The sequence below is a fragment of the Haemaphysalis longicornis genome, unplaced genomic scaffold, assembly GCF_048455015.1.
Source record: "Haemaphysalis longicornis isolate Haplotype H1 unplaced genomic scaffold, Haemaphysalis longicornis Haplotype H1 scaffold_4, whole genome shotgun sequence".
Classification (NCBI taxonomy): Eukaryota; Metazoa; Arthropoda; class Arachnida; order Ixodida; family Ixodidae; genus Haemaphysalis; species Haemaphysalis longicornis.
This window is the reverse complement of record NW_027526361.1, coordinates 78,053,389-78,125,477: the sequence shown is the minus strand read 5'-3', so window position 1 is coordinate 78,125,477 and position 72,089 is coordinate 78,053,389.

The following is a 72,089-nucleotide window of genomic DNA, read 5'->3' as shown; positions in this document are numbered from 1 at the left end:
AACAGAAGGAGGGTCGTGGAGGACGAGTAATGTCGAGGCCAGTAACGCGGCACGGCGGCAGCGATCAGACGAGGTAGCCGCTGGAGCAGCAGCTGCTTAGGCACGTTTGCATGAGGTCGAGGCTTCTCCGTGTTGACTGTTACGTTAAGATAAAGTGTGGAGCTAAAACAGGGCCCAGTATGCCCCGAGGTGGACGGAATTGAAGGAACGGTGACATAAGGTTGAAACGGCGGAATAACAAAAGAGGCGACAGGCCGCCTGTACTACTACTACGAGTGCCAATGTTGACGGCGAGGAGCTGAAGAACGCAAAGAACAGTTTCCACGGTGTTCTGATGCGACTTGTGAATAACATGGGAGCAATATTGAGTTACCGCCTTCTCAAGCTAAAAAAAGCGGTGTTGCCGACCCGTCACAAAGTTTGCGAGGCCGAAAAATGAGGCCCTAACGCACCGTGATGCCTTACTGGGAAAAAAATAAGATCGTGGAACGTAGTACACCAAGAGAGCCCTCGGATTGCCCTCCATCAGAAGTACAGCCACTCTAATCTACAATCGAGCCCGTGATTTTGTGTGCAGATGTAGAGCACACCACAACTTGGGATACGCGTTTAAAATTCATTGCGCGCTGATAGTTAAATTGAGTATTACGAATATAAGCAGGGATGTTAATGAAAGGTACAAAAGACAACGGTCAGACGCAAAATAAAAAAGATCAAAAGTACTTTCTATAGTCTTAACGGAGCAAACCGCGGAGACACAGAAAACCGAAAATAATTTCTATCCAGACACTTTAGCTAGAAGGTTATATTTAGCATGGCATTGACGTTGTGCCCTTTTACTCGTTTCTAAGTCAAGTATTCTATCTTTAAAAATGCCGACAGACAAAGTTCTGCTGCTACCTAATTACCGCCACACAAAGCAGTTCTATATGTTTCTTTCAGTTTCCAATCCTGTAATGCAGAGTCTATTGCGCGGTTCAACCAATATAGCGATATGAACAAACGAATACTCAATGCGCTCTAAACGTTGACTTTGCAATTGGCTCAGAGTGCCCCTTCTACATTTGTTCCTCTGGACCGGCAATACTGGACACAAGGTGTACGTAATGTCAATTAACGCAGATGTTAAGTGACACGCCCTATGTGGGCATTTTTCGCCCTGCCAACTCGTGTGCTTCGTCCGACCCTTTGTCTTTGATTTGCCTCTGGCGATACGGAAGCTTTTTTGATATGGAAAATACAAAGAAACAAAACGAAGCAGGTCATGCTACAGAAATGATATGTATGTCGCTTATGCACGTCGGTTGACTTTGGAACAAAGTTGAGGGAAGGTTGCGGCTTCACTATCCATTCCTTGGGAAGGACAGTGCTTTTTTTTTGGGGGGGGGGGGGGGGGGGGGGGCGGCGGAGGGGCTGGTTTATGGCCTTATATCGATAAGATTTGTTTCCCGGAACTTAATTTAGATTCTTAACACCTTTTTGTAACCAAATTAGTAGCAACGGCTAAGAACAGTGTTGTTTTCTGGATGTATATTTTTGTCATTTTATTCTGAGAGCCTTTCGAGCATCGAAACAGATGGTCAGACCGAAGGCCATCTTGTGTGTATCGGAGCTATGGAGTGTGCCGCATTTTATAATTTGCAAGACCATTACGCCGCACTTCTAACAGCTGACATACTGAGAAGTTTCGCTTAAACATTGACACTTCGTTGCAAAAGACGAGTTTGAAGTTAAAGCGCCTGTGGTAGCTCCTACCCCAGGGAGCAGATTTAATGGCAAGGATATAAGCTTCCTTCCTTGCCTTTTTGACATCAAGTAGTAACTATGTCTCGTCTTTGGTTAACCTAGCAGAAACCGTGTGTAGGCAGTCAGCTTTTGTTTCAAGTCCAAAGCTTCAAACAGCTCAGCTTTTCGGGGAAAGATCAATGGAATGTGCAAATTTTGCCTGTGCATCTCCGTCCATGCTTTTCGGTTGACTTGGCCTAAACGGTGTATTAAAGTTAAAATGCGGCTTAGTTAGGTTTTTTCTTTTACGTTGCCTGTTCTAAACGTAGACGCATTGTGCGCTTGTTTTATGACGCCGTAAAACGCGCCAGCCTTTATGCTGATCTGTAAAGTTCGCTTTGAAGTGCTTATGTTGCTGAATTTTATGGGCCTACACTTCTCTGCACGCCTTTTCGACGGAAGGAAAGAAATTCCTACGCAATATTCTTGCTGTTTTCTGTGCGGCTCGTCAATATTTGTTTTGCCCTTTAAACACTTTTGAAATGCCCTTCTACATCCTCTCATTTGATATGTGAGGTATTCGTTAGAGCAAAAAGGGAAAAAAAGAAAAATGGTCATACATTCCACTCCACTTAAAAAAGATGCATACATACATGCACACACATTATTTTGAATGACCCATTGATTTTGACAGTGCTGATGTTTAAAATGCTTCCTATTGATAACTTTTTTGCTCGAAATGACATCCTAATTATTTCAAGTATAATCTTAACGTTCAAATCATGTTTAGAACGGCGCGGGAGTTCGGTGGTAACCCCAGTGCTAATAGCACTCATACACCCGGACGTTCGTTTTCAACCTCTTCGCTTTATAGAGCTCATCGCGCTAAAATGTGGCTTGGGGAAGTTGGTTCAAATACGTGCAAAATCTACGGGACCATAGCCATATATGCTTCGCTTAAAATAATAAACCTTGAGGAATGCACTTCATATATTTCTGTGTTATTGGTCGTTCAAACACGACTATTCTCATAATCCTTGAGAAGCCAAAAGTATCATGCCTTCCAGAACACAACATGGAGACCCGTGTCAGAAGAATGCGTGCGATAACATCGTTGCATTTATGCCTGGCAACCCAGCCCATGTTTCCATGTGGACGGGGTGCGTACTAACACTTTCGCGACATCGCTGTCCCTTGCCGTGACGCAAGCTGCAAATTATTTATGGAACCTCCTTTACGACAAATGCATGCGACTTAAGCCTACACGGCAAACATTTCCGCCGGCAGCGAAGGACCTCCCACCTAACTAATTCTTTGCGCATGTGCAGAAAATAGAAGTAAAAGCGTACTAGGCTGCCCCTTTCCTCTCCTTACACCGGGGAATTATGACGTGTTCATTTATTGGCGCCCAGTGAGGCTTTGTGCATGCACGAAGGAAAGCTGATCAGTTCTGCACAACGTATTGTTTGTTAACTGTTTCGTTGCAATCTTTATTTACTTCCAGAGTATGCATGCCGCCTAGGTGTCTATTTACGTCACCTAGGTGTCTGAGGTGCAAGAATAATGCCTGAGGCGTCTCGTCCCCCATATAATTCCTCGTGAAAATTAGACTGCAGCTTGAAGTAACCGTACATACTTAGAAGTGTTAGTTTTTACGATATACGAGAGGCGGTGCTAATTTACCGGTCTCTGACCCTCCCTAAATATAAGCCCCTGCTGAAGCCGAGAGGAGGTCCGCGGCCGGGATTGCGGAGTTGGTCGTGGAACACACGCGTTATGCGGAGGTCGTAGGTTTGATTCCCGCTTCCCATCATGGTGGAGTTTTTCTTGACTGTGATTTCGTTATTCGTGTATCATACAAAAATGACAGTCATCTCATGCGGCGCTATAAAGCACCTTCAAGTAGCCGAATATATACATATATATATATATATATATATATATATATATATATATATATATATATATATATATATATATATATATATATATATATATATATATATATATATATATATATATAGGGACCCGCCGCGGTGGCTCAATGGCTAAGGCGTTGCGCTGCTGAGCACGAGGTCGCGGGTTCGATTCCCGGCCACGGCGGCCGCTTTTCTGATGGAGGCGAAAAGCAAAAACGCCCGTGTGTACGACATTTCGGCGCACGATAAAGATCCCCAGGTGGTCAAAATTAATCCGGAGCCCTCCACTACGGCGCGCCTCATCGCCTGCGTTGCGTCGGCGCGTTAAACCCCACAATCAATCAATCAATCAATCAATCAATCAATCAATCAATCAATCAATCAATCAATCAATCAATCAATCAATCAATCTATATATATATATAGGACAGAAAATAAGGGCTGGCAGTCAAGAAAACCTCGGAAAGCAAATGGGAGGTTGTGATGGGTCATAGAAAGAGATGAAGAATTTTTGAGTCGAAAAGAAAGTGGTGAAAAAACGCCCGCCGGGTGGGATCCGAACCCACGACCTCCAGAATACCGGTCTGGTGCGATAACCACTACGCTACCGGCGGGGCTGTTTCCCCAGCACTTTCTCGGGTATTTATGCTAAGGTATTTTTGTTTCCTTCACTTGGGGGTGGTAGCCAGCGCCACTCGGACTACTCGGGGTGAAGGGGACCTTCTTTTTAACCCCCGGGCCGTGACTCGAGTGTCTACGACATGTCGAGAGTGGTCGACCAGCGTTGAACCCTCTTAAGCTCCCTTTGGCACCAAGACTGCCAGAACAGAGGCTCTCGCTAAGCATGTAGCGTATCAGAAAATGGGAAAGGAGGGGTTCCGTGAAATAAGACAGAAAATAAGGGCTGGCAGTCAAGAAAACCTCGGAAAGCAAAGGGGAGGTTGTGGTGGGTCATAGAAAGAGATGAAGAATTTTTTGAGTCGAAAAGAAAGTGGTAAAAAAATGCCCGCCGGGTGGGATCCGAACCCACGACCTCCAGAATATTCCTTAATGATATTTCCTTGATCCTCTTCATCTTCTTAAGTTTTCTGCCATGTTTGCACTAACCGTTCTTTTAAATATTTCGCTGAACATCAATGTTCTTCTTTACGAAAGTATATAATGTGAGCTTCACTGATATCAATGAACCCTGATCAGCATCAGCCGTTACCACTAACGACTGCCACTCAGCACTCAGTAGTAGTGAGTGGCGCTCATACTCGTAAGTGGAGAGTGGCCGGGGATCAGAGGGAGTGGAGCTCCCCTCACTCGCACACGCCAGCCCGAAAGAATGGTAAGGATTACTCAGCGGGATTACTCAAGGATTAGTCGTACGTGGTGAGCGGGTGGTGTGTGATTGTACTCCTTAGTGAGCCTGCCGGTCTATGCACTTTGTTATGCTTATTCTTCCATTTGTTGACACGTAGTGTACGTTAGATACAAACACGAACTAAGAAAGTCTTGTTTTCGGAGCTTTTACGGGGCATTATTCTGCCTATTCTCCAACAGCGTAATGCTGTTTTGATGATGATGATCGTTGGATGTTTATGGCGCAAGGCCAACTGGGGCAAAGAGCGCCAAAACAATAGTCGATGATAGGGGTGAAACCTTAAACACTAAGTAAAATCAGCAAAAACAAAAGTAAAATCACAACACGACAATGAGCATGGCTGGTGTATAGGGCCAGATTTCATGATGCGTGATAGGAAATGAGGTTTAAAAACTTGACGTCGGACAAATACTAAAACACACGTTTCATGGAAACAATGGCATCATCACCTAGGAAAAACGATGGATGTAGGGGAAAATGGTGTCTGTAGAGTTCTCTGAAGTGTTTGTGTCGTGTTGTGTGAAGTGCCTTGCATGTGATTAGTATGTGCACTAGGGATAGGGCCTCTCCGCACCTGCTGCACTGGGGTCTAGAAGATCCCGTCAGCAGATACGAGTGCGTCGCATGGGTGTGCCCTATCCGCAGCCTACCCAAGGCGACTTCCGTGTGTCTGTTGCGTGTGTCAGTGGTGTACGGTCCCAAGCGTGGATTTATAGCGTGTAACTTGTTGTCTGTCTGTTCACTCCAGTGTGTTTGCCATGTTCTACGCAAGTGTTGTCTTATGTGTGGCTTGAGGTCTGTATATGGTACGGTTGTTATGTCTACAGTGTTCCTGAGTGCAGCAGCAGCTGCCCTCTCGTCTGCCAACTCGTTTCCAGCGATCCCAGCGTGTCCTTGTACCCAGCAGAGGAGCAGCTGATGCTTCTGCGCATACACAGACATGATAGTGTTAAATACAAGATTAACTATGTGGTTTTTGGGGGGTGTATGCGATGACAGTGCGCGAACAACACTCAAGGAATCTGTGTAGATGATAGACTTTGGAATATGATTTTCAAGTATGTGTCGTACAATCAGTAAAATTCCATACTGTTGTTTTGAAATGCTGTTTTGAAATAGACTAACGTGATGAACTCTCTTAAAGAAGCGTTGTTTTATTCTATGAATCTTGTATTCGCGGAGTCATTGGGGAAGAATGTAACCTCAATGCGAACACTTTTGGCGAATTTGTTTTTTTAACAGCAGAGCTGTTTAAACGTTTTGTCCAGCCGCTCAGCGTTTCTAGTGAAAAATACCTAGAACGAATGCCGAGCGCACATAAGCGTGCGCCTTGTTAGAAGTCCCCTGCGTCGGCCAGGCTTGCGCGGGGGGTTACGCCACCTGAGGAGCTCCGAAACAGACCGAGAAAAAATTCGGAGTGCACATGAACAGGCCCGCGTGAGGAGCCCCCGGCGTCAGCCAGCTCGTCCTTCGCGAAAACACTACCCATCTGTCGTGGTGTGATCTCTCACGTGCTGTTCTCTTCGTCAGTTTACGTGCCTTCGCGCCTCAAGGAATAACCACAGACGCCAAGTTCGTGCTACAGACGCCGAGTTCGGAAAGGCCGTTCTTGTGGGTTCTACCGCGTGCTAACGCGGTCCATTTTAGGAGAGGTGAGTAAGCCTGCGGACAAAACGATTCGGGTCTGCGCGTCACGAGGGACTTTGAGCAGCAAGCTCGGAAATCTATGTAAGGTGCAACAGCCGGGTCTCCGACGAAGGGAGAGGGGCCGACAACTCTGCTGTTTCGCCAGCCTTGCACCACTAGCGCGAGCTGCGCCCATTTTTGTTCACGTACTGAGCATTCAGTAAACGAAATTAAAGCACCAATAATATAAGATAATTTGTTTTCCTATAGGCACACCGCGAACATTATTTCAGTGATAGTAGCGGGAACAGTGCAAGCGCATCTGAATACCAGTTTAGCATTTCCCCTTAGTATACTTGAGTGCAATGATGGGAACATTGGAAGTTGCGACAAGAATTTCTACTTTGTGCACAAAAACCGCAAAAGACGCCGTTCTTCGACTCATCACCAATCTCTAGGAAATCCACTGAGATTAGCCTTCTTCAGAGTACGACGCAAGCGTTCAACGGCTGCACCAAAATACTCTGAAGGCAAACGAAGCGAGTGCCGCAAGTACTGGCCGATATCAAATGCTGCAATAACCGCAACGGGAGCACTGATGCAAGCAACAAAGTCTGGATTTGCTCCTCATACATAATGCAGTACGGAGCACTAGTTTTTTGTTACGAAAGCCCAGACTGCTGTCCGAGTGTCTACGCTTGTAAAAACAGTAAAAAACAAACACGTAGGAAACCAATATTTTCCAGAACTGCTGCCACTGCTCGAAAAATATATTTACCTTATGTGCCATATCAGCAAGCTGGGCTGTGCAGAAGTGTGAAAAGGCGTTTGATCATTATGTGTGACGTACGTTCACCTGGCTTCAGCGGAAAATATTCTTCCCACGTGCGTTAAGACGTCACTCCACCTTATCATTCTTCACATTCTTCTGCTTGATTCCCTCCTCCTGGGTTCCAGTGACTGCCAGAAAAGGACATAGCAGGCTGTCGACGTATTTCGCCGCTACCCTAGGCTCCTATGTGGCCCTCTTGGTGCTTTCCGTACAATCGTTCTCGATGGCCCAAATTTTTCCTATACTGATCGCATTCTCAAATATGATAAATTTCTTCTAGAATGGATTCAACAGTGATGCGGTTTGTGGTAGTACTGAAGTTTAGTGTTCGTCTCACCACGATACCTAAGAATGTGTGATGGAGGTGAGCTACAGGAACAACCGTGTATACACAAGTCTGCTATTTCGACTTGCTGATGTGGTATATGTTATACTGGAATCATGATAGACACGTAAGGGCGAAAACATTTAACCCGGCGCGCTTTGGCCTTAGTAGCCTTTGCGCCATAAAATGTATATACTTCTAATACAGTAAACGTTCATTTGAGATCATTTAAAAGTAGAGTTGAAGCGTCGTGGCCATAAAAATATGTCGGAACGTTTACCGAAGCAGTATCTAATAATCCATATGGGTGCAATATAGCTAATAAGTCTTCGCTGTATGGTCACAAGGACAGGGTAAAAGGAGTCGAAATCAAGAGCACATTTAAACACATCTTCCACTGGGTATCTTTTTGAGACGAAAAAAGAGACTCGAAGTCAGTCAAAAGGTAAATTACTCAGGTTGCAGTCTGTGCGTAAAAGTAAACATTTGAAAAGCCGTTTCGCATCTTGTAAGAAAAATGTTACAAGGTCAGTCAAACACGTTTTAGCACCTGTCAAGCCGAAGTATAGCAGGCGAACGTATGTAGGATAGGCCTAAGTAGGGTAACTATTGGTTGTGACTTCATGATGCATGTGGCATCTTGGAGGCTGGATCAAAGAAGCTTTATAATCCGTGAGGTAACTAGTTTCCAATGGATCACCGAACGGTGGTTGTTTCCAGCAACGCGCCCTATTTTACCATTCCCTGAGAAGTTGGATATTTTCTGCTAAGGACCTAAAATAATCCTACATATCATAGGTGCAGGGTACTACGGTACGACGTGCAGGTTACTACGTACGACTACAGAATTTCGTTTCCACTCTATCTGCGTTGATTTTTTATTACAAAATTGGTTATTGTATAGGCGCCTTCTGCCTTACATATGGCTTTCGGGTATTCCTTTTTTTAAACAGCCTGTTGCTACAACATCGATTGTACAGGCGACAGTGGTCATAGGTGTCACTTCGTAGGCAGTTTGCTGCAGTTTCAACTCAGTGCTTCTTCTATAGGGAAGTTATTAGCAGTGCACAGCTTCCTGATGCACAAAATAGTTTGTCTATACGGACCACGGCGGAAGTAAAAGCGCTGACCATATACCGTAAGCAAATACTTTGCCCTGCTTTACCCCGGACTCCTGGCTTATTTCTTTCTTTTTACTGCACCATAACGTATAGCGCAATGCAGTTGTGGACAGTTGTTTCGGCCTTACTCATGACTGAACGAGGTGCAGGAATTGAATTACGGGCACTGAGCTCGGAAAAAGACTCAAACAAGGAGATAACCGACTGTTACCCGGCTTTTATTGTAAAATGTTGACAGGTTACTGGACTTATTATGTAACCGGAGAACCTAAAAGGGAGCTTCTTAATTAAAAAACCATTGCCCTAACACTCCGTGAAGAAGGATAACTAGATAATCTAGGCGCCGTCCAAGACGGCACAACACAAGGCAGGTTTGTTTGTAATTTGCGATTGAGCATACTTTCTGGCCAATTATCTGAACGAAACTTTGAAAGACTCGACCTTTATTCTACTGCTTTTCCTGTAGAACCAGGCAACCTAAAAGGGCGCTTCTTAAAACAATTCCGTGCTCTTCCTCTCCGTAAAGAAGGATGACCGACGAAACTGGGCGACGTCGAAAAATTCCACAAAACAAAGCACGTTTGTTTGTGATTTGAGATTGACCATATTGCCTAGCCAATTATCTAATAAAAATTTGGAAGAATCGAGCTTTGTTCTACAGAACAAGCATGGGGCGGTCGGTTTTCATCCTTCGTCGTAAGCATCTTACTGTCTACGCAGCACACCCAACCCAAACCGATCGAAATCGGGATAACGTTTCAAAGAATTTTTTCCATTACCTTAAAAAAAATGGCATTACTGAAATAGGGCTATAGGTACCGAAATCGTTTTTGGTTCTATTTTTAAAAATTGCAGTTACCTTGGCCTGTTTTCTGTGCTCAGGGAACGTACCAGTTTTAGTACAACCATAAAAATATAAATGAAGATGTGACTGATAAGATCGACGACAAATTTAACTGGATCGAAATTAAACCCATTTATATCTTACCAATTGCTTTCTCTAAACAGATAACATATTGAGACTATCTCGGAGTCATAAGTACGGTCTAGGAACACCGAGGAGCTACAGGAGAAACCAAACAATCCAAGGCACTGGAATCAGGACTACTACGTATTAGAGACGCAAAGTGTTCGTTAAATTTAGTTGCTAGCTCGACTCCTTCGTAAAGTTGGTTGCCCATCTTTATCTTTTTACAGTGAGAATATGTAGCTTGCTTACTAGATTTTAATAGAATAGTGAGTCTTTGCCACAATTGCTAAGAGTCGCTAATTTCATCAAACAAACAGTGACAGTAATTTTCTTTAACTTGTTTTAAAAGCTTGGTGAGATTATTGCGATACTTCTTGAAAGATTTAGAGTTACTTGTATCCCGAGTTTTCAAAAATTCTTGAACCGTCTATTTTTTGTGCGAATGATACTAAGTTGGTTTGACGTAATGCATGGTTTCCATGCGGGTTTGGTTCCTGTACGTGTTTGAACAGGAAATGTTTTTGTACAATAAACGAAGAAAAAAAATTGATTGACCGGTTCTGTGCACCGTCGGGTGAAAAGCACGACAGTACACTTTCCCAATTTGTGAGAGCTGCTTCATTTTTAAAATTTTCAAGGGCACGCGCACTAATATCCTGAAAAAATGGAATCTGATTGGCTGCTTTTTATGAGGATGCCTACAAAGAAATAAATATATTGGCATATGATCGATAACTGCCACTTGAATTACGCCCGATAATAGCTCAGACTGCGGTAGGTTTGTTATGAATAAAACAAGCATTGTTGCGGTGGTAGCCGTAACACGTTTCAACCGGGATATTACACTTCTTGGCAAATGTGTGCCTGGAAGCATTAAAGTTGGGCTTGTTTTGACCCTTTTGCGAACATGTCTATGCTCAAGTCACTGCCAAGTACTAGGTTGCATTTACACTCATTAACAAAGGAAAACAAGCAATCTAAGAAATGGGACAAGTTTTGCGCTTCACTATCTGGTGGTCTACAAGCTACAATAAAAATATACGCGTCACATCCAACACATACTTCAAAATCAACACAAGAGCATGAAACGTTTTCTCCATAGTCGCATACAGTATCTTATTTACGGTGCACGCAGACACCACCACCTCTCTTAAATTTCTGTTCCGAGAAAAATTATTCCGTGCCGTCAATGTTCATTCCACTTGAGTCGCCAAGAAATTATGTTTCGGTCATCGTTATTACAGAAAACTGAAAGCTCAAGGTTCGCTGATTCCAGGGAAGTCGTCAATGTTTTTCCGTGCGGACTGAATTTTGAGGTTTACAAACGTGTACAAAGGATTACACAGTGCCACCCATCATACACTCAAATTAATCTGTGTAAAGGGCGGAAACGTTCCCAAATCCGACGGAAATGTACAGTGGCGGTGCAAATTTCCGCAAGAATATATGAATATTTGACGTTAAATCATTTAACAACCATTTTTGGTAATGTTTGAATACAAAGGGCACATACGGAGGCCCAACTTGCAGCGTTAGTTGGTTAAGGGAGACTGGTCGGATTTAAACGGGCCTTCACAGTAAGGATGGCTGTGCTGCGGTGAAGACAGCAAAAGACTAATACGGCGAGGGAAAAACAACTGCGTTGCTAGGTCACAATTATACTGCAAATTTATAATAATTGCACTGAATCTTCGTACATGAAACAACAGAAGCAACGAAGCAATACAAAGCCGTATTATCACTCCCCTAAGTGCAGTCGTATGCCTTCCAATCACTTTGAATTTGAATTCCCTGCGTACTTTTCAAGAGTAACAATTTCGACATTTGTCCCGTAGCTGCTTATAACAGTCCTATTTATGGTTGATTTCACAATTCGCAGAATCCGAGTAAGTCTACAACACTTTTATATAACTGTCGTCGCTTGCCGACCATGTAAATGAAGCGAGACTGGCGATACAAAAAAAAAAACGAAACATAAGAGCCCGTAAAGTGAGAAGCGCCGAAACTCTGCCATCACTGGCACTTTAAATGAGCGATCCAATTAGGGGTCGGAGGATCCCTGATTTTAATGGTGCTTCGGGACGATTTAGAAGGCATTAGCGCGTGCTGTTATTTCCTAGTGCTCAGCTCTTATTTCACAAAACATTTAAAATTTTTATTCATTATTGCTGCAATAAGCATTGCTTGTGTTTGTTCAAATTTTGTCAAGCTCTCATGTATTAAACCTTTCTCATTTACCAAGGGTACTGCTGGCGTCTGGAGGTGCTCGCTCCCTAAATCTCTTCTTCCCAAACGTCCCGAAATCTTCGACACGAGATATCTGTTTTACGTATTCACCTGAGAATTATTTTACCATTACAGTTTCTGAGCAAAGCGGGTGAGGGTCGCGCGGGAAAGCTTAACCCTCCGGTACCATATACCCTTTTTTTAACGTAAAATTTGAATCCCTACTGGCTGACAAAGTGACGCCTTTAAAAGCGAAATATATACATTGAGATTTATTGCGAGTGACTACCTTTCAACTGTTCAGGGCGAAGAGGTAGCTAAGTAAATAGTTTAACAAATAATATGTCATTTTAATTTCGGTATCAAAAATTTGGAAGCCTTTGTCCCTTCCAGGAAAGATGCAAGTGCAACAAACGGTGCCAATTTCAGCTGAAAAAACATACCCAGCTTTCTCCCTCAAAATTACAACCTCTCGGGAACCTAGAAAAACCACTTTAGAAAAATGATATTTGGCATAAGGCTAGAAGTCAACGTGAAGATTAAAACGCTAAAAGAATATTCCAGGTGTTTGAATATTTTTTGTGTAATTCGCTGTCAAATCTAACTCCCCATGCATTTCTATGGGATAGTTCCCATGGCTCAGGAACCCAGTCGCGCAACGTGCACGACTTGAAACTGTGCACAAAGCAAGTATTCATTCCAAACATTAGCTGTGAAAAATAACTTTTCATTTCGCTCAAAAATTGCAGAGTAATCACTGTTGAAAGGACTGCCATGAGCGGGAAAGCTGCACATGAAGAACTCCAAAGTCAGTTATAAAACTACATATAGCGTTTCTAGGAATAAAAACGTCGTGCTTCTTACGAAGCAAGCAATTCCGAAAATACCTACGTGGACCAATGTGGTTTGCGCCCCCGAAGCATTATTCTAAAATGCCAGCCAATATGTACTAATTAAGGTCTACAAAAGGGGCAATAAATGCGCACATTATATATAGGAGACAAACATTTTAGCACGAAGTGGCCTTGCCGTCACAGAGGACGTGGTGGCAAGGTGCAACCTCGCACAGAAGTAATCCAAGTAGCCGAACCCGCCACCTTTCTCGCCGCCCCTATGTAGTGTGTGCTTGGCCAAACAGGCGGCCAACATGCGTCACCTGGTGTGGGACTGTGAAGGACTGAAGGACGCACGTGACAAACACCGCCCGTCATCAGTATATACATACGAGGACTGGATCCGGCCAACACGCGACCACAAAGAATTCTACTCTCACTGTGGACATTTGGGTGTGAAGCCTCCATAGTTCGACGCACGTAATCCCCTTCCCTTTTCCCCCTCCTACCGCCACAGGCCTAGTGCCGTCCTATTCATAATACATTTTACAACAACAACAATTACCAAAACAAACATTACTAGGACACGTGCGCACTCCATACGATGCAAAGAATTATTGTTAAATTGTTGAGTTTATATGCCGGTATTGTGTGTTGCGTCATACAGTGGAACCCCGATAATACGACTTTCAAGGGACCGCGCGAAAGCGTAGTATGACCGGGGGGTCGTATGACCGGGGTGAGGGTAAATGCCGGCCTAGTAGACGGTCTTACGCTACAGGTGGGCTAAAACCTTATATAAACTACTATATTTAGCGCGTTCTCTTGTGATTTGCGAACCTTCAGCTAAAATCTAGTTTAAAAAAAAGAAAAGCCTATTTTATGCCCCTCCTCCTCCCCTCCACGGCGTCCAAGCTAGGCCGCCAGCCAAGCACTGTGCGCAATGCCACCCCCTGCGCCATCCGGCACTATTTTTAGCCCGCGAGCCCCGCGGCTCGCGTGCGCGAGATACTCCCGACTAGGTCGAGGAAATTGAGAGGGGAAAAGGCGTGTGAAACTGCCAAAGCCAAGCGAAACGCACGATAGTACGAGGCGGCGATGGAAAACAAGCGGCAAAGAAAGGAGCAGAGTGACAGCGCCGCTTTGAAAGACACTGATATGAAGAGAGCAGAGAGAGGGGGAGAAATAGCGTCATAAAGCAAGAAACTTGCATTGAGCGTGTGAGGAAAGCGGGTGTTCTGTCATCGCCGTGGGGTTGCGTCGTATGTCTTTTAGCGTTCGTCGGCGGCTCCATGGGAGCTTCAAATTCACAGTCCGCCAGCCACCTGGACATTGTCTTCACGCTGCTTTTCGCGTTGGCGTGCTGCTGCCGTGTGAGGCCGCCGAGAATGAACTCCCGCTCGCGAGTACCCGCTTGCTTGCTTGCATCTGTTCATCAAGTCGTCTGGCGCACCTGCCGACCTTCGAACATCAAGCAGCGTCAAACCGGGATTAAGAATCAAGAAAGGACGAGACGAGGCGGCAAAGCGGTGCAAAATATGAAAAAAACGGTGGTTTAACCCCGCCAGAGTCTGTCGTATGAAGCGAACCGTGTGCACCCGAGTGTGATATCACCGGGATTTTTAATGCATTGTTTCGATAGGGAGTTTGTCGGGACCGCCGCGATCCGCCGTAAGAAGCAGGTCGTCGTAAGTAAGGGTGACGTATCAGCGGGGTTCCACGGTATTTCAAAGCTAATGTACATGTATGCCAGGGGTCGACAACCTTTTGAGGTCACGGGCCGAGTTGCATGAAGCCGACACTGCGGAGGGCCGGATAGCAAATCAGGCTGGAGGGAGGGAGGGAAGGGGGCTTTGCAGTCAAAGAGAAAAAAATCGGCGAATTGACATTATTATTTGCAATAACTCCCAATTATCTCGCTAAGTGTGAAAATGGGTGCCGCCGTATCAACTGGAAGCGATCAGTTATTTGTTTTGTCTCCCGTCTAACCCGATTTGAGGTGAAAACTTACGTGTCGGCCTTCAGTTAGGAAGTGACCGAAAAAGGTTCCGACGACGTGGTCGGGGCCGCATATTACTGCCACATGGGCCGCAAGGGGCCCGCGGGCTGCAGGGGGCCTAACTCTGATGTAGACGATTCAGAGTCCGTCATTGCATACACTGCCCCGATGAACTGTGTGGAACAAGATCCGCGTAGAAGGCAGCGCGTTCATTTTATGCGCGTAGAAGTGGGGCCTGCATTGGCGCAGGTACGTGCGTACGTGTGTACTTTTATTACCACCATATTTTTTCAGCGGTGTTTTCTCGGCCGTGTGCTTACATTGGCTGATACATTTGTTCAATCGCTCATTTTAGCCCTACATACACGCTATATGCTTTGCTACTCGCGTCAGTGCTACTTGTGTTATTACCATGCTGCATGCCCTTTGTGCTCTGAAACCCGCTCCTAAATCGAAGGACACGACCATTTCACTAAGTTCACCTCTAGTCAGCCAGAATTATCGACGTGTGGTAATTCATATTATTTTGTTTTCCTGTTCTTTATTCGCACTGGTTCTGTTTGCATTCGAAGGATGACAGTATGGCGCAGAAAACTTTGGTCAGTAAGAAAGAAAAATGAATGAACAATCTTTATTTAGCATAAGGATGGCGACTCGGCCCAAGTGGTGACGGGGGTAGCAGGAGGTTGTGAAAGCACTCGAAACAAATTCACATGTGCAAAGGGACGCCGGTGGCGAGAACGAAGTCCCACAATAAGGCGGACCCCTGCTTGGCTGTGGCTGTGGGTGGGTAATGCCAGTCCTGCAAACATGTGACGCTGCTTGTTTTGAAAGAGGTGCGCTGTATGGGCCGTCCCGTGCACGTCCAGAGTAGATCGTTAATGTTTGGTGTGTCTCCTGCGGAGCACGCCATGCACAAAAAAAGGGGGTGTCATTTCAGAAAGGAGTGACATGTTAGCGGTATTTCCCGTTTTAGATGCGACGCTGAGAGCATCTCTTGTCGGTGGCCCTGTCCTTCCTGCGTGCGTCCGTCGTCGTCGTCGGCGTCCGAACTCTCCTCCGCTCACCCCTCTCCTCTCCGATTGCGAACACTTTCTCGCGAGGGGCATTGGATTGGATTCGATTGGCTTGGCTTGGCTTGGCTTGGATTGGATTGGATTGGACTGGATTTGGATTGGATTGGATTAAACTGGATTGTGTTGCGTCATAGCCGCGGCAGACGCACTGGCGCCTGGGCGTGCCCAGGTGAGAGCGAACACTCTCTCTCAAGATCTGCGGGTGTGCGGCCCAGCGCGCTCTCACTCCGCCGGTGGGCGGCGCTGCGCGTGGTGCTGCGCATGTGTAGTACTCTCTCTCTCCACGGTCTCCTCTCCTTCGGGCGCGTTGCGCATATAACCGGTGTGCCGCTCTCCGGCGGCATTTCGGTCGACGGTTTCTCTCCGCTTGCGCTTGAACTCCCCTCAGCGTCGCATCACACCAGGGTTCCCGCGAGGGGAGGTGGGCGTAATTTTTTTGGAATGGCTAGCCGCCCTCTCTTGGGTATATAAGAGTACCATTTGAAAATCAAGCCCTGCGAAAGCGCCGCCTTAGTACGAGCCTTGTGAATAAGAAGCGGGTGGCCACGTGGCACTCCAGGAGGTGAAGGAAAGTCGTTCGTAAAGATGTGGCTGCGTAGTCGAGCTCTAGAACATAGTTTGTGGGTTGAACGCGCTACAAAGGGGCCAAACTCGTGTCGTAATGAGGTAAAACATGGTGGGTTCAGGTGCAAATAACATCGCTTGCCAGATGGCGCCCAGGCTCTTTCAGAGAGTTACCGCAGTGTCCTGGCACCCAGTCTACCCGAATTTGAATTCCTTTAGTTTGATATAGCCTCCTGGCAAACATCTGATGAAGGCGCAGATAGAATCCTGATACGGCACTCGGCTAAATGTGCCGACTGCCTGCTGGCTCGCTGTGAAAATAGTTGCACGAGAAAGAAAAATAAAATAACAAAATTGTTGCAGCCAGTAGCATACCCCTTTTTTATCTGCGTGCAATAAGAAGTAACCGAATGTATAGCCGAGTGTCATTTCTTTGTAATCTGAATATTTACTATGCAGATAGCCAGTTTTCTAAAAAAAAATGTGGTGTTCTAGGATTTCCACGGTCATCTTTCATTTCCAGGAACCCAAGTACGAATCCCACCCAGGGTAAATGTCACCCAAATATTTTGTTTTTCAACTACTTACTTCGTTTTAGGATCTTATGGCAACGAAATTTTGCTGAGAAGACTTCATCATTCTAAGCATTCACTGGATTGTTTTTATCGTTTTAGCAGTCACCCGTTGTATGTGCCGTGCGCTGGATATATTGTGTACCATCTTTTATCATGTTGCGTCTCATGGGCGCCAGAATTTCGACAAATACAGTTAACTAATGCTTTCGCATTGAAATCTAGCATGCAGGTGAACAAATGTATTTATATGATAGACAATCAAATATATTGCGTGAAGTTTAATTTTGGCAGTTTTTATGCGTGTCTTAGAATTGTTTGATCTATAAGGAGGTGAAACCATCCAAGTATCTAGCGCAACTTTTGTTAATTGCGGGGGCACTGTCAGTTCGCCGTCGGTGCACTTGACTTCTGGTTAGTGCGCTATTTTTTTTAAGAAACACGCGACGTTCTTTATGCCTAACCATTTGGAAACTTGGGAGATTGTTGAAACCCTTGAGATAAAGAAGCCTGGTTCGTCACGCATAATAGTTCAGTAGCATTTTTAACCATGTCCGAGGCTGACGTGAAAGCTGGGACGCACCTTGAAATTGTTGGTGTAACACGCGAAAAAGGACAAGGGACGCATAAAAAAACGGAGGTAATGCCGGCTTGTTGGTACATATATACTGAGTTCGATAACAACGCTAGGACAGGACACAGGGGAGACGACACGAGACTGGGCGCTGACTAACAACACAGGCTTCATTTTACCGCAGTTGGATATATACCATAAAATAAAAATAATAAAACGCGCGAAATTCTAAAATTGCGAAGGTAAGGTATTATATCTATAAAACTGAACATCCGCAAAGGTTACGAGCTTAGGTAATCCTGCTCCTTTTTACTTTTTATGCCATTCAATGGGCGCCATGGTGACAGAATTGTCCTTTCGTGTATGGATGATATGGGCCTAAAGATATCCCTGGTGCGTGTAAGAATCCACAAGATGGATTCTGGCTTTCAACTAGTATGTTATTGAAAAAGAGCACAAATATATATCAGACACGTAGAATCTGGTATGGCGAAACCACCAACGAAATTTGAAATATCAGATGAATCCCAGATAAAGGCATGTTATGGGCTCACGTGGCTGGATGGAATCCAAAAACGCCTTCTCCTCCTCTTACAGCGTCAGAGAAGGCTGGCATACACATTTGCCGATATTCGTTTGATGTGATAAGCTGCAATAACTTCTCGTGCCATCTGGTCCTGGTGGGTGAACAAATTGTTGCAATCTACAAAAAAAAAAAAAACACGGCGTGCAGTCACAAGCTGGGCAGTGCTGTTGTAGGTTACAGCATGCATCCTTTGTTAAATTATTCAAGTGTTCCCGTAAACGGCGTGTGGCCAGACACCTACCCTATTGCGCAATCTACATTTTTCCACAATCGAGTGGCAATCAGTATACAACGCCCGTACGACAGGGCACAGACCTGTCAGGGTCCGTGCCCTCTTTATTTTCCCTAGTTGCCTCTTTATTCCCTGCAGCCTCGTTATTTCCCGTAGTTGTAGCCTGTCTTCCTTTGTGTGGCTGCGCAAACGCACTTAGATATTTTAACAAAGGTTTCCGTCCATAATGGAGCGGGTAATGTAGTGCCGTTAAGTTGAATCCCGTTATAAAGGTTGGCTAGTGCTTTTTCGAAGGCCTCGTACAAAGCAAAGGTAGGCAAAGTTTTCCCGCGGTAGCGTGGTCAGCCAGGAAAGTAACCGTTATGCTCATCGTGCAGAGCATAATGACCCCACTACACCTCTACACCACTAATGGCTTTAATAAATTGGATAGCGGGATTGCAGGACTCTTGTATTAAAGTTTTGAAGGCTTTTGTTATGTCTTGGGAAAAGTACCCGGACACACCGCTGGTGGCTCTGTGAGCGTTCAAAAACACGTTGTGCCTAGAGGTAGATGAAGCCAAAAGGCGTGTTGCAACGAGGCCGTCAAAGTAAGGCATTAGATTGTTAAATGATATACATTGCCAATGAAATTTGCTATTAAACAATTATTAAAGTTTCAAGATGTCAACATTGCACTCATCAGCATTCTCGAGTTGCAATAACGTCGATGCCGTTTCAGCTGACACCGCATTGCTTTCCGTTGTTAGTACGGCAAGAACAAGGCCCCGAACAAGCAAGGTATAATAACACAAAAGAAAATGTTCTCTCTTAAGGAAGGTTCCCTTAACGTTTATAAAAGCTGCTTTGTGAAGCTCCATCATTCCATTCTGAGAAACGGCAGCAACCAGTTTGACATGCCAGTAGCGGTGTTTCGCGGAGACAACTGCGATTGATTCTTAAAGTTTGCGATAACTCTTGAATCGGCGAATACTTCTTGCCATGCTACAAATGCTGAAAACGGGGTAAAGCCACAAGAAATTAGCAAAAAGAGATATTAACAGCAAAAAAAAGCTTGCTCAGTCTTCCGAACCACGCAAGAAGATGTGCTGCTGCCGGCTGCAAATAAGGTATTTCGTGTTCGCCTCTCTATTAGGTATCATGTATGCATATCGAAAAGCTAAAATAAACACAGAAAGTTAGAGTTCCCGTGAGGATCAACAAAGCTGAATTAAAGGAACACGTAAGTCGCCATAGGTTATCTGAGAAGCATGGCTGGCAAAGCTCTGCGTTTACTTTCCGCAAGAAGAAGCCAGCTCGTCTATATTGCTCGAATTCAATCACGAACCATATTGAATTTACTCTATGGGCAGCTCTAACAAACAGGAAGCAGTGTGGCCTAAAAATCAGTATTGTTTACCGTGCTTAGAATGAAGGAAGCGGTCCATTCTACGGCTTCCGTATCTACACGGGTAGAAACTGTTTCCAGACCCGACAACTTTCTTCTTTTGTATGCCTACACAATGCCAAGACACTGTTGTACTTGGTTAGGGGAAAGTACAAAAAAGCGTACATTTCGACAGTCTTGAACTGCATACACAGAAACGTGCAAACAAAAACCACTGCAGTACAGATCGACCACCTCAAGGCTGGTCCTCTGCGGACCATTGGGATTTGCTTCCGCGATGAAAAGTTCAAAGGGGCCGAACTTGGCGCAATAAGTTTGCATTCGTTAGCCCAGGACAAACTCTACGCGCCCTTTGTTACGGGAACTACAAATACTGAAGCCCTCGCGGAATATAAATGGAGCCCTCCTTCTTTTCATGCTCGTAGCCTCAAAGGCCCCAAAAAAGGATAGATCACAATATATTCAAATTAGCGGTTGAATTCGTCCATTCAGGAGGCCTTAAAAGAAATAGGCTTCTAACAATGGCAGGAAGCGGTCAGCTTTTCAGGGCAGTCTTCGTGTTCACGCTTCCTTTTGTAAACGTTGCGAAAGATTTTTGAGAACTTTGTTGATCGATTGCCCTCTGCCCGTGGGGTACTTGTGATTATTCCGCTATTGTCGTGCGAAAGACGTTGAAGACTGCACGTGAGGAGAGCAATACCTAGTTTTCACCTCGGTATTGTTGGAGGAAAAGCACAAAAAAAATGTGGTTGATCCGTCTTTCATAGCAATCGGTGAAACACGGAAGTGAAATGGGCCTTCCCAGGAGCAGTTGAATTTTCGTTGTGTATTTACATGAATTTGCACACAGCCATTTATATTTCTTCGGTATGGCACCGTTAGACGCATCAACGTTCGACACTGGATTACATAGGCTGGATAGTTGCGTAAATCCGATTGAAACCCCAGGCACTCGCAAACCGTGTGAACGAAACCGAACGGGTGGTTCGGTTTAGCAATGAAGAGGAAGAAAGCAATGAAGCAATGAAGACGAAGAAAAAAAGCCGAAGGAGGCGACGCCATGCAGCACCTTTCTGAACCACGTACAGCGGAGGCAAGAGGGACCCGCGCTCATTTCGCCTTCCTGCGCCTTTTTAGACGAGGTTTATGCGGCTCGGATTTTATGTGTTTTTCCTGTCTTTGAACAAAGACCTCCGATACTCTTTGTATCTTTCAACCGCAAGGCGTTGGAAAACGAAAGTCCTGGCGCGTGGGACATTAGCGCGCAGTTTCCACCGAAGTCGCACGGCGTTGAAAACATCACCTGGACCCCAAGCTTATGCGTGTCATTGTTTGGAGGTATTTTATGGGTATATTAGTTAAAAGGAAGTTAATAATAACAATTAGTGAATAATAATAACAAACATGCATGGCGTTCATGACAGGAGCCTGAGGGGCAGGGAAGAGCATGAGGGGCGGAAGGGGGAGGGAGGAAAGGCAGTTACGCGCAGGGCCGGCAGAAGTCTGACGTTTTGCACGACATTTGCAGAAAAGCTAAGAGACATGCGGTTAGTGCTTTTCTGATTTTTTAATTGTCTGCAGAAATTTTAACTACTCTGAATATCACTAGCACATCACTCCCGCCGATTTTGTTATTTTAATCACCAAAACGAAACGTGATCAAGATATCCCTGTATCCTCAAACTTTATAGGCCTAATCGGGCCAGCTTAAAGCTGTAGTATTCCAAACTTTCCCTTTTTAAATTTATTCGGTCCGTCTAATTTTTCGAGTTCAGATATATTTTTTTCCGTTTTCGCTTTTTACATGTGCAACAAACATGCCTCGCGATGCGCCCGAATAGAATTCATTTTTACCGCGTAGTGCTATTCCGTAGTACACGCTTTAACAAGGCAATGTCTGGTTCGAATAATGGGCCGCATCTAGCAAGCTCAAAAAAAAAAAACAAAAAGCAGAACACCAGTATGAAGCTTCTAGCGCTTACAAATTTATACAATTTGCCGCAGTGGAGTAACAAAAATGCAGTGCAATACTTCATTCCGCGGCAGGAAAATGCGAAATGTAGAAAAAACAACAACCTAAGGTATAGAAAGAAAGGAACTGGTCCAACATTTCGCATTTGTTTCGTCGGTTTTTATTTCCGCGCAACCTGAATTACCGCTCATTGCTTATCTTCCAGAGAGCGCCCAGGGAATGGTGCTCAATTTAGGCCTCGCAATTCTCGTTTGCTTCTGCCTCTCCCTACTGAATTTCAGCAGGGGCGCCTTGGCTTCACTTCTGTCGCTTCTTTTTCGAACAAAAGCTTCAAACAAACCTGCCCACCTATCCACGCACGTCTGTGTTAAAACCCTCCTGGCGGTTGCTTAATCTCAATCCCTATTGTTGTTTGTTTACTGTTGCCTTCCTTGCTCTAGGGAGAGTAGATTAGAAAAGGTACTCAACCAGACGCATTCCCTCCCAGAACGAGGTGCGTTTTTTAATCATGCCGTTCCCAACAACGGCTAGAGTTAGATGCGTCCTTATTCCGTGTTCATGCGTCCTTATTCCATGCTCATAAAACAGTGTTCATTCGTATAACCAACAAAATCAACCCTCTTGAATTCCAGTACGCAATTAACAACACCCCTGTGAGTTTAACAAATAGCTTTAAATACCTTGGTGGGACGATTACTGGAAAGCTGTCCTGGACCGCTCATGTTGACAGCATTTGCGCTTCATGTAGAAGAAAACTGAGACTCTTAAAAACATAAACTCAAACACTCCCCTCTCAACATCAAATTGTTGGCTTGCAATACATTTATCCGATCGCGCCTTGAGTACGCCTCAGTGTTCTGGAACCCGCATACAAAAAGATATTGGCAAGCTCGAACAAATTAAACGGCAAGCTGTTCGGTTTATTTATAACCTTTAACAAAGACACGATTAGCCTACCATCCTCATGCAGAACAACGGAATTCCAACGCTGGAACCTCGAAGAAGAATCAACCCATTACAATTTCTTGCCGATCTTTGGAACCGCAAACTTCTCATTGACCTGTCAATAAATCTGACATCTCTTTCTTTCCGGCCTCCCAGGCCATACCGCCCATTTAAATTTACCACATTGTTCGCCAGCACAAACAATCATACATATTCATTTTTCACGTGAGAAATATCTGACTGGAAGAGACTGCCTCCCATTGTGTGCCACTGTTTGCCACTGTCTGGAAGAGTCCGCCTTCACCAAATCCTCATGCATCAATTGATAAGCTTTTTAACATGTAGAAATTTTTTGTTATTGCCATTCTTTTGTTGATGTTTCTAAGATAGAGATTGTATAATTACGTTTGCCTGATATGCTATGTTTTTATCTTTCCAGTCCCGCTTGGGCCTAATTCTGGCCTGCAGTATTGTCTTAATAAAAAAATATAATAAAAAAAATATATATGTCTATTTGTCTAACATTCCCTTAGAGTTTTTCCGTGGAGCCTTCGCTAGGCGTTTTTGTTAATTCTTGCCTTCCTGCCTTAACGCGTGAAAAGGGCCCGAAGTAGGCTTCCGAAGGTCGCCATTTCAATTGCGGAATCGCAATAGTACCCCTTCACGACAACGTATACCAAATATTGCACATCTGCGTAAAGAAGGGCTGCACAAACACGCAAAAAAGATTTTTCATTCTTTCCTTGCTTATCTACCGACCCTCGTCGCCATACTGCCACTCTCTGACGCGCCAGGCGCGGCGACGGAGCCTTTTTGACGCACGCAGCACGGAGCAGCACGGCGCCGATATTGGTGGGCCTCTCTAAATGCTGTGGCCAATAAGCGTTCCCGGCTGTGTGGGAAGCGCGGGTGCGGTTCCGCCGAACGGCGCTCCGGCACAGGCGGCATGGCGTATCTTTGAAAAGACTAATATCGACCGTTGCCATTCCTCACACTAGCTTAGCCGAGTTTGCAGATTTCGCACGTCGTTTACAATGTGTGAATAAGCCGCAAAAGCAGGGAGAGTCTCTGCAGGCGGAAACGTCGCTACACGCGCGACCACCGCAAGCATCTGCCTGCATGGTTGACAAGGAGCCCGCTCTAGGGTGTATGCACGATACGGCTTGCACCGCAGCAGCTAAAACTTGCCACCTGCCGCCAGAGCAAGGTTATTGCAATATCAGTTTATAAATGCGCGAAAGGGAGTGATAGGGCGGTGAAATATTGCGCTGTAATCGTCGTCGGCGCGGCTGCGTAAAGCGGTGAGTGTATGACGGCGGCGATGCTAGGCCCGATGAGCGACTGGGCCTCGGAGGAACCTGTTTGCCGCGACAGAGGTGTACGTGGAAGCACAAACGGGCCGCCAGTCATCGTTTGAAATCTTCAATTACTCTCACCAACAAGCATGTTGTGTTTGGGCCCCCCTATCTAGCCTTCAAACACTCATTGCCCCTATTTTAAACTGACGTTCATGGGCATTCATGGTTTCGTATCACGAGCCAATTAAAAAGTGCTTATGTGTCCTCGCATTTTCTTGGCTTATAAATAGTTTTAAATGCACATCTTCTTACTAAATATTATCCTTGTTTAGGCGAAGGGATGCTGCACTCAACAAGGATCTCCGGAGCAGAGGTAAAGTGAGCCTTGTGACCACGTCTCTATATGAAAAGCCCACACCTTGCACGCCATTATTAATTATAGTCCAACACCGAAACTTTCTTGTCGTACTAATACTTTGACGTCCATAATTGTGTCCGCCTATATTAGCACGACATCGTCCATAACGGTACGATGAAAGTGTGAGGCTCGCAAATCGGCATTATCTATCTAAAGGGCCTAGCTGGAGTGGGGTTTTAACCGCGCAAAGTCGACCTTGCAGGCATGAAAACCTGCGAAGAAAATCTGCCCGACCAGTTCGAAATGTCTGTCAGGCGTCAAAGCGCCGCGAAAAAAGGATTAGCATCCCGCGCACAGTCATCTAAAAAGCCCTTTGTGTCTTACATTTTAGACGTGCTTGCCATGTGTCTCAAGGTTGGCGCCCACATGACAGAAGCCGACAAAGCCGCACACGTACGGAAAGGTGTCACGGTGGGTGCTTTTAATACCCCCGTTTGCAGTTGCGCCAACCTGGTTCTATCTTAAAAGAGAGCAGACGGTTGGTACAAGCCGAAGCTCACCATATACCCCCGAGATTACCCGCCTTTCCTAAACGGCTACTTTTAGTTTTTTTCAGTCTTAGTTCTTTTAGGTGTAAATGTTTCACAAAAACACACACGACTGGCCCAGAAACAATGACGACACGTAATACCCCTTAATTATCCCGTCTGTCCAATATGCCATGCCGATATCGCCAACCCGGTAGTAGCTACGTTGACGTGGGCACAGGCACAGGTAATTGACTACCCTGTGTTGGTAATGCCAATACCCGAAAAGCGCACGTTCATCTGCGCCCCTAATGACCGCTGCGTCATCTTCCAACCGTGGTCAATGTAAGAGGCCTCCTCTGCTAACGGAAACGAACTATAGCAACAGCAACTATTATATCATTTCACCATTTACGTTATAGTATGATAACGTGCGCATTTAATTCACCCTTTAACCCTAATTGCACGAAGTTTGCATTGCCACTTACGGTGTTGACAGCTCAACTATGAGTGGGTTTTGTAGCATTTCGTTGATATCAAGCGGCGGCCTGTAAAACAAATTGCAACAAAAGTGTATTTGGGAAGCCCATTTTACTGTCCACGCAGTCGTTACATCAAGCCGGTTCGTTCACCGGGAACGAACCGGCAGGATGAGGAATTGTCACGACAAGAACGACTGTTGCTGTTGTATCTGCTGTTCTTGTTGTTGTTGACAAGCTTTTACTTGAGCGGAACATGGTGGTGTGGGTGACCTTCCCAGCCCAGAAAGCCACGTGCCGTGGCAGCCACTCTTGCCGAGACACAAGCTCAAGCGATCGAATTGCGGGGCTAGTTGATTCATAATGCATTTGAAGTAGAACCAGCGAGAAGGCTGCAAGACAAGCACAGTAGGCACACATACAACACGACAGAGAGACGAAAACGCGCACACACTAACGCATCGCGACACCCCGCTTTAATACATCACATTCGATGGCTGAGTTCTTGCACGCCCACATATTTTGACAGGCATGAAAAATTACCAAAACCCACGCCATAAACAGAATCGCTGGAAAGAAATCTTACGCTGGTGCATTCCGCCATTTTTGTCACATGATTAAAATAAGACGTTTCCGTGCTTATATTGTTAACATCGTACAGCCATCTGATGCATGTTTCAGTGAGGAGGTGATTACTCGCGGGCTTTGAACACTTCTTCTGCTGTAGACTTGACGTTCGTGTTTCGCAGGTATTATAATGTATTGCCTGGCTACCCTATAACCTGGGCGCAGTGCTCGTCAAGCGTAGCTGCTTTTTAACGCGAAAGTGTTTTATGCCGGGTTCAACCAAAGTCTGACTGACGTCATATCCGCCACGGAAATGACACTAGCACCAGAAGAACTACGATAGACGCGGCTGCGCTGGAATTAGAACCACCAACTCTTTCGTCGCAATGAGAGATGCGAAACGCGCTCCCGACTGCGCTATGAACTAATGCGAAAACAGGTCGACGAACGCACCTGATATCCTTCTTTTATAATAAAGTTTTCTAATACTACATTATTTTTAGGGGGCCTCGATTTACGCGCGTCTCCGCCGTACAGAGTGGAAACACGCATACGTTGGCACCGCCATTTTGGGTCCCTAACTCGCCGCAGCAGCAAGTCATTGTATCATATCAGTGCAATATTCATCTCTCCAACGCGATTTATTGGCGGAGCTTATCTGTTTCGTGTTTCTGGGTCTTGTGGGAAACGAAAAGATTGACGCGTTGAGCACTTCGACCCAATGGCGGCGGCACAGGACCGTTCAAAGGGTGTCTGAACCCTGTACGGCGGCGCTGGCATCAAGGCACCCTACTTCCCTTAGATGAGGCTGCCATCTAAGGGAAGTAGGGAGACTAATGAGACTAATGAGTGCCGACAGTTGGCCCCTCGATGTCAGCACCTACGTGTACTGGGAATGCGCAGCGTAACCTACGGAGAAGCCTGTAAGGGAACGACCACGGAGTACGATGGACACCAACTTGCGAATGTAGCACTCGTGGCACGGTTCGCTGCTCCTTTCGCTGCAGCGGACCGTGTTTTCACCAAACGATTCGCTGACAACCAGTTTTGTTTCGTTCGCACGGGCGGTTTGCGAGCACCCGTGGTTTCAGTCGGATTTACGCAATGCTCCGGCGCGTGCAATCCAGCGTCTAACATGGATGCGTATAACGGTGCCATATCGAAGAAATATAAGTAGCGATGTGCAAGTTAATATCGATGCACAATAATCATTCAACTGCTCCTGTGAAGGCACATTTCACTCTCGTGTTTTACCGGTTCCTATGGAAGAGGATCCATCACATTTTTGGCGGTATTTTCTGCCGCGCCTTTTCCTACAGTGAAAAATAAATTAAATTATTTGATTTGATAGATTAACAGCAAGACCTGTCGAGTATGCATCGGAGCTTAGGCTTAATATTACACTTTCAGGCCTTGCACCCTCAACAAGTACGAAGAGCGTAAGAACAATGAGTACAGATAGGAACTCCAATAGGTGCTGTTTCCAGTACCTATTTTTTTCAATTGGTGCTGTTCGACGACACTAAACCGCGAAGCGTGACGTTTGGCAAAATGTTCGATGTTCTGGTTGAGCATCACGTAATTTTAAATTAGAGACCAATGATATGTCAAGCAACGTCAAACTATACACTTGGCAGTACGTGCCCCGGTTGACGACGTTATATTTGAAAACATGATGTCAGGTTTAGGGTGGGGCCGTCGGCATACCCGCACGGCTCCTCTCTGCTGCGGATCAACGTTTGTACAAAGGACATATACACAAATACGGGTAGCCTCACGAATCGGCTTTACAAAGTGCTTGAGTTTTGACATTCGAGAAATCAGCCGAGGTAGTGTAATAGCACGCTTTCGCACAGAGAAGCTTATTCCTTGCTGCCCACATATGTTTCATGGACTTGCTGACATCAAATTTATGATTTAGATATCAATCAGGGTAAGCATCACAAGTATGAAAAACTGATGACGGCCTCCGGTATTGCGGAATGGTCCGTGAAGGATGCCGTCAACGACACCGACATGCTTTCGGGTCGGAGAGTCCCTATTAGAGCCAACTATACGTAATTGGAGATTTGAAGACAAGCCTTGCGCACACAATCATTTGGAATGGCATACCTCGCTTGAGATACGTATCTTAGAAGACTGCACAACAAAGTAGACTTGGCATTGCCTGCACCTCTTAGTTTCTGCTTCCACTGATGGCCTATCCTCTTGACAAGATTACACTTGAACTGGGGAAATGTTAGAAGCTCCAGAGATTGAAAAACACCTTACGTGTAATCTTTTCCGTACGTGCTCGGTAGCCATATTGTTGACGACGGCCGTGTTCTGTATGAGAATTCGATGTTGAAAATTAAACTTCGCGCCTCGCTTTGGGCGCCATTTAAGCTATCGTGTGCTGCTGTTTGAACAGATAATTCTAGTAACGGCGCAGGCACACAAGCGGGAATGCGTTTGTCTAGTAGTAGGGCGCGTAGGACCAAGATCTGAAGGGGAAAAATATCGCTGCAAAATTGTTCAGGAAAAGCGGATGGCAGTGCCTCGCGCGAGACGTTTCTCGCTGAAAGAAATTTGTGACTCCGATTGTAAAGGCGCGTATTTTTATTTTAACAATGCTTTACCCCGTCACTCGCTGCAAGGCTTTGACGAGTATGAAACAGCTCACATTTTCTGATTGCCTATTCGAGAGTTCGAGATTTCGGCTAGGTGTCGACAGTTTGAAATACAATTTCCTCCTCATACTGAAGCTTGTTATTTTGAAGGCGTATCTTATAACTGAAGATACACAAGTTTCGGTAAATGAAAGTTCTTTATGGAAAATGGGAAAGCTCGGCGAGGATTTAAACTGGGGTGAAAGTGAAACAACGGGACCATAAACCATTACTACCAACAAACAATTTCTCGGAGCACCTAAGTCTGCAAACGTGGTTTGAAGGCGAAAGCGGGGCAATATTTATTTAGAACTTACTACTACAACGTATTCGTAGTTTTTCTTCGCTTTAGTTCGCTCGTTCGAAAGCTACAGTGGTCGTAACGAACCGCCAGGAAGCGTGCAGGAGCGTCAGGTTGCGTTGGGTGGCACCAGCAACGCACCTTATGCTCTCAACCAAATTCCGCAATGAAATAGTACGGATTGTGTGAACGCCTGCACACGCCTCGATGGAAAGGAATGAATTTGCCCACCAAAAGGCAGGAGAACTTGCCGACCAGGCCTCGGAGGATACTGAGAAACCTACACCTCTGGTAACATATCATCAATTAATACAACATTACAAGCTTTCCCGCTACCTCACCCAGACCTCACGAAATCTCAAAAAACAACACTCAGACTCCCACAAATGAACACCTTCCCGTGTCCAATTAGGCTACATAGGATATCCCCAACCCATTATCCAGAAGAATGCAAATGCTGCCACAAACCATGTACCATTCAGCACATCATACTAGATTGTAGAAATAACAAGCAGCCACAACACATTCCACGCATCTTAAATCCTTAAGAGCCGTGGGAGACACTGCTATCCAGCCCTTCCCTCTCGGACCAGGTCGTGCTCACCAAGAGGGCAGCCGGTGCTGAGGAAGCTCATGGATTCTGGTAAAGAGGGAACCACTCCTGCAACACCATAAATGATCTCACAATAAACTTCTCTCTCTCTCTCTCTGTCTCTCTCTCTCTCTCTCTGTCTCTCTCTCTCTCTCTCTCTCTCTCTCTCTCTCTCTCACACACACACACACACACACACACACACACACACACACACACACACACGCATGCAGGCACGCACTCTCTATCGCTCTCTCTTGTTTTGTGTGAATTACTTTGATAGGTTTCGTTTCAGCTACGCCGTGTTCGCGTCTTCGTCTTTACTTTCGTTTCTGCGCCTGACGCCGTGAAGTACGCCAGCCAGCAGAGTGGACCATGCCATATCTGTATATAATCAGAGGTCTGCGGGGCTGATGATTGTATTTTTACTCCCAAGAGATCATGTTGAGGTGAAACCTTGCAAACACTACATATTCTGCAAATTTAACTTTTCCGATTCCTCGCGATTTCGTGAAATTGGTACATCCGTGTCTTAATTAAAGCTCGCGATTCCTGGAAAACTCCCAGGCGGGCATGTGCCACAAGGAAACAAGCAACAGCGACAGCAACCCTTGTTGCGGAGACAGCGCGGCTGTCGCGAATGGGTCTGCTTCTTTGGAAACAAGGTTCAAATTTCTCTGAACAACACACATGTGTTCTTTTATTTACTTCTTTGGCAACAGCCATTTATTTGACCGGACAACAATTACTACTGCAGCAACGACGATGGTTTGTTGCAGAATAATGGACTTATGATTGTCGTCTTAAAATAAATCCACACTTCAGTATCATCTCAACAGAGCAAGGTGGCCTCCTTAAGCCAAAACAGAATAGTGCGTGTAGTTTCGAGTACTCTTTAATTATGAAGGACATAAACAACAAAGTCAACATATTTCGCACTTGCGCGGTAATAAAGGGGCCAAATTATTATAAGTAACTTGTTTAATTCCGCCTTTTAAGCATTGCTGAGGAGATAAAGGGCGTCACATGTTTTTACTTCATCGCGAAGTTTTATTGCATAATTGCGTTATTTTAAATTTGGTTACTATCGGTTTAAAGCTTGGCGACTCACCTCATCTCATGCCTTTGATATTTGCTAATTCATGACCCACGAACTTAAAAACCTTGTTGAACCAATGTAAACTAATGTCTAACAGATTCCTGTAAATGTACCTAACAGCATTGTCTGCTGTCTTTAGAGATGAAACCTTTTATGCCTAAATGAAACAATAAAATACTTGCTGTTTAGGAGGTGCCAAAAGGTGCAAACCAGGTGAAGTAAAAAAATTGCGCCCACCTCCCCGCGAGGGGAACCCTGTGTAGATGCGACGCATCGTGGGGTTCACTTGGTGTTGCCGTTGGATTGATTCTGAAATCGCGTGAAACGTGTCGGGAACGCGTATGATTATTATGGGTTATGTTTATTATTGAATTTTACTGGCCAGTCTTGGTCAATCTCTCTAAGTGGTATGCTTGGGGCTTCGCTGTCGCAACGACCTTTACTCCATCATTGTTGCTGTACGTGGGAGCTTCTTTTCTTTTATTGCAAGTGTTAATCATTGCCCCATCATGCGTTGTATCAGTAGCTTCTTCACGTAGTTTGAATGAGTCAATGATAGAAGTTGCGTTCGTAGCATTTGATTCTGTCTCGGTTTTGTGGCGCAGTGGGAAGAGCACCATGTACCTCTCGTTCCGCCGACATGGTCGTGGGATCGAAACCGGGCGCCGCTAACTATCATTTTTTTATAGTGTAGGGGGAGGGGTGTGGACGGACAACGCCGTATGGAGGGACAAGGCTAGTGAATGAGATGCAGTCGCATCAATATACATATTTTTTTGCGATACATGCCGCCGCAAACCACGGCCGCAGCAGTTAGCCCAGTTGACAGAACATGGTTCGTACATTCAACGTTAACGTCTCTGCGGCCTAGGTGCTCAGCACGTAATTTAGATTTGTAATCGAAGCATCACGCGTCGGGATAGCATCAGCAAACGCATAGCATCAGCTTAGCGCACAGAGAGCAGAGGAATTAACGTTGAAAGTAGAAGTCATGTCCTCTGAACTTCTGACCCGGGTGTACAACCGTGCGCGAAATCGCGAGGTTCGATTCCCAGGCGATAAAAGCCGAAAGCAAGGAGACCCACAAGTATGAAGTTGGGACAAACTTTATTAAGCAATCCCCAGAGGCCTGGCTTCATCCCTATTTCTGCATTACGACATGTCTCACAGAAAACAGGCCTGTTTGATGTGTTAACTACTATTCAATCAGTTGCCTGACAATCATGCATACATTGTTCAATAAAGTTTCAAAAATTTCAACATAATCCGTCTCAGTTTACAAATAAAAAGAAAAAGTTCATACTTGCTTTATTAGATTATTTCTCTTCGGCTATTGATGGCAGGAACGCGCATAAGGGAGGTAAAATAATTTACAGTGAACCGACGAAGACTTCAAGAAAATAAAAGCCGGCTTCCATGCACTTGCTACGATCCCAACACTTCGGGCTTCGTTGGCTGCAACGACGATAGGTATGAGTTGGCGCGGCTTCTATATCACAACTGGAGCCATTAAAAATTGGTGTCTCACCTTTTCCCGCAACGAATCTGCCGTCCCTCAACTTCAAATCCTCCAATTCCAGATCGCGGGAGTTTCTTACCTCCTAAAGCACATCTTAAAAGCGAAGCCAGCCCCCTCCCCCGGGCGAACAACTAGAACGAAGAAAAAATCCTCATATTTTGGGGGTTTTTCTGTATTTTTATTTGCTGCACATGGGCGACCAGTTTCAATGAAAATATTTTTGTCCTCTAATGAACAGATGGTGGGCGCCTGACACCGCACACGACTATTTATACCAAGATAACAAGCAAAATTCTTGATTTTGTTTCCCACGAGAAAATTAAACGCCGTTGAGAGACAAGAAATGGGGTGGGCTTGTATGGACCGCTTGTGTCATAGCGCCGGCAGCCTTTCTGCCTAGCCTATCGAAAAAGGGATTTCGCAGTAATTGCTTACTGCCTGAAGATGTTAGCTGCTTTTTCAGAATCTTTTTGCTAGTCGTCTTTCAGTATTTGTTCTTGTACGTTTATTACATCCTAGCAGACATTTGATGAGAGAAGTCATAATGTCTCAACCAAACCTTACGGAGAGTAAAAAAAAAGCCTGCTGCACTGGTCTCTACGGATTTGATTTTCAGCAGGGGAACACAGATAGTCGTGGTAATAACAGCGTTACTGATTGATTATGCAAGCTGCCAGGGCGATGGTTCACTTCTCCGCATGAAAGATGGCGTTTATAACATAAAAATTACCAATCTCTCCTAAGGTCGTGTGCCTTTTTACACCTTTTCAGCAAGCAACTGAAAGAAATATCGCGAACTGCCATTTCCTTTGCCAGGCACGGCTGCGGCCACTGATAAATTATACCCAGCCAGCGTATCAGTGAATTCAGAAGTTACCATGCTTAAGAAAACGGGCACTGCAGTAATCAGGTAGCTGACCATGCACGAGCTATTTAGCCTCAACGATTGCTTTTCACAACCACATGCCAGTATCCGATGTCCCTCGGTTATACAGTTCTCCTTCCTTCCTCCGCCTTTGTTTATTATTTTTCGTACTAGTGCATGTATTGTTCCGGAACAAGTTGGGCTTATGGTTCGTTTACCAAATTCTAGAAATCATATGTTTATGATCAGCAGGTTTTTTTTTGATCTGCAAGAATTAGAAATATTTTGTGCAACCCTCGCCAACTAAAGTGTTTGCGAGCTAAAGAATTAAAGGGCATGTACGGGAAACAACAGCGACCACTTTTCTTTCAGAGATTTTGGTTATACAGCGCGACTCCTAAATTGTCCTTTTGTACCTTAATGCAGGCATCTTGCTATCGAATAAGTTTATCACAGCGGTGAATGTGCTCTACTAATGATTACGGAATAACAATTGCAGTTTGATTTACATGATTTACAGCTCTTCGTGGGAACCCTGTGAAGGCACAATAACAACTGGGGAGGATCGTTGTACCATCGTGTACTAAACTCAACCGGTAATCAATGGCGCAAAACTCAGTCCGGTTTTAGAGTAATCTTAACGGCCGAATAGAGCATACCTATTTCTAATGGTAATTGTCTAAGAATGAACGGGTAGACGTTCCCCGCAACGACTGTTCTCCCCCCCCAAGTCCTTCGGGGGGCATTGCTACGTCGGTGAGCTTAAACGAGCACGAAGTTGGAAATAAATGATTAAAAATTAAATCACAGACGCCTATCCGGTAAAATAAAAGTGTCAAGATATTTCACGACAAAGAAGCTTCAAGAAATCTGTGCATAATACTTGTTAACGAAGAAAAGTAACGAAGAAAAGTTAGCATGAAGGAGCAAGTAAAATGCGTTTAGAATTTCCCGTAAATATAGTTAGTGCTAACCACCTCCCCAATGTTCCTTCTTTCGGAAAAAGCTTCTTTTCAGAGCTTATAGCAGCATACTGACGCAGAAACTTACCATCACTCACTTTTGTAGAGTGTTTCTTTCTGCTATTATATATTTTTAAAACGGCTGAAGTTTAGTTTCCCAGCTATAGGTACATATCTTTGTCTGTCCGTGTACTTCAAATCTTGTTTTTGTTGTAAAAATCCCCCACCAGTGAGAAAGAAAATGGTTTCGCTCTTTTGTGACGATAGAAATGAAGAACCCATTAACGAACTTCAAAACTGCCGGTACAGGTGGTACGCAGCGTAGAAATATTTGCGTGCACTGATGCTTTTCTGCAAGAACATTAACGGTGGTTGCTCGAAAAAGTAGCAGCGTAATATTTTTGCCTCCTGTTATTCCCAACCTAACTCAGCGCATGCCAACTTACATGAATAAAATAACTTTTTTTTGTTGGCAAACCGCCATAATCAGCAGCACTTATTTTTAAACAAATCAACCCATTTTTTTATTTCCTGAGGGGCGCTCATTGTAAATAAATTGCTAACAAAATTCTACTCAGCATAAAAAGGTTGACGGTGCCCTGAATAAACTCGTCGGTTCCTCTAGAAAGTTTTCATCAGTGTCCAAATTGATCTGACAAGAGCAACTTCAACAGCAGAGTTGCTGTTCCGCCGACCACTTATACTTGCTATTGCTTTTGACTAACCAGGGTATTCCATTAGGGAACCATGCTTCCGCAGAAAAGAAAAAGTTTCACCGAGTGCAAGTTTCGAAACAGTGAACAGAATCCTGTAGGAAAAGGCAACGTAAATTCAAAATCCTGTCCTCTGCATAAAAATTATTAGAACACTTAGAAATCGCTCGCAAGTAATTATTTGGATCATAATATACACTTTAAACGGTTTATTCTGCATATGTAGTGTTTTGTTTTCAAGAAAAAAAGAGCAAAAATATCACTTCCAATTTCCGTTTTCTTATCCGGCGCGAAAAACAATGCCAGCTTTTTGCCCACTTTGTTCGAGAGAGGTGTCGAAATTATTCCATTCAAGTCGACAAGCAGCAATATTGCATTTGTCAATGTGGATATTACTGCCTGGTGCGAGCGTTCACTCTACGAGAACCTTTATATACAGGCTTCAATATCAATATGGCACCTCAATTACAGCCGCTGAATGAGAAACATGAAACTACTTTAGCAACTCGATCGGTCAACATTTTAAATTAATTTTCCGCGTACGTTTTTGCAGTCGTTATCAATGGCCTGAAACTTGGAAAAGCTTAATTGACGGCTTATTTGCATATTCGGTATAGCTGAGAAAGGCCAACTCTAAGCCAACTCTAACCCGTGTTAGAGTTGGCTTAGGTACCTTATTTTTCTTCGGCTGGTTTATTGCGTTCTACTGAAGAGTCTTCGTTTAAATTTAATGTCCGTTCTATAAACACGCCTACGGGAGCACTCACGCTCACCAGTCCGTAATGCAACGTCATCGCTTTGCATACGATGCGCAATGTTCTCGGCGAGGCCCACGCGCCAGCGCTCGGTGTTTCGGCGCATGACGTTAATATTTCAGAGTGGACCGCCATGGCGCCGTTCTGCCACGAAGGCATCACCAGTCCCAGAGGAAAGGATAGTGAGCCTGCTTGCTTACGCGTAGTAAGACTTGACGGACGCCGGCTTCCTTGTAGGTAGTTCAAGTGAGGGAGAGAGAATGACTTTATTCTTGGAGGAGGCATCGCTGCCTGGGTGGTGTAGGAGAGGGAGACGCGTAGAGAGAATGATCGAAAAGATATCGGAGTTTAAGGTTAGCGGCCTGTGAAATATTCATCATCATAATCATCATCATAATCATCCTGTCTAGGCAATCTGCAGGGCAAGGGCCTAGCTCTCCCATAAATCTACGTTTATTCCGGGGCTGTGCTCCCTGCGACCAATTTATCAAACTTGTTCTCATCTGCCCAGCTAAATTTCTCCCGCCCCCTTCGCGCTTATCTTCTCTAGGGATCCACTCCGTTACCTTTAATGACCAACAGTTATCTTTCCTTCAAATTACATGCTCTTCCTACACCCATTTTTTCCACTTCATTTCCCCTAATATATCCTTAACACGCGTTTGTTCCCTTGCTAACCCCGTTCTCTATTTGTCCCTTAATGTTACACCTATCATCTTCCGTTCCACTGCTCGCTGAGTGAGTGAGTGAGTGAGTGAAAAGACTTTATTTGATAATCCGGCGGACGACCATCTTACTCTCACTAGTGGAGGGTCATCCCGATGCGGCAACACATTATCTCGGTGTGGCGTCCTTTACTCGGCGAGCAGCCCCCACTATTCCGGCCTTCTTCTGGCACCCGCGCCTGTCCCTGTGCTTGGGTGGTAGTGAGCAGCTGGTGCTTTCGCTCGGGCGCTGCTTTTAGAGGGCAGCCGAGATCTACTGGACGGCCCGTGTCTCCTCTTCCCGTTGGTCTCTTCCCGCAGTGGCCGCAAGCCACGGTGGGATCGTCGTCACTGTCCGTGTCTCCCTCGGATTATGTTCACAATCCCACAAAATGTGGGCCGCAGTAGCTGTTTCCAATGTTTTTAACTCTTCCCCATTGAAACACGCGGCACAAGTCACTTAAATGTACGCTAAAACACACGTGTTTTATGAGTACCGGCGTGAGTACCGACCCAATCTGTAGTTGCCGGAACGTCACCGCCTCGCGTCGGGTCAGGCGCGGGTGAGGAGGGGGCACAGTCCTGCGCCCTAGTTTATAACATTTCAACACTTCACTGTACTCTGTCATCCTGTGTTTGGTCTCGCACCACCACTCCGTCGAGTCAGCCGGTTGGGCTGCGCGGTATGTGAAACCTCGCGCCGCCTCGCTGGCCGTCTGGTTGTGGCTTGCGTTGCCTCGGGCCGACACGTCCCTTCCCATGTGGGCCGGGAGCCACTTGATTGTCACCGCTCTGTCCGTTAGGTTTCCCGCGCGCAGCACCCGCACTCCTGCCAAACATTTTCTGCCTCTCGCTTAGTTCCGCACCGCGATCCTGGAATCACTCAGCACGATCGTGCATTCGAGGTAGGCAAGGGCCAGGGCGATGGCTAACTCGTCAGCCGGATGCGCAGACCTAGTCCACACGCTGGCCGCCGCCATGGTCTCGCCGGTGACCACACTCACCACCGCCGCGGCGAATGCTCCCATCCTGTCCTGATATTCCACCGCGTCCACATATGCGGCACCGCTGTCTCTGGTGTGTAGGGCGATCAAGGCCCTGGCCCTGGCCCTTGCCGCCATCAGCTCCCTGTTGTACAAAGGATTCATGTTCTGGGGTATCGGGCACACTTGCACGTGTCTCCGCACACACTCTGGTGCCTCCGCTCTTTCCATAATCTCATCGGCCGCTCTCCTCCTCTCCAGTCTTAGGATACGGAGCCCCTGCCGGCCTGTTCTCGTGCCCGAGAGCCGCCCCAGCTGGGCGGTTCTCTGCGCTTCTGAAATCTCCTCGAGAGTGTTCTGCACCCCCAGTGACAGCAGCTTCTCCGTGCTTGCACAGTAGAAAAGCCCGAGTGCTGCCTTGTAGGACCTTTGTATGAGCGCGTGGATCCGGTTGCGCTCGTGTACCTTTCAATTGTGGAAGACCGCCGCATAGGCAATATGGCTCACGGCTAAGGACTGGATCAGCCGCGTGAGGCTGACCTCCTTCATGCCTCTGGCCCTTCTGCTCAATATCCTCTTTATAAAACGTATGGCCTTGTTGTCTTTGGCCATTAGGCGGTTGATGGTTTCGCCAGTGGCTCGGCTTCGCTCTAGGAGCATGCCCAGCACCCAAATATTCTCGACGTGCGGGATCGCCTGGCCGCCGCTCGTTCGTATTATGATTTTCTCGCCGTCCCTTCTCGGGTCTCGCTTCTTTCTCACTCCCTTCGGTGGCACCACTAGCAACTTCGACTTGCTCGGTTAACACACGAGGCCTGAGCCGTCCAGTTGCTCCTCGATGGTGTCCACCGAAGCCTGTAGCGTATCTTTAATGTGGGCGTTGCTTCCTCCCCTGACCAAGAGCGTGATATCGCAGGCGTAGATGGGGTTCCTGACCCCGCCGACGCGCGAGAGCCGATAGGCCATTCCGATCATCACTAGGTTAAACAGCAGCGGTGAGATGACCTACCCTGGCGGGGTCCCCACGCTGCCAAGCCTCTTCTCCGGTAGATAAAGGTCGCCAGCGTGTATTTCAACCGTGCGACCCGACAGAAAATCCCCGATGTATCTGTACGATCTCTTGCTCATGTTCAGCCTCGACACCTGTGCCATGATCGCAGAGTGCGTCACCCCGTCGAAGGCGCTCTGCAGGTCCAGGCCGAGCACGGCACGGTTATCCTTTGTCTTGGTGTTGTCCAAAATTCCTGTCTTGAGCTAGATCATACCGTCCTGGGTTCCTAGCTTGCTCCTGAAGCCGATGACAGTTTCCGGGTAGAGCCCCGACTCCTCCAGGTACCGCTGCCACCTGTGCATCAGGACGTGCTCCAGCACATTGCCCACGCAGGACGTGAGTGAGATGAGCCGGAGGTTCTCAATGTCCGGCGCTTTGCCCGGCTTGAGGATCAGGATGATTTTGGCCGCTTTCCACAGCCGGGGGAGAGTCTTAGCCCGCCAGCACCGGTTGTAGAAGTCCGGCATGCTTGCGATCTCCGACTCGCCGATATTCTTCAGTATGTTGTTCGTCACTCGATCTGGGCCTGCCGCCGATCTGGTATTGAGGTCATGCAGGGCCGCTCGAAGCTCCCATACTTCAATGTCTCTGTCGAGCCTCGAGTTGGCTGCACCATTGTAGTCCGGGTGATGCACCGCCGGGGTGGCCGGGAGGTACTTGGCGTCCAGGCGCGTTCCCACCTCGTCCTCCTCGCATTCCGTCACTGCTGCGTGCGTGATCCTGGTCAGCCGGTCTCGCTGGTGCGACTTGTCCTTGGTTTCTTCCACGAGGTGCCGCTGCAGGGTTCACGTCCTGCCGCAGTGCAACTGCCCGTCCACCAGGCTCGTGCCATCGCTAAGCGCACAGTGTTCTGCAGTGGGCCTCGAGCCCTCGGTTTAGCTCTGCGACCTTCTTGCGGAGGTTCCTGTTGGCACGTTGCACTTTACACCTCTCCAGGAGGGCTTTCTTGGCCTCGATGAGATGGGCCAGTTGGTTGTCTACTCGCTAGATTCTGACATGCGTCTCGACCTCTCTGGTCGCCACCTCGGCCCGCTCCGTGAGCCCCGCCGTCCACTTCTCGATGTCCTCGATCACCACTTTCTCGGCCGGCAATGACCCTCGGAAGGCGTCCCAGTCAGCGACTTTGTGCGTCCTGACGCAGTTGCAGGAGTTTGTGCCCGTGCCGCCACTACTGAGTGGGACGGCGATCTCCACGATGTAGTGGTCGCTGCCCAGCTCGTGCCCCGTGTTCCGCCAGCCAAAGTCCCCCGTGCTTGCATTGTCGCTTCCGCCGCTCCGAACTAACGCGAGGTCCGGCGTAGTGTATCGGGTAACCAAGTTGCCGATCCGCGTGGGTCAGCCCAAGGCCGGTCGCTTCCTGCAGGAGGTCCCGGCCCTTGACCAGTGTCCTCTCTAACCCCAGGCCTGGTTCGCCGCGGTAAAGTCTCTGCACACGGCCAGTCTGTTGCTCGGGCCGGCGATGCGGTTTTTCTTGTGAAGCGGAGCCTGAAACTTCTACTTGCTGTGTGCCGGGCTGTTATAGACGTTTAGGATGAATGTGTTATTATTTGTACTCTTCTTCCCGGTTACCACCTCGATTAAAGTGTGCTCAATCAAGCTGCTCACGCCGAGTACATCGTGCTGTAGGAAAGTGATGCCCTTCCTCACCAGGGTGCAGGCCCTCTACCGGTGCTGCCGGTCGTGTCCAGCAAGCTCGGCGGGCTCACGCTCGCCTTGTAGCCCGGGAACGTGACCTCCTCGGTAAGGGTCTCCTGCAGCACGATGACGTCGGGCCTCACGGTTGTCTGTTCGAGGTGTTGCTGCAGGAGTGCCTTCTTTCCGTTGAAGCCGTTACAATTCTATTGCAATTCTCGCGTGGTCCCCACTGCTGTAGCTGTGGTTGTTGCTGCTCTATCCATGCTTGCGGTGGATGGTGTTGCTGGCTTGATACCTGTTCTCCTGACGCCTGCAGCATCGCCATGATTTCTTGTAGTGCGGTGTCAATGTTCGCAAAGTGCTCGTTGAATGCATTCATCGTCGCGTTGTGTTGCTCTTTCATTTTGTTCAGCCTCTCGTTGATTCTCCGCTCTTTGAGGCATTCAGTGGCCCTCACCTTGGGCACCAGTCCCGCTGCCACCATCGTCGTCTCGTATTCCATAGGCTCCTCTTCCAGAGCCTGAAGGGCTGCGGGGCCGGGTAGGCACCCGCGCCGCCTGTTGATGCGGCGGCTGCTGTTGTCGCCGCTGGCATTGCCGCTCCTTCGCCAACTGTTGCGTCGGCGTGGGTCGTTTCGGTAGACCCAGCTTGAGCGCCATCAGTTCCTTGTTGGACTTGTCCAGCGCTGCCACGAGCTCCGCGACTTTTCTGTTGAGTACCTCGTTTGCTCTGGTAAGCATGACTACGTTCTTCTCAAGTAGCTCCATCTCCTCGTTCGTCCCTCTTTTCACCTTTCTTGTCCCCGCTGTTACCTCGGCAGCTCGGCCCTGGGCTCTGTAGCCGCGATGAATCCGTCTTCCTAATTCCTGGTTTGGTAGCATCCTAATTCCTGGTTTGGTAGTTGGACAGCTGCCGTCTTGCACGCTGCTCCTCCATCTTCCTTTCCCACTGCCGCCTGGTCACCACGTAAGGTACCTTGTATCAATGATTGCAGTCGCGATCACCTGTTGGGTGTGGCCCCCCGCAGATTTTGCACTTGACCTTACAGTCGTGCCCCTCGGTCGGGTTGTTAGCGCCACAGTCGCAGCACACTTTAGCACTGGGATTGGGGCATACGTCCCTCCTGTGTCCGACCCTACCACACTGTGTACACACGTCAATGTTCTTGCGGTACAGGCTGCACCGTAGGAGTGCTGTTTCTTAGCACGCAAAATTGGGCCCCTTCAGCACCTCAAAGGCGACGATCACCACTGTCGTATTGCCAATGCGTTGCGCTCCGCGCGCCAGCGGGTTGCGCGGGTAGACGATGTTACGGTGGATTTCTGCCGGCCTGTCCTCCACTGGAAATATTCGGATTTATTCCCTTCACCATGCCCTCTGGTGTAGTTTGGTATGCTCCTACCTCGTGCACTCGGTCAGTGTTGCGGAGTTACCATTCCGGAATTGGAATGACTCCGGATTCATTCCACCTTTTCAAGACGCCGGAACAGAATGAGGACAAAGCTTGGGCGAATAGAATGGGAATGGAATTGGGCGCCTTTTGCCCGGAATGGAATGGGAATGGAATGGTGATTTTCAGACGACGGTCTTGCCATCGATTGAGCCCCCGGCTGCTTAATTAGTCTGTGGCAACGACTGCATAATGGATACCCGGTAATATCCGGCATCTACAGTAACTGAACCCGCGCAGCCTGCCGCAGCGCACGCGAAAATCAACTTCGAGCCGCGCAAGCGCGCCTTGCCGGTGGCACATTTAGGTCGGCTTTTCACGCTTTGGCAGCCTTTTTGAGGCATAGCTTGGTCTGTACAACTGCCCGTGGCGCCGATTGCCGACCACCGTCTCAATGGCAGGCGCAGTGTGGCCAATCCAGCAGGCGGGGAATGACGTGGAGAAGCGAACGGCGCGCATCCGAACGGCGCGCATCCGAACGGCGCGCATACGAACGGCGCGCATCCGAAGCCACGCTGTTTCTCACCGCAAGCTGATGCTGTGAAATCTTGGAGCTAACAATATCAAAGGATCGCGCATGAAAAATGAAACAACGACTCTGCTTGGCGTTCTCCTCCCACCCTCAGCACCCGGCGTGCCTTCTAGCTTGTAGGCCGACCTGGTAGGCATCTTGCGGGAATACGGCGCCAACCTGTGGAACGGGGCCCCGGAACGGAACGGGTGTTGGAACGGGGCCCCGGGGCTCCATCAAGTCAAACCCAAGGCAGAAAAAATGTGGGTGAGGTATTTTTGTGCCCGGCACCCGCCATAAGCGTAAGAAGCGAGCTTCAGATGTGTTACTGAGCTTTCTACCTCCACGCTCTGGTAGTGGGCAGCTGGGATATACGATTACATTAGTTATTATATAAGACAATGCATTGATTGATTGATTGATTGATTGATTGATTGTATGATTGATTGATTGATTGATTGATTGATTGATTTTGGGGTTTAATCCACTGACTCTACTCAGCCATGCCGAAGTGGAGGGCTCCGGATTAATGTTGATCACCTGGGAATCGTTAACGTGCGCTGAAATCTTGAACACACAAGCATTGTTGCCTTCCGCCTCGACCTGAAAAGCAGCCGTTGCACACGGGAATCGGACCCGCATCCTCGTGCTATATAAGACAATGCAGAACACACAGCTGCTGAAAGGCGTTTGTTTGTAACAATTGCGGCTCCAATGGCTCCCTTCTTTCCGAGTGCTTTGACACCTCTCAGCAGTGCGACACCGTACAATCGGAATGTGCAGCCCTCTCCTCCCGTTGTGCCAAACTTCTCCGTGGTTTGGTTGCTGAGCTTCTGTGCGTGTGGCATTTCCGCCTGGATACAAACGTACCTGATTACTGAAGTCTTAGTCACTGGCTACATGATTACTGAAGTCTTAGTCATTGGCTTGAAAGTTGAAGCATCGCCACTATTTAGGTAGGAATGCCTCATTTCAAAATTCTGATGAGGTCCTCGTGCATATTGCTTGCACGTTCATGGAAACAAACTCACCGACCGTACTTATTTATTTTGACAAGGCTCCCGTCACGATATGGCTCTGTCACTTTAAATGAGGGGGCCATAAACAATGTCCTGTATTGAACTGATTGCTCTGACGTAGTGCCAGGGCAATAAAGAAGCGCAACAGAGGTCAAGTGGAAACGGTGCCAACTTTCCTACGGTGTATGCAAAAAATCTTAACGGTGTTCCGTGCCGCTGTCCTCCCGTCTCTCGTGTTGGTACAGCAGTATTAGTGCTCAATGTGTTGAATTAACTTGAAGTCATTCAATTAAGCATTTCGAAAGCGTATACAAGTGAGCTAGCTCTGCGCGACATGCCTTGAGTTGTCCACAGTGTACTAATTTCACTGGTATGACGGCACGCAAAGCAGATGGCAAGATAGCACGCCATACACTGTGCAACAAAACGGAAAATGCAGACAGCAACGTAATAGCTGCTTCATCTCGCATCGCGCAAGAACAAACCCTTAACACATGCTATCATGCATATACTTAAACAGTAGTGGGACCCTGCTACTTAATATGCAAAAAGGGGCAGTGTGACACTGCCCCTTTTTAAGGCTAAAGCCTTTTTGGTGGGACCGATCGCATTATGCCAAAAAACTAATTCCCTCCCCTTAGACCATTTGGTCGACCGAAAAACTGTGATAAGGTCTCTAGAGACACGGCGCGTGCGTGAAACCGGGGACTGCAAATTTGGTCTTTGTCTCTCTCTCTCTCTTTCTGAAACGGGGCTTGCATTGTGTCAAGATGCTTCTTTTAAAATCGCACAAACGAACGATTCTAAATAAGGCCCCACACGCGTCAATCATGAAGGAGCACAATAGTTAACCTTTATCTCATAAACCATGCAACGGTGTACATTTAAATCGTTCATAGTTGCGTTTACTTAGTGCGCGAAAAATTGTTGAATGGGTTTTTTCTTCGCTTGCGGTTTGGGCGTCGGATGGTTTAACGTTCGGTTAGACGCACTTTTAGCGAAACTTAGACGAACTTTCAGCCTTCGCGCTTCTCTATACTTTCATTAAGAAGGGACGGTAATTTTTTGCATTGAGCAGTTATTCTGCACGAGACATGTAACCAACCTGCTACCACCTCACAACTTCGGGGACAAGTGACACATTTTGCATACATTTGCAGTTTTCAACCCGTATGATAACGTTCGATCCATGCTGCATTCCTCGATAACTCGAAAAAGCATCTGAGGCAGTTTTTACGTTGAGGAATTAAAGGAATGGAATTCCCGTCCATTCCAAGAGTGGGAATGGGCTAACTTCTGTCATTCCGAGGAATTGGAAGGAATGGAATCCCGGCAAGTTTTAATTCCTCGGAATGGAATTGGAATGGAATGGGGATGCCCTTCTGGCGTAGGCTGGCGTAGGCCCGGGCTCTGGCGTTCTGGCGTAGGCCCGGGCTCGTCCGTCGTATTGGGTGCTCGCCACCACAATGTTCTGGTGTACATTCGGGCAGGACGTGTCTGCCGCGCCGTCTTCCCTTAATACCCCCGCTGCCGCGCGAATGGCCGTCGCCACGGTCGCCTGCAGCTTGGAAATGTTTAGGTCTCCCCGAGGCCTGACGACGATTTCGATATCTTTGCGTGGTAGCACATTCGGCATTTTAGACGCCCTCGCCGTGTAAGCGATGACCATCTTGGCGTAGTGATTCCTTTCTTCAGGCCGAGATTGCCGCTCTCGTGTCGCTGGCCACGTAGCCTCCTTGCCTTGAGTCTCACCTTTTCCGACCACGTCCGTCCAGCCTAAGCCTCTTGAAAATCGTCGGTTGGAAGCTCTTCTCCCTCCACTTCGACTTCCACCTGGCTAATGCCGGGCCAGTAGCCGCAAAATGCTCCACCGCAGACGCCGCTTTCCTCGTAGAGAAGGAAGCCATTGCGTAACCGTTGCTGGCCGGCTAACCCTTCATTTATGGTTACCGTGACAGCCACCACTTTGAAACATCCCGGGTTCCTAAAATTCGAACTAAGTGCTTGCCCGGGAAACATCTGATCTTTCGGTGATCCCGTGAAGAATCTCTGTCGATTGGTACTAGTTTTCTGGCCTTGCATCCCCTTGGCGCGTCAGAGGACCGGTATTTGGTGGAGCCGACGTGTAGCACGACTGCATCGGTTGGCCCCCTGGTGGCGATCCCCCGCTCGCTGAGTCGTCCTCAATTTAAATTGAACCCTTTTACTGAGTCTCTAAGTTTCCGCCCCGCAGGTGAGTACCGGTAACATACAGCTGATATACGCTTTCTTCTGTGGGGACAATGGTAGGCTGCCATTCAATATCTGAGAATGCCTGCCGAGCGCACTCCATCCCATTCTTATCCTTGTAATTATCTCTGCCTCATGGTTGGGATCCGGGGTCACTACTTGGCTTAAGTAGATATATTGGCTTACCACTTTCACTGCCCTATCATTTATCTCAAACCGCTGTGCTCTACCGAGGTTATTGTGCATTGATATAGTTTTCTTGCGTATTAATTTTCAGTCCCACGATTATAGTCTGCTTGTTCAGTGCGGTACTCAGGCTTTGCAATTCGTTCCCCGAGTTACGGAGCAAGGCAACGTCTTCGGCAAATCTCAGGTTACCGAGGTATTCTCTATTAACCATTAAAGCCCACTTGTGTCCAATCCAATGATCTTGTACCTCTTGTCAACATTCCGCGAGATTCATGAGGTCTCGCGTACAACGTTCATTAAGTCACAAATCACTTGAATTGGTAAAGGTCATTTTGAAGCTGATGGGTGCCGTAAAGTTCATTTAGTAGTACAGAGGTTCCGTGAAGAGAGCAAGAAAGGTTATTGTAAGAGTCGGTGCAGGTTGTCACATCAGCTTGTATAGACCGCTAGTTAGTGCATATTCAATTATTATCAGCGGAGCTGTTTAGGCTTGAGATTGGTCAGGTGGCCATAGCAAAAATAAAACGCCCAGAAAAAACTGCGCTGCTTGTAAAGAGTGCACCACCGACAATAGGCTATTATAACTACAGGCCGAGTATTCAGGCAAGGAAAAAGCCCGTTTTAGGTACCAAATACTGGCAGGCAATATTGTGTGGACAATATTGGCACGATAAAGTTTTAAATAAATTCAAATAAATTCATAACAAGACGTGCGCGACCTGTATCTAAAAAAGGAGAACCACAATTGGTATTGTTTATAATGACACAAAGTCGTGAACAGTAGAACATGGCTGTTGGATTGTGCCGTAAAATTGCTGAAGTAATCGCTATCCATTGGCTCATTCAACAAGCAAAATGTCACATTCATGTTCAATGGCCACTGTCGTTTGTTCGACCGTCGCACGTAGTGAAACGGGCATGAAAAATAATTCTTGATAGCTCGCAATACTGATATGAAAAAGCGCTATACTCGCGCACCAGTTAACGGCAATAGTTCCTGTATCGTAGCACGTGGCCGAGGATACTGTTGCGGGTGTCAGCGCGGGTGTGCCTTTTGTAAGGACACTGCGCTTAATTCGTGACATTGCCTGCTTTTTCTGGCAGTTTGGTTTTCGGCGCTGCACTAATATAAAAGTACATTAACTTAAAAAAATCACTTAAGCGGCATCATCCGTCGTGTTCAAACTGCTCGCAGTAAGGCGTGTTAGGCGCCGTGCGGAGGAAACGCCGTGTGTGGTATGAGACGCAGTGGCAACTTGCGCTGTCGCCCGTAAGTCCCACCCGAGTATAGTTAAAGCCTGCCTGACGCAATTTAATTATGACTCAACAGAAACAGACACACATACAAAACGCAAAAGAGACTACAACGTATCAAGAAATTAATACGCTCTCACAAAAAGAGCGTTAGCTACAACTCTAGCAATTTTCCCATATAGAATGATATCCGAACTCAACAATCAAGACTTCTCAACACTGCCAAAAGCAGTTTCGCACATTTGAAAGGAGTTTTTCAAAAGGTGTTGAGCAGCGGAACAGATTTGTGTTGGAAAAGCACGTTTTAGAATCCATCGAGAATGAGAATTTTAAGGCGTAAGGAAACGCAGTTTCAAGGTGACGTTTTGCCGTTGGCTCTTCAATATAGGAGTAATATGCTAAAAAACGCATGTTTTATGCTGAACCGTTCTATGCGTGTTCTATGCTCAACCTATGCTCTATGCTCAACCCCACACATATGCGGCGCAGAGCCACAAATCAGATGCCGATGTTCAATCCACCTGGTCGTACTTTTGCTTCATGTTCACTATAAAGATAGTATTACTTATATATAACCCATCGGGCGTCTTTAGTTCCCTGTAAAGGTGTTGATACTTAAAAGCTGACTAACAAAACCAAGGGAATGGCGGAAGTGTCGGTTGGGCAGCCAACACGACGGCCACCCAATTGTTGCGCGGGCGGCACTGCACGACCAATCAAGGCTGAGGAGGCAAGTTAGGCAATGATTAAAAGACAAAGCCAGTAATAGAGTAAGCAAAGAAACGAAGTAAGTACGCTCTGTGTATTTCGCACCTGCAAGTGCACATGACATATAAATCGTCGAACGATATTGGTTTCGCTTGTCACAAGTGACTAAAATTACCCCGTCACTATTGAACACGAGAACGAAGTTTGTGGGCCCAGCTAGTGCTAGCACCGTCAGCGACCAACCTTCTTCTAGGAAATAGGGTGGCAAACAAACGCCGTTAGTGCTATACGTGCCTACTATAAAATAATATCCTTGAAGACGTGTTTCTCTTTCGTCGTTAAAGCTGCAAGTGGTGATAAGGACAGCATTTGCCCCACGAAACTGGGTTTTCCTGGTGAAATAGTTGAATATTTTGCCATCTCACTAGTCTCTTCGCGAGTGGCCCAACTCGTCACGTAATGCGCCATTTCGCACTACGGCGCTTCCAGCAAGCCTCTCTCTGAGATATAAAGTGAAGTGTTCTAAACTTTAAAAAAAATATTCGGGGCACTTTAGCGCGCTTACATACTTTTAAAGCTTATGGCCTGGCGCTACTTATTGACGACTTCTCTAGTGCTAAATCGTATGTCCCTGCCTTTCTTTGCTTTGTTTTCATTGTCTTTTTTGCGATAGAATGCCAGTTTGCATAAAAATAACTTATTTACAAATATACATGGGCACCCTTCTCTCGAAGGAAATCAAGAAGGGAGCTGTGGTGGGGTGACCAGAGCCGCCGCTGAAGGTCGGGGGGTCTTCCAGGATGGAGTCCTGTGCCTCTCAGGTGTCGCTTTCTGGCTGAGGCCAGTGAAGGACACGCCCATATGAGATGGTCCTCATCAGCTTGTGCGGCCGGAGCTGTGCAGAAGGGCAGGTGTCGTCGAACGGGGCATGGTAGCGTGGTGGCCACGCCCGGGTCACAGCAGGTAAAAGCGCCACTCCAACGCGAAGTCTGCGCAGCAAAACCTCTTCCCAGCCAGCAAGTCTTCTGGGGTGGGCCTTTCCACACGGGGGGATGAGGGCACGTGTGGCGCGACGCAGATCATCATTCCGTTCGAGAAAGTTTTCTATCGAACGGTTGTTTACATTGGCATCGGCCAGGAATATACGGCGGGTGACAAGCCATATCCGCTGCAATGTGATCGAAGAGCGTAATCCTCCTAAGCCACACCAGCTTAGAGGGAAGGGGTACGTGTCTAGTAGTGTGTGGATGTTTCTTGAAATAGTACAATTGTTCGATACTTGGCGTAGCTCCCGTATCTTGCGGTGGAGTCCGTATAAAGATGTAGGATGTAACCCACGGGGCGCGCTGTACGGCCGGCGTTAGTGCCTGTAGACCATCCCGGATGGCTGTGAGCTCTGCCAGTAAGTAGGGAGGGCAGTATTCGGATGGTTTGGTAGAGGCAAGTTTGAGAGACGTCAGGATAAACGGGACACTGTATCGCAGTAGATAAAACGCCATCCTGGGCACCAGCGTCCACAAAGGCCTCTATCGCCCCATACTGGGTCGCAGCTGTCAGTAGTGATCCTCTCGCACATGCTTTTCCGGTAGTTCGAGTGTGCAGTCTAGTCAGTTGTCGGTTGTCGGTTACCTGGTGATACCGCCACGGCGGCCTGGTAACAGGGCGATCTGGTGAAGCAGGTAGGGAACAGCCCATATAGCTAGCCAAGGCCGCTGCTTCCGCAACAAAAGTACGTTCGTGTATGCGGGCTGAGCGACGTTGTTCGACGAGTTCATCAAGCGTGTACAGCTGAGCCTCAACTTGGAGCGATGGTATCGGGGTCATTGCAGGAAGGCAGGTGATGGTGCGCATAGCGGCTCTGTTTATAGCCGCAAGTCGGGCCGACTCTGTCTGAGTCATGTACTGGAATTGGGCGTGATAAACCAGTCGAGGCTGCAGTACTGGCTTTACCAGGAGGCGAGCCATCTTAGATCACGAACCACCAGACTTCTGTGAGATGCGTCGAATCAGGTGAAGCATCTGTCCTGCTTTTTGTCGCGCAGATCGAAGCCACATGGCAGCCGACCCAGACGCAGAAATTTCCAAACACAGCACGCGAAGAGATGCGGCGGTGCGTACGGTTTGGCCGGAAAGTTGCAGCATGAGGGGAGAAATCGCTAGTTTGCGATGGCACCAAGCACTGGCTACAAGCAGAACGGCTGTTTTGTCCGCTGAAAGTGTCATTCCAGCGTATTGACACCACGTCTGCGTGTCTCTCGAGGCCTGTTGAAGGCACACGTTTTGGCGATGCAGGTCTGGGTGGACGGTCCCTACCGTTATGTCGTCCGCATAGACGAGGAAATGCAGGTCTGGTGTGAAGCCCAGATACCAGGCAAGCGCCAACATCATAATATTCAGGAAGCTCACACAGCACCGTGATCGGCTAATTCGTCGCCCGCAACGCCAGCAGCCTCCACAACAAGGTCATTCCAATCAGACCTGTTTCTCGCCCTCCATCCTGACCACGGCAAAGCCAGTCTCCTCTGCCCTTAACCACCAAGAACTCCTACACTTTGTGGTGCAGCAGCTACAGAAGTTGGTGTCGGTGTTAGAAGCCCAACTTCATTATGCCTGAACCCCAATACTTAGTGCAGTGGAACTGTCGCGGGCTCACAACGAAAATTGGAGAGATTCGGGAACGTCTTCGCCTGGGCAAACTTAGTGCTTGGGCTTTCCTCTTACAAGAGACCAATTGCCTGCCTCACCTTCCCAATTTCACCGCTTACGCTAATCCATCCATACCTGATCGGCGCTGTGGCCCCACCAGCTCTCCGCCAGGCAAAGCGGCCATTTATGTACTTACGTCTTTGCCACATACTCCAAACCCCCACACACATGTCGTGCACGGCATGGCAAGAAGTGGTGGCGGTTAAGGTGCAACTGCCCCGGTGGGCTGTGATTCTTGTGTCGTGTTATGTGCGCCCACACAGCGGACGTGCACCTCGGCTACGATTGGGCTGGCTATCCTCTATGCACCGTTCGAACGCAGCTGGTCCCATACTTGGGGCTGTGGATTTCAATGCTCCTCATTTTGACTGGGGGTACCCCACCTCAAGGGAACGTGGACGTGTGCTACTAGAACACTTCAGTGATGCCAACTTTACGCTTCTTAATGACATTTCGTGGCGTACGCGCCGATGTATTCATCCTCGGATGCCACCGTACTCACCTGACTTAACATGGTGGCTTGGGGGTGATACGGTATCATGGCAGCGAGAAGCTAACTGCTAGGGCAGTCACCATCACCCCATTAGGAGTGGCATTGCCCCGAGCTCGACGCGTCGCCTTCGGCGTAACTGCACGGTTGTGAATTGGGATGACTTTCAGGGTAAAACCAACACAAACCTCGCGGCCCTCAGCCCAGATCCAATCGCTTTAATTAGGCATGCTCTGAATGACTCCTCTCAGAAAATTTGGTTAGAAGAGTCCCGGCCAAAACCTGACCTCCGACTCTTGCAGCTATGGGCCCAGCGCAAGCAAGCTGAAGTGGCTGCCTCACGAGATCCCTCGTCTGTGGAGGCTCGAATACGCTTGCAACGCCTGACTGCGGCTACCAGGCGTCATGACAAACGTCTGCAAGGCAGCGATGGCTGAGCTGGTGGGAATCACTCGGCCCATCGGCGACTACATCATCCATCTGGCGCACCTTTCGGGCGATGGAAAGCGGAGGCCGCACTCCGGATGCGGCAGCCAGTGCATGTCTGGAATCAGGCAAGACTCCCGACCAATTCGCCACCGAAGTTGCCCGCGCCTTGTACCCTGCCTATGACATCCTTCCAGCCAGTAGCCCGTGCCTGTTTCCTCTGTCACATCGGGTTGGTTCACCGCCCTCTGACGACGCGGCTCATCGAATTCAATCTGCTTTAACAATGGCTGAGTTCCTAGCTACGATTGACCACGCAAAACTTCGGATGACTCCGGGACCGGATGGCATTACATATAAGGTGTACCAGAACCTCGATGAGGCAGCGCTTAGCCATCTTCTCAACTACATCAACGAGGTTTGGCTCTCTGCCCAAATACCAGAGTCGTGGCTTCACGCAGACATTGTGCCTATACCGTAGCCAGGGAAGTCACCCGACCATCTTCCCAACTTGCGCCCAATCGCCTTGACGTCCACGCTTTGGAAGATTCTGGAGCGCATGCTGGCAGCCTACCTTAAATGGTGGTTGGACACCTTCCAATGGTACCACCCAGCCCAGATCGGATTTAGACCTTGTCTGGGTACAGAGGATAGGCTGGGCCATTTGTCGTCAATGGTGCTACTGGGGGGTCGTTCACACAAAGTGCGGACAGTCCTTGCTATGGACATCCACAAGGCCTAAGACAAAAACAGCCACGGGGCAATCCTGGAAACTCTCCGGTCTTTGTGTACCAGGCAAGATGTGCACTTTCATTGAGACCTTTCTTACAGGAAGATCCTTCTGTGTATGATTCGGCGGGGCAAGCTACGGCCACTGCACACCAGTTCGCGGAGTACCTCAGGGGTCAGTTATTTCACCCCTCCTCTTTAATATTATGATGTTTCATTGTCTCGTGGCGCATATTACTTCTACCGAATTCTTTTGTTTTAATGCATATCAGTACGTTTCTCTGCCATGCATCACGCACTATTCATAAATTTCCAGGTTACTGATTCATTGTTTTGTGAATTTTATGAAGTGAGCATAATAGTACCTCAATGCTGTTCATTCCATAAATGGTACTCGGTTAAGCGCGTTTGCTATAGAGTTTCCGCACATTCCAGCGTGACCAGGAACCCAAACCAGTGGGAAACGTAGCCGAGGATTCAACGCAAGTATCGAAGTAACGAAGTCAGTGCTTTGTGGGTGGGTCTCTTGCTGAGCGAAATTGCGAAAGGCTGATTGAGAATCGGAGAAGACATATACTGGCGTGGTGGAAGGAACAATCAGAGTAGCGGTTTCTATTGCAAGAGCAATGGCGTATTCTTCTGGGGAGGTCGAATGAGGTGGAGAAAGAAAGAAAACCATGGCAGTGCCTACAGAAGGGAGTTGGAGAAATGAAGCTGTGCCCGTTGAGTTAGAGGGCATTTCTCTGGCGTCAGTAAAGTAGGCGATGTAACCGTGGGACAGGACCGCGCCTCCCACCGTTCCCAAATACACGCCCAACGCCTATCACGCATCCTGTACCCTCCTCTTAACCCCCGTTCCCGTCTAACTGGTGAGGCTGCGTGCCTCATTCGGCAGGCTCAAACCTCCTGCGTATCCTCCCACCCCATTCTTCACCGCATGTATAGGTTCCCTGGCCATCCTTCCTGTCCCACCTGTTCTTCCTACCAATCCATCTCTTATTCTTATTGGGAATGCACCCCACCATCTCTTTCCCCATCCCTCACCACCATCATTTCCTGGAAACTCTGGCTCTCTCCCCCGTCGACAGTAAACATCCAGGTTGCCAGGAAGCTCTCTTTGAACTTGTGCACCACATCCGCACGGGCGTCCTGCAGTGCCTCGAAAACCCGGTGAGCCGAACATTCAAACTGTTTGTTCATTTATTTATTTATTAACACACCTACATTCGCCAAAAGGCATTGTTTTAGGGGGGTGTGATACAGGAAAATAAACACAAAGAATCACACGCACGGCATAATGGTAACAAGGAAAAAAAACAAAGAAAAACCAGGACTTACGCGGACTTACCTGTTACCAGGACTTACCAGGACTTACCTGTTACCTGGACTTAGGTCCTGCGGAAAATAAAACTTTGTTCTCTCTTTCTTTTTCTGGATTCCTGGCAAATTCCCTAAGTGAGTATTTGCATCGAATAAAAAAGGCGGCCACCTTCACGGTTGAAATTCGAAGATTGTGGAAACAGCGGAACTGGTGGTCTTCACTAGCAGCGACAGCAGCAGCCTTACTAGAAGAAAGTTGTAAAGGGTGTGAGGGGGAAGCTAGTGGAAAGCCGTCCTACCGGTAGATCGGACACTGAAGCGCGGGGCTCACGCCCTCTCTCGCAACTGAGGGAACACCTGGCATGTCAGAGCTTATGTACAGGCGCAGCGAACCCCCAATGCGCGCCACCCCACCCGAACACCTGCGCCTCCACGAGCACTCCCAACCACTGCTCGTCGCCTCCTTGCCTCCTCGCCACTTTCGCGCGACGCGTGACACGGCGGGAACTCAGGCGTAAACAGCTCCGCTGTTAAAAACAACAAAAACGACAGCTGCATTTGTTCCACCGCCGGAAACGCGCACGGATAGTACGGGGATACCGTATCGTGCAGCTACTGTTCAGGCACGGGTAAACTTCCACCGGTTCACACATATGTTTTATTTACTTGCTTTTACCAGAGGCGGCAACAACAGACATATTTCGCAGAATCGGGTACTTAAACCTTCTTAAACTTGTTAAACCTTGGGGCACTTAAACCTTCCCTTTTAAATATACAAGAATGGTCGGTCCCTGAAAGCGGGGGCGACCGCGTTGATCCTGCGCTCCAAATCATTAATCATTTGTAATTACCCACTGGCAATTGAGACAAACCAAAAGGTGAGTACAAAAAGCGGCGTCAGCAGCACGGAAACAAAACACCTCCAAATCCGAGAAGGCCAGATACGAATAAGAAGTTATGCAAAATGCGAGCATGGAAAACGGGGACTTATTTGGCAGTTTCCATGCTATCAAGATAATGTCCGCGTAAACATCTGCGGTGGTACTGAGAAATAAGTTCTAAAAATCATATAAAAAACATAGAAAGCGGATGGAGTCTACAATCTGTTCTCAGATTCGTCATGTTTTAAACGGGCTTTTTTTTTATTTCCTTTGCTGGCTTTACGCATGAATTCACAGTGAGGGGCTAGAGCTACCTTCTACTTTTCATGCGCCGAGGTTTCTTGAAGGCGGATGTCCTGCTTTGTGTCTCCAACAGCTGTCGCTGTGGTAAAAGACTAAAGAAAAGACGACTTCAGACGTCCACGCGTTAAACGAAGCGGGCACATGCAAGTAAACAGAGCCAAAGGCGACAATAGCAAATAAAACTATAATCCCGTTTCTCGGAGAATGGAAATTGAACTACGCGCCGCCGCAAATGTCGTGGTGTAGCGGGGTGTGATTTCGGCTTGGCTGATAATGCGGACACAGCCAAAAATGGGAGCTGTCCTAATTTTGTTGCGTTGCTTTGTAATATGTGGCGGATTTTCTTTAGTATTCAGCTTCTTTGCCCAACAACGCCACTCTTTTAAGCGGGAATTCATTATTACTTCCGTTTTTATCCTGGTGCCTGTACTTCGGTTTCGGGTTTTCTGACTTTGTTTTCAGAGTCCACCTCTACATTGGGAAAAACATGAAAATATGCTTTGCCGGAGTTTTTTTATTTGTTCGAGCAGCAGTTCGGGCTTCGTCATTTATTTGTTTTTTTTTTTGCTTCCTTGGAGATGAACAGCTTTCATTTAGCTTAAATCGACAGGTGCCGACACACCCGCAGGGTAGGATTTAAATGTGAAAAAGTAACCACAGGGAAATCATATCCCGAGCGAATGTATTTATGAGGGAAGAAAAGGGTGTGCACATGCCCAGAATGACACCTTAGCGGCATCAAACGTTCTGTTAAAAGACAAGGATTAACACAGATTAATTTTCTCATTAAGGCCATTAGGAACGCCGTTATACGTTCAAGTACAAAGTTCGGTCAGAGATATATTATAGTTCACATGTTAGGTCACTACCCTGAGGGCATGCTGCATCTAAGTTAATACTGGAACTAGATGGGAAGTTTACATGCGAAGGAACCTACCGTTCACTTCTTAGGGGTCTTTCATAGATCAGCAGCAGACAGTACTAGTTGCACGTCTTATTATTTTTGTTTTCTTTTAACTTGGATAAGCTCCCGTAAATTTTCTACACAATGGCACCCTGGGCTAAGGCAATATGTGTGTTTAGGTATACGTTTCGCCCACAGTCAATGTTCTTGCTGCGATAATTGTTTTTAAGGCGAAAGCCATAGGCGGATCAGCAAACCCGAAAAGAGAGCGTAGTCGTAGTCGTCGTTGTCGGCGTCGACACGAATCATAACAAAATTACTTCCGCCGTAAAGAAAATAAATCAGGTGTGCGTGGGATTTGGACCCGGGTCGCCCGAGCAGCTGCCCGGTGTGCCAACCGCAGCGCAAAACCGGCACCCTGCCAAAATGTAGCAAGAACTAGCCTGGTGTTTGCGCCGTTACCGGTTCACGTCACGGCACGTGCGTAGAACGGCTGTACGAACAAGGAGGCCCCTGACTATAGGGGAGGAGGAGGGGAAGCTGCCGCATGAATTGCGGCTAGCCGGCCTCTGTTTCGCCGTTTTCCGTGTCGAAAAACTAAGAACAAAAGACAAGAAAGATAACCAATTACGATGTCACAGTGGAGGAGGAATGCCTTTATTATCAGAGGGGGCATGCCCTGTTGGGGAAGGAAAGGGACATGAAGGAAGGGAGGGAATAATCGAGCGTGTGAGGGTACCCCGTGCTTAGCACGGGGGCTGCCTTTTGGAGCCCCCGTGCTAAGCAACATCTCACTTCTTGAACAACCTGTGCGGCATCGGATGACGACAGTAGGCCTCAAAAAGTAACGTTAGGCCTAACGTCAGTCCTTTGCATACTCGCATTGGTCACTCTTTTTACGGAGTATAAGCCTTTTCGCAAGTGAGTTTTCAACTGAAAAATATGCGAGGTTTACGGCTCGGTGACGCCAATTTCAGAGGCCGGTCACTTAAGATGGTGGCCAAAACCCCGAACCCGCAGAAAAGCGGCTTGACTAGAGTTAATCTCATGGAATTACGGTTGCACAAAAGTATAGGCTAAACTGATGGAGTAGCATTTGGGAACCTCTGTAAATAAGTATTGCTTAAGTGAGGGATCACTCACGTTTTTAGCGTCTTGTCAACGAAACGTACTCTGGTGGAGCCCCTGGACACTGTTTTATATTTCACTGTACATTGTGCATTGTAACGGTTTATTCTTCTCCGAGCTCTCCTCCCAGCATAGCTCAGTCAGAGGGCCCCGGTGGCCAGTGCAGCCCAGTGTAAACGGGACCCCAGCACCTAACACTCGTCTTAATAAAGTTTACTTTTTCTCCTCCTCGTACGCCTTTTCCTCCTCCCAACCCTTCGGCGAACACGCGAACTAATATTCTTCGGCGTGTTGACAGCTAACGACACGCCAATAATAGGCTTGAGCTTCACGGAAACCGCATAACCATCACCGAGGCCGGAAAATGGGGCCGCATGACTGCACAGGTGACATCTTTTTCGGACCCGTACTACACTTCCAACGTAATTGCAGCAGAGCGGTTACCACGCTCGGTTAACGACTATTTAGCCCCAATGTTGCCCCTCACTTAACTGAATCGTACGTAGCTCACCTTATTCATTCGGTGAATGCGTATGTCCGCGGTGTGGGGGACGACGCAAGAAAAAATTAGCGTCTCCCATAGCCGCGACATAAATTTTCGCCGGGCGTCTAGCGGTTTCCTAAAAAAATTACTCCCACCTCCCCTCGCGAGAACCCCTGTGTAGATGCGACGCATAGGGGGTTCCGTTGTTGTTTCCGTTAGGTTGATTCTCCCATCGCGTGAAACGTGCCGTGAACCCCCTGCCGCGGCTATGACGCAACGTGGCGCGGCTATGACGCAACACAATCCAACACAATCCACTTTAATCCAATCCAATCTAATCCAATCAAATCTAATCCAATCAAATCCAATCCAATCCAATCCAAGCCAAGCCAAGCCAAGCCAATCGAATCCAATCCAATGCCCCTCGCGAGAGAGTGTTCGCTACCGGAGAGGAGAGGGGGTGAGCGGCGGAGAGCGCAGCTCGCGCGGCAAGGAGAATGGGGGAGGGGTGTGGACGGACAACAACGCCGTATGGAGGGACAAGGCGACTGAATGAGATGCCGTCGCATCTAAAACTGCGGCGTCGCTCGCTCGTCTTTCATTCAAGGCACCCCGATATGGTTGGCGACGAATGCCTGGATGCCCTGTTAGCATGGGCGGCTGCCTGGTAAAAAGAATTGGACAGAAAACGTGTCAGCTGCCCTGGAGGGCTTAGACAGGAGCCAGAGAAAAATGGAAAGAACCGTGACATAGCCCCCTTTCGTGGCACTGAGACGAAGCAGATATGAGGTGGTTTCCCAGAGACAGGCCCGTAATTAGAGGGCAAAATAATTATTGCAGCATTATATTGGGCCAGTCTACTACTCCAAATGGAGTTTCCCTGAAGCAGGTGGCGAGCCTTCCCCTGAGTAGATTTCGTTTCCGAATCCGCGCCCAACTAGCTAAAATATAGAATTTAATGACGTTTTATTTTTCATAGCTCCTAAAATTGAAAAAGAGGGTCATAGACATTGAAACATGAACTAAAGCAAATACACTCTGGTTACGCCCCCACCCGCCGCGGTGGCTCAGTGGCTAAGGCGTTACGCTACTGAGCACGAGGTCGCGGGTTCGATTCCCGGCCGCGGTGGCCGCTTTTCAGATGGAGGCAAAAAGCAAAAACACCCGTGTGTACGAGATTTCAGCGCACGTTAAAGATCCCCAGGTGGTCAAAATTAATCCGGAGCCCTCCACTACGGCGCGCCTCATCGCCTGCGTTTACAATCAATCAATCAATGGTTACGCCCCCAAAACGAATTATTTATTTTATTTATTTATTTCATAGTACCACTAAGGCCCTCAACGGAGGGTATTAAATGGGGGGGGGGGGCAGAGAAGGCGTACGCACACTGCAAATACACATATGTTGACAGCAGTATTAGAAAAGAAAAGAAAATAGAAAAGAACGAAAATAAAACTTCGGCAGTACAAAATATGGTTGGAATGCAATGGGTTTTCTAAAACATCATTTGAAATAAACGGATTGCGCTTGCGCAGAAAGGCACTTACAGAATACAAAGAAATTACTCTACGGAACTAGTGAAATACAGCTAAATACAGTTAAATACAGAAAAGCCATGAAGGGCAAAAAACGAGAACAGCGCAGGTGCATAGCAATACATTTCAAAGAACAATGCAATCCAACGCATCCCAATTGGCGAAGTGACTCTTGAAATTTAGTAATGTTTGTTTGGGTTGCTGTATGTGAGGGTAAATTGTTCGAGTCAGTTACGTTGTGGGGCAGGAACGAGTGTGCACACAAGGACGAGGGATATAGTGGGCGCTTAACTTTGTTGGAATGATCCCTGTGCGGAAAATTGGCTGATGGAGGTTGAAAGAAATTGCTGTGAAGTTTTCGGGGGAGGTAGATTTTGTGGAAAGAAGAGAGACGAGCATATGTGCGACGAGTTCAGTTCAGCGTGCTGTTTTAATGCTGTGACGCTTGAAAATGTAGAATTATGGGAAAGGATGAAGCAAACAGCTCGGTTCTTCAATGACTCGAGTATATTTGTGATACATTCGAGTCAACTTATAACGATACCGTTTATAACAATATATCGGGTATAACGATGAACAGCTATGGCACCGTATGCTTTTGTATACTTTCCATGGCAAAATAAACCTCTTATTACAATGCTCCAGTGCCGCGATATCGGATATAACGATTGAATCGTGTTACAGCAAGCACCGAAAATGCGATTTGCCGCCGGCTCTCCACGCCAACCACGCCGACACCATGCGCCGCGATGTGCCTCGCATCCCGTCCACCCCTCAGAAAACGAGCCATACTGCGCAGCTTACGAGGAAGCGAGAGGAGTAGGGGAACAGTTCTCCTTCCAAACACCCCTCCCGATGCCGCCGCTTTGGCCCCGTCCCCGTGCCTGCTGCTTTGAATTTGACTGTGTGCTCTTCAACTACCTCCGTTTTTCCGCGGATCAGACGTCAGGGGCGGTGTTTTGGAAACGTCTGAGTGCCTCACTGAAGAGGCGATCGTTGCACCGATACGTGCTGTGGACAGCGGTGGCAGTTGACGCGGTTGCACAGCCTACTCGGGTAGTACCTTCGCAGGAGGCCCAACGCATGATAGTCGCTCAGGGACTTCGTTTCCACCAAGGACTCTTCGCTCAGCTAGGTGAAGCACCTATAGATGCTCTTGAAAAAGATGTGCGCCGGCTTCATGTGCAGCAAACAAAGCTGACCGAGAATATCTTCTTTTCCACAAATAGGTAGCAGTACAACCTTGCTTGCCTGCAAATAAAATGTTTTAAGCTCTGCTACGTCTTTTTATTTAGCAACCCGCATATAACAATAATCGGTTATAACGATGGGATTTCCTTGGCACTTGAATATTGTTATAAGTGGACTAGACTGTATATGCTTGATAAGGATAGCAGATTGCAGAGGCGTGTTCTATTTTTAGGCGAATAAGGGTGACATATGCAAGTTTTTTTACATAAGATGGGGCTTGTTTTAGATCATGCCTGAGTATTCCTAAGGAGCGGTTTGCTGAGGCAAGGATGACGTTAATATGGTGGTGCCATGATAATCATTTCTGAAATGAAGACCAAGATATTTGTACGTGTTCGTTACCTATATTGCATTATGATTTATAGTATAAGAATTTACAAAATTGGGGTTCCACCGGAAAACGACGTTTGCTTTGTTTTAGATATATTAAGGGGCATCAACCTTCTTAACTACCTAGAGTTAATGCATCTAGGACAGATTGGAGACTACAATGGTCGGTTTCAGAAGATATTGTAGGGTCATCAGCAAATAGGCGAACACGAGATAATACACACGAGGGAAGGTCGGTAATGTAGACTAGAAAAAGTAATGGGCCTAAAACGCTACCTTGAGGGACACCTGATGTTACTTGAGCGAAAGAAGATGCGTGATTGTTGACGAATTATAAACTGAAGTCTAGAAATCAGAAAATCTTTAATCCAAGCCAGAACGTGGGAATGTAGGTTGAATTTTGATAGCTTGAGTAGTAGTCTGTGGTGAGGAAGGCGATCGAAGTCTTTAGAGAAACGTAAGAAAACTGCATAAACTTGCAACCCGGACTGTACTGAATTATATGAATCGTTAGTAAATCCGGCCAAGCGGGTCTCACAGGGGTAACCTTTGCGGAAACCGCGTTGGAATTTCAAAATAGTGTTATCTTCTAGGTACTTAATGACTTGAGAATGTATGATAATGCCGCGAACCATACATTGGGTTTGTTTATTTGTGTTTTGCTTTTACCGCCCGGCTGCGCCGGTCTGTGTTATCTCTGCGCCAAGGGAAGCGCGTGTTCCATTCTTTCTTTCTGTGCCGCATGTGTTATCTGTCGTGATAGGGAGAGCATTCCGATCTAACGTGAACAGCCCAGAATAATCTTCTTGGATCTACTATGTTCTCGATGCGAATCGACGTTTCGAGAACCACGCGCGCCAAAAGATAAAAAGCCTGCAGTGCGGACGCCGGGGCATTCGATTCGACGTCACTCGCCTGTGCAAGTCACTTTGTTGACCGCTGCTTCGCCGCCTCTGTATTCTTTTGAGTTGTTAGGGGAGCACAAGTTCGCTCCAATAAACGTGTTTCTCATTCAACACCACTGCATCGTCCTTGTCTTCGTGACATCTGGTGGAGGTGCGGGGTACGCACCCTTCATGCCCACTACAACCTCGAAAAGCCGCCAAGCCAGTCCAACAAGAGCCAGCCCCCGCCTGCAAGATTTACCGCCCGAGTTCGGTCTTCTGCCAGAAGGGCCCAAGAGAAGGAACGCTGCAACCAACACCATGGTGCAAGAAACAACGTCGCCAATCATCCTGCAGCAGCCCCGAGAACCGCCATCGTTCCGGGGAGCCCCCGCTGAAGACCCCGAAGAATGGTTGGAGAAGTTGGAGCGCGTCCGCATCTTCAACAGGTGGGACGATGAAGAAACGTTCCGGCATGTCTTCTTTTACTTAGAAGATGCTGCTCGAACTTGGTTCGAGAACCATGAGATCTCTTTGACCGACTGGACTCAATTCAAGAGGGAGTTCCTTAAGACCTTCACTACCGTGGTGAGAAAAGAGCGAGCTGCGCTTTTGCTTGAAACTCGAACGCAGCACCCCAACGAAGGAGTCGTGATTTTCGTTGAGGAGATGAAGCGACTTTTTCGTCGTGCGGACCCTGAAATGACCGAGGAAAAGAAGCTCAGGTTTCTAATGCGAGGAGTGAAGCAAGAGCTTTTTGCTTGTCTAGTCCGTAACCCTCCGAAGACAGTGGCCGAATTCGCGTCTGAGGCGGCCGCGATGGAGAAGACGCTAGAAATTCGAACCAGGCAGTACGACCGCCCCGTCAACGCGCTGTTCTCGGAGACCATCGGTGCTGCAAATGGAAGCTCCGATACATTGTGAGAGACCATCCGAGCAGTGGTCAGGGAGGAGCTTCGGAAGCTTTTTCCAACGACGCCGCAACCTCAAGTGGCTTCCCTGACCGACGTAATCCGAGAAGAAGTCCAAAACGCACTGGGAACTTCTACGCCGTCGGAAGCACCCCGCGAACCACAAGCCATGACCTACTCCTCGGCTGTTCGTCAACCCCGCCCTGCTCCAACCCGTCGTCAAGAGGCTGAGCCATACCGCCGTCCAACGCCGCCCGCCCGACGCCCTGTAGACCAATACCAGACGCCAAGGAAGACCGACGTGTGGCGAACGCTCGATAATCGCCCGCTGTGCTACCACTGCGGAGAGGCCGACCACATCTACCGTCGCTGTCCCTACAAGAGGCTCGGTTTGCGAGGGTTCTCCGTCGACGCCCCACGCCCCCGATACGGCCAGCGCCCTGCTGAGATCGAAGAATACCTCTCCAACACCAACCGAGGACCAGCCCGCTTCAACCGTTCACCGTCGCCCTACCCGTCTCAGTCACCAAACCGCCGCAGCACTGCTGACTTCTCACGTGGAAGGTCCCCCAGCCCACGCGGGGGAAACTAAAAGCAGCAACTTCGGGAGGTAAAGTTGCACAACGGCGGAAAAATGAAAACCCTCCAACGACGCAGCGACTAGCTGAAGACCATCATTCACGACATGCCCTCATCCCGACGACCCGACCTAGCCCTAACGAGACTCCTGAACACGACGACAGCTACACGGCGCGACGCGTACCCGACCTGACCAAGACGTCCGTTGAGAAGACGACGACAACGACGATGCACAGTGCCCGACCATCAACACGTACAAGCAGAGATACGACGCCCCGAAGAACCCGCAACTCGAGGACGACTGCATCTGACGTCAAGGTGTCCATCGACGGCTTTGACGTAGTCGCCCTCGTAGACACGGGAGCTGACTATTCGGTAATGAGCGGACCATTTGCGTCTAAACTGAAGAAAGTTATGACCAGATGGGACGGTCCGCACATACGCACAGCAGGAGGCCACCTCGTGACGCCAAGTGGAACGTGCACATCGCGCGTCACCATAGACGGCACAACGTACCCTGCGGCGTTCGTCGTTCTGCCTAACTGCTCCCGCGACGTGATTCTCGGAATGGACTTTTTGACGGACAACGGCGCAATAATTGATCTGCAGACCAAGTCGATAACATTTTCCTCCAATCACTCCACGACGCCGCAGCCGAACCCCGATCACCGTGCTGCTGTCAGGATCGCCGACGATCACATCACCCTGCCACCCCGCGCAAGCTTGATGATCGCCGTCTACTGTGAGGATGCTGCTTCTGACATCGACGCTATCGTAGAGAGTGATCGAAGGTTGCTTCTCGACCGCGGTGTCTCCGTCGCAAGAGGCATTGCGCACTTTAAGCAACGCCAATCTCACGTTTTGGTCACTAATTTCACCGAAGAGTACCAGCATTTAAACAAGGGAGCTGCAATTGCGTTCCTCGAAGAAACGCAAGAAGCAAGTGATGTGATCGCAGTCGCCGACTTTGAACGCACACCCGTAGAAACATTCAAGCTCCCGCAGCCATTCGACGTGAATCCGGCGCTACCGCAAGAACAACGGAAAAAATTATTGGCTTTGCTGCGTCGCTATAGCGAATGTTTTTCGTCGAGCGCAAAACTACGTCAGACCCCTCTAGCGAAGCACCGAATAATAACCGAAGATGGAGCCCGACCTACCCGACAGTCACCGTACCGCGTCTCTTCACACGAACGGGAAGCCATCCGGACTCAAGTCGACGACATGCTGAGCGATGACATTATACAGCCATCGAAAAGCCCCTGGGCTGCGCCCGTCGTACTCGTAAAGAAAAAAGACGGTACATTAATGTTTTGCGTTGACTACCGGCGACTGAACAAAATCACGAAAAAGGACGTGTACCCCCTCCCCCGAATCGACGACGCCCTCGACCACCTCTGCCACGCGAAGTACTTCTCATCGATGGACCTGAAGACCGGCTACTGGCAAATTGAAGTGGACGAGAGAGACCGAGAGAAGACTGCATTTATAACCCCAGACGGCCTATACGAGTTCAAGGTGATGCCGTTTGGGCTGTGCACAGCACCAGCGACGTTTCAAAGAGTCATGGACACTGTGCTAGCTGGCCTTAAGTGGCACACCTGCCTCGTATACCTCGACGACGTAGTGGTATTCGCCCGGACTTTCGACGAACACCTTGCAAGGTTGGAGTCTGTACTCGAGGCCATTCGTACGTCGGGGTTGACGCTGAAGCCTGAAAAGTGCCGTTTCGAATACGGGGAACTCAAGTTCTTGGGCCACGTCGTCAACGCCGCGGGAGTCCTACCTGACCCGGCAAAAACTTCAGCTATCGCGAACTTCCCTAGGCCGAAAGACAAGAAGGGCGTGCGGAGATTTCTCGGGCTGTGCGCATACTACCGGCGCTTCGTCGCAAACTTCGCACGCATTGCAGAGCCACTCACGCGCTTGACGAAAGATAGCACCCCTTTCAGCTGGGAAAACGACCAAGAAAAAGCATTCGGCGAGCTGCAAAAACGCCTGCAAAGCCCGCCCGTGCTCGCTCATTTCGACGGAAATGCCGAAACGGAAATGCATACGGACGCCAGTGATATAGGCTTGGGTGCCGTCCTTGTCCAAAAGCAAAGCGGCTGCGAAAGGGTAATCGCCTATGCTAGCCGTGGTCTGTCGAAGGAGGAGAAAAACTATTCTGCCTCTGAGAAAGAGTGCCTGGCTATTATATGGGCGATTTCAAAATTTCGCCCATACGTGTATGGAAGGCCATTCAAAGTTGTAACAGACCACCATGCGCTGTGTTGGCTCGCCAATTTGAAGGACCCCTCTGGCCGTCTTGGGCGGTGGAGCTTGCGCCTGCAGGAGTTCGACGTTACAGTCGTTTATAAATCCGGCAGGAAACACTCCGACGCCGACTGCCTGTCCCGCGCCCCCGTCGACCCACCACCACAAGACTCTGATGAAGACAGCGCGTTCTTCGGGATCGTGACGGAGAGCGACCTAGCCGCCCAGCAGCGTGCCGACCCCGACTTACGCGTCATAATCGAGTACCTCGAGGGATGCGACGTTGCCGTTCCTAGGACCTTCAAACGCAGCTTACCAGCATTCAGCCTGAGAAACTCCGTCCTTGTGAAGAAGAATTTCAGCCCCGGAACAAGAGCGAATTACCTTCTCGTCATCCCCGCGGACCTTCGTGACGAAATTTTGGAAGCGTGCCACGACGACCCGTCTTCCGGACATCTGGGCACAGCCCGCACTATCGGAAAAATCAAGGCGAGGTACTACTGGCCCGGCCTTACCTCTGACGTCACCCACTACGTCCGGAGCTGCCGTGACTGCCAGCGACGAAAAACGCCGCCGACAAGACCCGCCGGACTTCTGCAACCGATCGCCGTCCCATCGAGACCATTTCAACAGATTGGAATGGACCTTTTAGGCCCGTTCCCTACGTCACGATCACAGAACAAGTGGATTGTCGTAGCGACAGACTACATGACGCGCTACGCAGAGACCGCCGCTCTTCCGAGGGGGACTGCACAAGAAGTGGCGAAGTTCTTTATAAGCCAGGTTGTGCTGCGACATGGAGCCCCGGAAGTCCTAATCACAGACCGCGGAACAGCATTTACTGCGGAGCTGATGCAAGGAGTATTACGCTACAGCAACACGGATCACCGAAGTACGACGGCGTACCACCCCCAAACGAACGGACTAACAGAACGTCTGAACAAGACAATCGCAGATATGCTGTCAATGTACGTTGACGTTGAACATAAGACTTGGGACGAAGTGCTCCCGTATGTCACGTTTGCGTACAACACGGCTATCCAGGAGACGACACAGCTGACGCCGTTCGAGCTTGTCTACGGTAGAAGGCCGACTACGATGCTCGACGCCATGCTTCCGCACGTAGAAGACGACGACCTCAACGCCGACGTCCACGGATATCTTCAACGTGCGGAGGAGGCCCGCCAGCTCGCTCGAGTTCGTATAACGGACCAGCAGCTGGTGGATGCGGGCCGCTACAACCTCCGACGCCGAGACGCCGAGTACCAACCAGGGGATTGTGTGTGGGTTTGGACTCCCATCCGACGACGCGGACTCAGTGAGAAGCTCCTGCGAAGGTATTTCGGACCCTACCAGATTCTACGACGTGTTGGCCAACTTACCTACGAAGTGATCCCCGATGGTGACTCCGGCACATCACGACGACGCACGCGGCCTGAAGTCGTCCACGTGGTTCGCTTAAAACCTTTCTACGGACGATGACGAACTTTTATTTTCATTTGTTCGGACTGTCGCTTATGTTAGCATCGGGTCGATGCACTCTTAGAGGGGGGGGGTAATGCCGCGAACCATACATTGGGTTTGTTTATTTGTGTTTTGCTTTTACCGCCCGGCTGCGCCGGTCTGTGTTATCTCTGCGCCAAGGGAAGCGCGTGTTCCATTCTTTCTTTCTGTGCCGCATGTGTTATCTGTCGTGATAGGGAGAGCATTCCGATCTAACGTGAACAGCCCAGAATAATCTTCTTGGATCTACTATGTTCTCGATGCGAATCGACGTTTCGAGAACCACGCGCGCCAAAAGATAAAAAGCCTGCAGTGCGGACGCCGGGGCATTCGATTCGACGTCACTCGCCTGTGCAAGTCACTTTGTTGACCGCTGCTTCGCCGCCTCTGTATTCTTTTGAGTTGTTAGGGGAGCACAAGTTCGCTCCAATAAACGTGTTTCTCATTCAACACCACTGCATCGTCCTTGTCTTCGTGACAATATGCTCGATAATTTTGCAAATGGTGCTAGTCAGAGAGATAGGTTGGTAGTTTAGTGGCGAAGAACGGTCAACAGATTTGAAAAACTGTGCAATTTTCGCTATACCACAATCATGCGGGACTGAACCCTCAGATAAGGCCTAAGTGAAAAGTTCTGACAGTACTGAACCACTGCTTAAGAGAGTATTAATTAGCGCGGTATTGTTAATGCCCACATGATCACATGTTGATGAAATTTTAAGATTACGGAGTAAAGATCACATTCCCCTCTCAGTAATGACGGTTTCAGGCATTATGCCCTCCATGAAACCAGTAGTGATCGGTAATGAAGCGACGTCTTCGCAAGTAAAAACCGAAGGAATTGAGTTGCTTAGTATCTGCGCGCATTCGTGTTCCGGAACTGTTTGGCCGTTATCATATACACTAATTATGTCAGGGTAGCTTTTAAGATTGATTTCGTGCCAGAATTTCTGAGGGTTGTTACTTATCACCGATATAAAGTCGCGAGTGTAGAAATTGCAACGAGTAAATTTAAGAAGGAATTGCTACTGCTGGTCACAGTCTTTATAGGGCAGCCGAGAAACTGGGTCTGTTTTTATCTGCTTGCCTGTAAAGGCGCTTTTTCTTGTTTTCTAAGCGGGGAAGTGTGGGGGTGAACCAAGGCACTGCACAACAATTTTTTATGGTTAAGATCGGAATACATGACTCAATCACATTCATAAATGTTTTTTTTTTAAATGAGCGAATTTTCTTCAGTGGAGCGTGAATGGTAAGCATTCAAGAACTGATCTGAGAAACGAGATAGTTGAGTGTTCATGGCTTGAAAATCGGCTCTGGCGTAGCACCTATTTTTTTACTAGTTGGTTTTTTTGGAAATCAGGGAACGACTAATGCTACCAGTTATAATAGCATGATCCCAGATGCCATCTCAAATAGTAATATTGGAACAAAGGTCGGGATGATTGCTAATTATTAGATCCAGGATGTTTGCAGACGTCGCTGAAAGACGAACTTGGGAGTTAATTAGTTGAGTTAACGAGAAGTCAAGGGAGGTCTGAAGAAAAGAGTTTTCCTCGCCTTCATTGGATGCTACTGATAGTAAAGACCAGTCAACGCTCGGAAAGTTGAAATCGCCAAAAATTAATAAATCTGAATTAGGAAGACGGATAGCAGCTTCATCGAGGATTTTACGAAATTCAGCTGTGAGTGAGGATGACATATAGGGAGGGCGGTAAAAAACTGCAATTATAGCATAAAACGCGTCACATATCATGGAAAGAAAAACACATTCAAGAAAACAATTATGATAAGAGCGGGAAAGAATTTTCTTTTGACAGCTATGAGAAGACCCCCCCCCTCTACAGTTTAGTCTGCCACATAAAAAAAAATCCGAAGTTCGATCCACTGACAAGAATGCTGCTATCAAGAACCGTGTTATTCAACCAAGTTTTTGTTAATACTACTATATCTGCGCAACACGGATCACGAAGAGAAGAAAGGGCGAATTTTTTTGACAAGACACTACGAATGCCAGTATGCAGAAAACAAACACCGGTACAAAAAGACAGGCGTTTTTTGGTTGATAACTCCTGTGAACACGTTTGAATGGAACAACAGAATTGTCACATCTTTGCCTCGTTGGCGGAGATGCTTCGTAGTTAACTTCACGCCTTTCGTTGTGGTTTATATGAACAGCCTGGCCTTTACCGCCATCCCAAACGTAGGTTTCGTCGTTTATCATAGGTTTGGTGCATACGAGTGGAACACGGTCACCCTGCTTCTTAACTGTTTTTGAAAATTGAAGCTTGCGGCACACTTTACGAACGGTTACAGAATAGTCACGCGAGGATAAAAAAGTTGTGTCCTTTAACTTCATACCAGGGTGTAAAAAAGTTTTCACATCTACTCGTTGAAAAATTCTGCTATTATCGGACGCTTTTAGTCCGCAGAAAACTTGCCCAACCTGTGTGCTCTGACGACGGCTCTTACGGTGACCTCCAGTTTGCCGGCACAAGAAATTATAACTAGTTCTTCAGACACATACGAAGATTCACCTTTGTCAGTGTTGTTGATGCCGAAGAATAACACATTAGAGCCTCGTGACCGGCTCTCCAAGTCGTCAATTTTACAGTGCATTAAATAAAGGCTTTGGTGGTAGTTTTCATTTAGATTGGGGTACCCCTCTGGTCCATTTCTAAACTCGAGCGCCAGAACCTGCTTGCTCAATAATTCCATGTCATTCTTTTTAGCGATCTGATTCTGCAAGATTTTGTTAAGATATTAAAGGAGAGCTGTATGGCTTGATTTTAATCGCGTAACTACATCAGACGAAAAGATTAACTAGTCTTCTCGGGCCCTGGTCAGAGGTCCCGGGCTCTCTCTTATATAGCCGCTAAGTAGCAGGATACCACAAAAGTACAACGCGACATCACGAGCGCGCTTGAAATGGTTAAAACAACCAGAACAACCAGTGTGCCATGGCACTGCCACAAGGCAAACATTATCACTACGGTAACAATAAGAATTGTAATAACTAACCTGGAAATACATCACTTGTGAGCGCACTGGCGCGGCAGCAGTGCCGTGGCCCCAAGCGTTGATATAGTGGGCGTGCTTTTCAACAGTTGGAAGGGTAGATAGCGTTGATGTCAAACCAGGTGTCCAGATGCCAAATTTGGAAGGGTCCAGCTTTGACGGAAAATCGCCCGGTGCATCCGAAAATGCCGAAGACCAGCTGCAGGAACCCACGAATTTCAAAGGAATGGCGCTGCATTACGTGAGGACAGGCAGCACCACCGGCGCCCGCAGAGTTCAAGAAGGTCGACCAAGACGGGTAAGCAGCAACACTTGGAAATACGTGGAAATACATCGCTTGTGAGTGCACTGGCGCGGCAGCACTGCCATGGCCCCTTCAATCAACAAAAAATGATGACTTTCACTGAGGAGACGAAAGGCGGGCATGTGGAATTGAGGTCACAAGATCTTTTAGTTGTAACGGTTTATTCACACCGCTTTACACACAAACTCTGCAGAAACGTGGAGCCAAAAATGCTTGTTTAAACTAGACACAGAAGGGAGTTGTTAATAAGCTATAACTTTACTTTGGTAGCCGCACTAGTCAGTTATACCGAGCCAACTTTGGTCCGCCGTCATGCGAAACGAGTTGTCTGCCCCATTGACTGCTTGCATTAATCTCCTGCACCTAGAGAATTTGTGGGACAGTAACGATTGCTTATATTTTTCTGTTCAGTCGATTGATATTCTTGGCAGAATTTTTTTTTTAGAAAGCGACAGTACATTGTTAAATTCTGGCAATCACAAACAAAAAGATTGTGTGAGACAAAGATTTCTTCTGTGAGAGAACGATTTCAAAGGTGCAGCCATCAGTTGGAGGTATGCCAGCTCCGCAATATTGTAAAAAAAACATGTGAGCAAAAATAGGCATTTCTAAACGCGGATCGCGTTCGGTTCGTAGCCGCGGCGGCGGCTTTTCTGATCCGGGCGAAAAGCAGAAACACCCGTGTGTTCCGAGATTGCGGCACACCTTAAAGATCCCCCGGTGGTCAAAATTAATCCGGAGCCCTCCACTACGGTGTCCCTGGACGCCTTTGTAGCGTCGGCGAGTTGAAGTGCAATAAATAAAGCAAATGTGTAAATATATACAAGAACCGCCAAAGCAGGGTGAAAAAATGCTTGCTTTTACCCACCAGGGCACTGCTACGGCGTTATGAAAGTTTTGCGATTTCTTACACTTGTAAAAGGCGGGAGGTTTTCGCTCGCCAAGAGACGATACCGTCAGCTCCTGTTTAAACTTGAAATCTCACGTATACCGCTGTGCGTCGCAATCTGTGGCAGAGGCCGCACGGGCAATAAATAGTTGTCTACGTCTTTGATACTCACTTTTTGCTCCCTAATCGCTGATGCAGCATCAATACCAGAACCAACCCCACCTGAACCAACGTTATTCAAACGAGCCAAGTACTTAAAGAATGGCTTCCGCCAATGTATCGCTAGTCTTAGTTTTGTTCTCTACAATCCTGGCTTAAAGTTTTTCTCTTTTGAGTCGTCTGAAGGCTCGTCTTTTAAATTCCTCTTATGTCATATAAATAAATCAAGGCCAACTAAAATCTTAGATTTCTAGTTTCCTTTTCTTGTGCCACCAAGGAAACATTTCCTTCACACGCATTATGCCTTTTCCCATTATAAATTTCTTAAGTTTGGAAGAACCCAGTCACCTTTACGGTTGACCCTGACCATTCCACTAACGTGCACATGACGCGCCAGTAGAGAGCCCTGTATTCCTGTTCAAACATTTCTCAATGCAAACACACGTACGATCTAAATGCTAAGCCTTAATTTGGGTAGGCTAGTGCCGGCCGCAACGTTCATCATAATTATCATGATCAACCCGATTGCGTACTCTTCAGCACAAAGGACTCTCCAGGAAGATTTCCAGGTACTTCTACTTTGTGCTCGCCGACTCCTTTTTTTGCGGCTAAATTTGATCGCATCATATCTTCATGGAGTTCGTAGCCTTTCCTTGCTTTGTCAACCGCCCCTTCTTAGGCATTCGGTTTAACATGTGATCTGATGTATTTGAACAAACGCCTCTTGAACACACAGACATTGTCGAAACCCCGTCTCTGCAGGGTGATGCAGGCTGCAGTCTCTGAAAAATCACAGTAGCCGGCTTTTGTCATGCGCTTTATTAACTTCGTAACGTTGGATGTGAGGGAGATGGGGCGCAAGTTTCCAGCGCTTGTCAGCAGTTTGTCCGGTTTAGGAATTGGGGTCATTGTGATTCTGTCCACTCCGGCGGTAGGGAGTGATATTAAAATAGCTACAGCGTGAAAGGGAACAAAAACACATGGAAACGACGGGAAGAGTGCTGACTTGCAATTGAACTAATGATGACAAGGAAACTTTCACCTCTTAGACGTATGCATCACGTTAGCGACAGAAAAAATTAAAGCTTAAAATTAAAACACGTACTCCGATATGCCGGGAAAACAGGCCCCCACAACAAAACTGAAGCTACGGATATTGACTAGAGCTAGGATGTACGACTTCAGAAAATTGCGGAGCGTGGGAAATCTTATAATACCAGCGCGCGTTGGTCAAGAACGAATGGCTGGTCGAGCTCATGCGGTGGACCACTGTATCCCAGTCTCTCTCATTACATCCTGCGTGACTTTTCCCTGGATGCAGAAACAATAGCGAATCAATTTCACGTGAGCACTCGCTGTGCGTCACCATATTTCGCACTGTTGTTCAAGTTTTGGATTTTGCCATCATTTCATGAAATATGTTTCATGCCTTCGACCGATGCTTGTTCGTTTAAGAGAGTCGCATACGATGCGCCGATGCTCTCGCTGCAGCTCGCTGCTGTATTCCTCAACAAGGCATGTCGCTTAGTTAAAGGCATATCAGGGGACCCGTATCTCACCTTTCTACGGTAGCATTCCAGAGCTCGCTTCCGGTGATAACAGAGCGATAGAAGATAGGTATCCAGAAGTTGTGCATCCTCATCTATTGTTAGGTTATTGGTAGCATCTTTCTTCGTTTCCGTCACTGTTTCGAGTAAGCCTGAGATTGTTGGGCGGTCATAATTATTTTTCTTGGTTTGTCAGAATTAGTCAGCGCCATCGCCTTGTTGGTGCCGCCACGTTTCTTCCATAAGCCTTATTGAATCACATTAGGATGCTAGTCTCTGATTCGA